The sequence below is a fragment of the Corylus avellana genome, chromosome 2, assembly GCF_965113065.1.
Source record: "Corylus avellana chromosome 2, dhCorAvel1.hap1.2, whole genome shotgun sequence".
NCBI lineage: Eukaryota > Viridiplantae > Streptophyta > Magnoliopsida > Fagales > Betulaceae > Corylus > Corylus avellana.
The window spans coordinates 29,778,488-29,839,758 of record NC_142491.1 but is presented as its reverse complement, the minus strand read 5'-3'; the positions used below and the strand labels follow the sequence as shown (position 1 = coordinate 29,839,758).

General features: G+C 35.8%; 3 protein-coding genes across 7 annotated transcripts; 2 read left to right on the top strand and 1 right to left on the bottom strand.

The window, feature by feature from the left end:
* Positions 1-13,662: 13,662 nt before the first annotated feature.
* LOC132162849 (uncharacterized) lies at positions 13,663-31,233 on the top strand. 2 transcript variants are annotated; one of them, XM_059573070.2, is made up of 8 exons: positions 13,663-14,628; positions 15,369-15,468; positions 23,757-23,813; positions 24,533-24,650; positions 27,692-27,780; positions 30,291-30,352; positions 30,471-30,567; positions 30,918-31,233. In XM_059573070.2, exons 1-7 carry the CDS (start codon positions 14,297-14,299, stop codon positions 30,565-30,567), a joined length of 855 nt encoding a protein of 284 aa, XP_059429053.1. In that variant the 5' UTR covers positions 13,663-14,296; the 3' UTR covers positions 30,918-31,233. The 2 variants fall into 2 exon arrangements, with proteins under 2 accessions (XP_059429053.1, XP_059429059.1); XM_059573076.2 differs by having other exon boundaries at positions 30,915-31,233.
* A 7,826-nt stretch (positions 31,234-39,059) lies between these two features.
* Positions 39,060-41,292, top strand: LOC132191584 (gibberellin 2-beta-dioxygenase 6-like). Its single transcript, XM_059606677.2, has 3 exons — positions 39,060-39,544; positions 39,663-39,984; positions 41,062-41,292. Exons 1-3 carry the CDS (start codon positions 39,087-39,089, stop codon positions 41,290-41,292), a joined length of 1,011 nt encoding a protein of 336 aa, XP_059462660.2. The 5' UTR covers positions 39,060-39,086.
* LOC132191593 (uncharacterized) lies at positions 41,199-46,987 on the bottom strand. Of its 4 annotated transcripts, none has more exons than XR_015911456.1 (4): positions 46,798-46,986; positions 46,112-46,605; positions 45,342-45,891; positions 41,199-41,286 (listed from the first exon to the last, which is right to left on the bottom strand). XR_015911456.1 is itself a non-coding variant. In XM_088513408.1 (3 exons), exons 2-3 carry the CDS (start codon positions 46,592-46,594, stop codon positions 45,493-45,495), a joined length of 882 nt encoding a protein of 293 aa, XP_088369534.1. In that variant the 5' UTR covers positions 46,595-46,605; positions 46,798-46,986; the 3' UTR covers positions 45,169-45,492. The 4 variants fall into 4 exon arrangements, 1 of the variants encoding a protein (XP_088369534.1); XR_015911455.1 differs by lacking the exon at positions 41,199-41,286 and adding an exon at positions 41,745-41,905 and having other exon boundaries at positions 46,112-46,626; positions 46,798-46,987; XR_015911454.1 differs by lacking the exon at positions 41,199-41,286 and adding an exon at positions 41,746-41,905.
* Positions 46,988-61,271: the final 14,284 nt, after the last annotated feature.

Sequence of the window (61,271 nt, the reverse complement as noted above, 5' to 3'; positions counted from 1 at the left end):
AAGTATGGCATCACTCATAAGGTTGGCACTCCATACCACCCCCAAACCAGTGGTCAAGTGGAGATTAGCAACAGAGAGATTAAAGGTATCCTTGAAAGGACAGTGAATCCCAGAAGGAAGGATTGGTCACTACACTTGAATGATGCACTATGGGCTTATACGACTGCTTACAAGACACCTATCGATATGTCTCCACATCATTTGGTTTTTGGAAAGGCATGTCATCTACCAGTGAAATTAGAACACAAAGCATACTGGGCCATTAAGAAGTTTAATTTTGATATGAAGCAAGCTGGTGACAAAAGGAAGCTCCAACTAAATGAACGGAAGGAATTGAGGCGTGATGCATATGAGAATGCCAAGCTCTACAAGGATAGAACAAAGGCATACCATGACAAGCAACTGGTCAGGAAGCAGTTTCAAGTAGGCCAGAAGGTATTGATCTATAATTCAAGATTGAAACTTTTCCCTAGTAAGCTTAAGTCAAGTTGGTCTGGACCTTGCCTTGTTACACACGTATTCCCTCATGGAGCTTTGGAAGTCCACAACCCACAGACAAATCAGTCATTCAAAGTGAATGGACACAGAGTGAAGCCATACATTGAAACGAACTTTGCACCAAAAGATCAAGATTTGGCATCACAAGATTTGGCACTTCAGTCTGTCCAATATATAGTACCACCATCTGGAGCATCATCTTCTGGACAGCACTGAGCAAGGACCACAGTCTGGCTGAAGACGTTAAACTTAGCGCTCATAGGAGGCACCCCATAATTTATCTTTTTATTTTGTTTTGTTTCATGTGTTTTTAGTTAATCTTAGTATTTTTGTTTCTTTTTACTTGTTTTTGTGTTTTCTTATTTTGCAGAGACAAGTGTGCTTTGATTCAAGTTTGGAGGTGTGCTAAGAGCCATGATTTCCAAGACTATGTCGTTCATATCCCGGGTACACTCTTTCCTTAATTTAGACACATTGGGGACAATGTGTCATTTAAGTTTGAGGGTATGGGCACACATGTTGTTCACACACACTTTGTCCCAATTTCATATTATTTGTTTTGTGTGTTTGTTTGTCTATTTGAAAAAAAAAAAAAAAAAAAAAAAAAAACTTTATGCATGTTCATGTTTACCCTAAAATTTTAAGTTAATCTCAAAGAATTATGGCTTGAATTCATCAGTGAGCTTAAAATTTTGAACACATGATCTGATGAGTGAATCTGTTAGTTTGGTTACTTGTTTAGGACAGTTGAAAAATCACATGTTTGAGCTTATCACACAAGCACATTAGCACATAATTTGTGAGGTATGACATGAGATCTAATATGTGTGTTTCTGTATCTTGGATGAAATTGGATGATTTATTAGATGGACACTTTGGCATATATATATATAAATGATCATTGATAGGCTTTTCACTGAGTAACTGGACCCCTTGCCTCAAAGCATTGAGTGTTCATGTCAAAAGGTGAAAAATTTTGATTTGATTAATGTCAGGGTTAGTTTGGTTTTGTAGCCTTTTTGACTCGAGTTAGTAGGTCCTTAGGGGTGTTTCTACACCTAATGCCCTAAAACCATCTGGTTTGAAAGTCATTGACTTAACACTCGCTACATGGGTTAATTAGAAAGCTTAAGGGAACCAAATATTGCACAACCTGACCAAAAAAAAAAAAAAAAAAAGAGAAAAAAAGAAATATACCATGGGTTGTTCATTCTAATAGGGATTTCAGTGGATTTTGAGATATGGAGACATTACACATTGGAAAGATTTGGAAGCCTCATAATTTTGTGCTAATTCACCTTACATTGTTTTCAAACTTGTGATGTTTTAGCATGTCCTTTGTAAGTAATTGTACTTTGAGATTATAATTCATTATGCAGATAGAGTTCATCTTTTTAAGCTTACTAATGAATGAAAATCATGATTTTGAAGTGATACTTTAATTTTTGGAATAACATGAACTATGCATGATGTTTGTGGGTAACATTTCAGGAAAACCCTCATGAAACTTCACTCATCCTCTAGGGAATTCCTAGGGGTTTAAAAGGCTTGTTGCATTGTAACTAATTTATTTAGTAGGGCTAGATTGAAGCCTTAGTTATGTTTAGTTGATATTCAATATTGGCACCCTTGTGATGATCTTGTTGTAATATCTAAATTGATTAATGCCTGTTTACATGAATTCCTCATATGTGTGTGCCTGATCAACATGTGCATGTGGTATGGACTAGTTAGTTAAACCAATTCGGATGACCGAGTCCTGGGTTTAACATAAGTAACAAAAGATATCCAAACCGGATTTTTGGGTTAATTAACATGGGGAACCGGGAGTAGACACTCATGCCCTAAGCCTCATGTGTTTGTCGATTTCCACAGTTTTATACTTTCTTAATGAATAACTTAGTAGACACCCATGCTAAATCCTTTAAGAAAGAAAAGAATTAGAGTAGACACCCATGCTTAATTCGTTGCTTAGGGAAATCAATAGCTTAAGGAGTAGACACCAATGCCCTTAGGTTGACAAACATTAGATATTCATAACATGATCAAAACATTGGCATATTGATATATTAGCTAAGTATAATTAGTGGTGGATATCAAAGCCCTACATTTTTATCATTATCAACTCAAATCCAATCTTTGTTTTATTTTACTTTTAGAATTGATTTTAAGCAAAATTTAGCAATCCTTGTAGGAATGACCCCGTACTTGCACCCTATACTACTGTGTTGACCTTGTGCACTTGCGGGTAAAACATCCAATTATTTGTCTATTAATTTAGGTAGGTAATTCAGACAACAACTATGCTTCAAAGATTAATTAAAACATTCACTAAATCCGTTCTTTGCACAAATCACAAAAGATATCCAGTTTAAACCAAATCATCAAATGCAACCTTAGAATGAAACATAATGAATATCCAATGTTTTGATAAATAAAAATCCAAGAAATCAATTAAATGAAAAATAAATCCTAAACCTAAAGAAAAACTAAGCTCAAAGGGAGAAAAGGTGTGAAATTTTGGACTTGGTTTCTAGTCTCCTTTTCTTGAGATTTAGCAGTCTATTTATAGGGGTTTCTAGGGTGTTAAACCCTAAAATTAGCGCTATTAGACGAGTGCGCTCGATCGCACTTGTGCATACGATCTTTCTCCTGCGGTGTGATAAGTGCTAAAATAGTTTTATTTACATATGTTAGGCTCTTAGTTTTGTTATTATTTGATGTTTTGTTTCCTTTTTGTGTTTTATGTCCTTTTATAGGTTTTTGAAGAAAATGAAGCATTTCTGGAAAATTCGGATTTAAAAGGTATTTTTGGAAAAATCTGGAGCTTGAGATCGAGCACATGCACACTAGGCTCGAGCGTAGGCATGCATTCAAGTATATATACGCGTAGACTCGAGCACAGCAGTGCTCGAGCACCAAAGAAACCCTAAACCCTAAACCCTAAACAAATGAAATCTTTTTTACCCAAAAATAAGTCAAAGGACTCTTACTCCTAATGACATAATGATGTATTCAACCCTTTAAGCAAGCCAATGAAAGGCAAATCATAGTCACAGTTTAACTCAAACTTGATAACAAAATAGCACATTTTTTTTTTTCAAAATTTTTTAGAACAAAAGGACAAATAAAAAAAAAAAAAAAAAACAAAAACATACAAACAAAGTGTCATTCCATACCCCCAAACCTAATTTACACATTGTCTCCAATGTGTAGTATAGAAATACATTACCAGAAGTAAGGAAATTCTAGTGTGAACAAGGTCAGAGCGTCCTCCAAACTTAAACAACAAAACAACTGTCAACAAAACTAACAGCAATATTGTTTTTACAAGTCTCAATGTCATTATCATGTTAAGTAGCAAATTTTCACAAAAAGCTCGAGTTAATGTGCAGCAAGGAGTATATCGTGAGGGTTGTAAATATCCATGCTTTGGTACTCAAAATAGTTGTGCAAAGCGAGAAAATAAATTACGAGCATTATGTGAGTTAAAACTCACCTGGGTCGTAAAGATTCTCCAAGTAATACTTCGAACAGTCCGAGTTCTCCAAATTTGTGGAAAACCTACCATTAGTCCTAAGTCCAACTAAAACTAACTTAGAACGTGAATACAGAGGCTATCGGACGACCAGTAAAAATAGCGTTCAATGGAACGCTTCTAGCCAAACATCTAGGTCCGTGGATGTATGTCCGCCTAGAAGGCTCGTACGTCCGCCCAAAAGGTTCAAGTAGAACTTCCTTTGTTCCAAACATCCTCCTATCCTCCCAAATGGGTTCTAAAGCTACCAAAAGGATTTATAAGACTTCCTATCTCAAAATAAAGCCTCCATGCACACCAAAACACGTTGATCAAAATGAAACGCTTAAACAAAGATTAAAGGCACAACCTAGCTAGAAACCCAAACCAACAACTAAGCTAGTTCTAAAAAAGCATTAAAAAAGCATAACGACTTAAGGAACAAGTATGGCTTAGAAGGTTACCTCAAAAATCTCCAAGAATCACCTCTCCTTCTCACCAAGATTCACAAACTCACAAAAACACTCACACAAGGGGTTTCAGAGAGCCTGGGGGCGAGAATGAAGCTTAATGGTCGAAAGGAATGGGGTATTTATAGGTGGACAAAAGCTAAGAGCACTGCAAGCTGTTCTGAAAAGCAGCGTACGTACAGAACTATAGGGGCGTACGTATGATACTATTTACCCAGCGAACCAAAGACTGCATCGTAAGTTTGGGTATTAACTAGGGGTTATCCAAAAGTCAGCGTACGTCCGGGTGGTCCTCATGCGTACGTCCATGTACTATTTGTAAGCGTACATACGGTGATCCCCCTGCGTACGTCCGGTCAAAAAGTCTAAAAGTCTCAAAATGCCCCAAAACGTAATTTAACCCTCTAACTAAGCTGTCTAGGAAAGAATACAAGGGTAAGTCCAACGACTTAGTGAGTATAAATGCACATGATGTACCCGTCATTAATAGTGAACTCAGTTGTTTATAAAGCACATGCAATAGTATGAGATTACAGTTTATCAAGAATGCAATATAGATATAATATATATTGTAATATGAGAATCATGTCTAGTTCAATGGTATGGTCTACCCAAGATATTACCCATTCTCAGCAAGGTTGGCGATGTCCCGAGGGACCTATAATATAATGCCGGTGCCCCGACCATTCTACGCTACAGTCCATAACACTAGTAGCCCGACCGAGTCCGACATCAGGTGGTCCATACTACTAATGATGTACGTCCTGCAGTGACAACCTGTTAAGGTTGTGCCGGTCACGAAACAACCATTGGATCTAAGGCCCATATATCACAAACACATTAGACCATAAAGTTAACATGTATAGTAAGCCCATGGCAATTACCCCGCAAGTACCAGTTTACCATGTCATACGATGCAATTAATCTTGTCCGTATGTTACATGCATGCTTTTACAAGTTTCAATGTCAGTATCTCGTTAAGTAGCACATTTTTACAAAAAGCTTCATGTGCAGCAAGGAGTATATCGTGAGAATTATAAATATACATGTTTGGTACACAAAATAGTCGTGCAATGCGGGAAAATAAATAGCGAGCATTATGTGAGTTAAAACTCACCTGGGTCGTAAAGATTCTCCAAATAATCCTCCGAACGGTCCGGGTTCTCCAAATCTGTGAAAAACCTACCATTAGTCCTAAGTTCAACTAAAACGAATCTAGAACGTGAAAACAGAGGCTATCGGACAATCGGTAAAAATGGTGTTCATTGGAAAGCTTCTGGCCGTACGTCCGGGTCCGTGGTTGTACGTTCGCCTAGTAGGCTCGTACGTCTGAGCTCGTGGCTGTACGTCCGCTCAGAAGGTTCAAGTAGAACTTCATTTGTTCCAAACGTCCTCCTATCCTCCCAAACGAGTTCTAAAGCTACCAAAAGATTTCTAAGACTTCCTATCTCAAAATAAAGCCTCCATGCACACGAAAACACATTGATCAAAATGAAACGCTTAAACAAAGATTAAAGGCACAACCTAGCTAGATACCCAAACCAACAACTAAGCTAGTTCTAGAAAAGCATTAAAAGAGCATAACGACTTAAGGAACAAGTAGGGCTTAGAAGGTTACCTTAAAAACCTCCAAGAATCACCTCTCCTTCTCACTAAGACTCACAAACTCACAAAGACACTCACACAAGGGGTTTCAAAGAGCCTGGGGGCGAGAATGAAGCTTAATGGTCGAAAGGAAGGGGATATTTATAGGTGGGAAAAAGTTGAGAGCACCGCAGGCTTTTCTGACAAGTAACGTACGTACAGTATTATAGGGGCATACGTATGGTACTATTTACCCTACAGACCAATGGCTGCATCATATGTTTGGGCATTAACCAGGGGTTATTCAAAAGTTAGCGTACATCCTGGTGGTCCCCATGCATACATCCTTGTACTATTTGCAGGTGTACGTATGGTGGTCCCCTTATGTACGTCCTTGTACTATTTGTAGGCGTACATACGGTGGTCCCCCTGCGTACATCCGGTCAAAAAGTCTGAAATTTTTAAAATGCCCCTATAGCTGTACCTAGTGACCCAAAACCTAATTTAACCCTCTAACTAAGCTGTCTAAGCTTAGTTAATTATTTGGGTCACTACTGTAACGCCCCAAAAATTAATTAACTAGTAATTAATTCCACGGTTCGTCTCCCAGCCTTATCCCTCGCGAAACAAGACTCAAGGACCTCTACTCCTAAAAAACAGAGGATACTAAGTTGCAGAAAATATAAGATTCTATAAACATAATCGTTACAACCAGAGCATCTACTAAGGAACATCAAAGTAGCTGAAATCACACTATACAAGTCATCATTTTTACAAGGGATCTATGCTAAACCTCAATATTCAAGCATACATCAAAGCTCATAAGCCTACAACATAACTCAAAAGTACTAGTTACCATGAGTACCTGCCTAAGCTTGCAATAAGTCCTCAAGCATCTCCCGAATCGAATCCTCCAAGGTAATCGAATGCTTCACGGTATCCATCTTCTGCTAAACTATCTATAACTACAGAGTTGTATAGATGGAGAAAAAGGGAAATAATACAAGGGTAAGTCTGACAACTTAATGAGTATAAATGCACATAACGTATCCGTCATTAAGTAGTGAACTTAGTTATTTATAAAGCACATGCAACATTACGAGCTGACAATTTGGCATGGGTGTGATATAGATATAATATATGCTTATAATCATGAGTAACAGTAATAGTTCAACCGTATGGTCTACCCGGGATATTACCTCTTCTCAATAGGGTTGGCACAATCCCGAGGGACCTGTAATACAACACCGGTGCCCTGAATATTGTATGCTACCATACATAACATTAGTGGCACGACCGAGTCCGACCCGAAGTGGCCCACACCACTAATGATGTCCGTCCTATAGGGACCATCCATTAGGGAATGGCTACGCCTTGGTCACGAAACCATTGGATCCAAAGCCCACACACACACACACACATTTGACCATAAAGTTAACATGTATGTAAGCCAATGACCTTTCCCGCACATACCGGTGTACCATATCATACGATGTAATTAGTCTTATTAGTCTTTTACAAGCATAGTTTTACAAGCCTCATCATTATCTTATTAATCAACATACGATTTCGAAGAAGAGAGTTCACAGTAGTTTTAGAATGTATTTCATGAGAGTTGCAAAATATGAATGTTTGATATATATAAAATAGACGTGCAATGCGGGAAAAGTAACAACAAGCATCCATGTGAGTTTGTACTCACCTAGGTTGTAAGGTTCCTTTGTAAAATTTTCTTGGGGTTCCATAACCTTGAATACTAAGAAAAGATCTATCATTAGTTCTAAATCTAACTAAAACGAACATAGAACATGAAAACAGAGGCTATTGGAAGACTGGCCAAAGTGGCGTTTTCTGGAACGCTTCTGCCGTCTGTCCGAGTTCATGGCCGTATGTCCGCCCAAAAGGCTCGTACGTCCAGTCTCGTGGCCGTACGTCCGCTCAAAGAGTTTTAGGTAGAACCTCATTTGGTTCAACCGTCCTCCTATCCTCACAAAGTGGTTCTAAAGCTACTAAAAAGATTTCTAAGACTAGCTATCTCAGAATAATGTCTCCATGCAATACAAAACACGTTAAATCAAGATAAACTACTCAACCATCAAGATTAAAGCATAACCTAGCTAGAAACTCATAACCAATAATTGAGCTAGCAATTAAACAGCATAACAGCTAAGAAACGAGCTAAGCTTAAGGATATTACCTCCTTGAAGCGAAACTTCAAGAACCTCCTCTCTTCTCCACAAAACACACAAAATCTCACAAAACACACTCTCACAGAGTTCTAGGAGCCTGAGGGCATAAATGAGCGTGTGAGAGTAAGGGGGTAGGGGGTATTTATAGCAGAGGGCGTCACCAACTTCTCTGAAAAGTAACGGACGTCCGGATACTATAGGGGCGTACGTCCGGTACTATTTACCCAGTGGTCCAAAGGCTGTAACGTACGTCCAAGTATTTTCCAAGGGGTATTCCAAAAGTAGCGTACGTCCGTGTACTATTGGCAGAGTATGGCGTACTATTGTCAGCAAACGTCTAGTGGTCCCCATGCGTACGTCATCTACTACAAACAAGAGCGTATGTTCGGTAACCCTAGCGTACATCCGGTCTGAAAGTCCAAATTTCCAAAATGCCCTTCTAACTGTTCCTAGTGAGAGTAAGGGGGATAGGGGGTATTTATAGTAGAGGGCGCCACCAACTTCTCTGAAAAGTAGCGGACATCCGAATTGTAACATCCCGATATTTTTCTTCTTTTATCTTGTAAACAAATTCGAGTGTTACGCTGAAAAAATCTCACATAGCGGAAAAACTGTAATTATCAATACAAAACAATACCGTTAAAATACTTTTCTTTATACAAAAATACCCAAAGCTATGCCGTACAAGGCATTTGTACAAATCTACCCGACAGTCTAAACTCTATACAAAACTTAACCAGCTTGGAATCTCTGTACATCTCAATATGAATCTCTAATCACAAGTGCATAATTACCTTGATTTTCCATTCCTGCAAGCATTACAAAAACTGTGAAATAGTGAGTCAATTGATTTCTGACGATATAAATCATTGTTGAATCATATATATCAAAAGGCCAGACAAGTTATAAAACCACAAGAATCCATATTATTGGATATCAATATCATACTTAGTAAGTAAGAATACTTACAGTGGGTTACAAGAATGAATCATCAAAGATAATTACTTGTCGAAACTCATTCTGCTGCAATTGATCATTACCCATAAATTTCCCAATCACTGTGTCTCTCTCTCTCTCTCTCCCAAACTCTCTTTCTCACCTTCTCTCTCAATCTCCTTTCTCTGATTTCATCTCAATCTCTCTATGTGGTTATAAAGGAAAATAAAGATAAAAATATTTAAAGTGGGAAGGGAGATGTATGTGTGTGAGAGGAGGAAGGTTAAAAGAGAGGAAAAAAAAAAAAAAAGAAGTTGGTTGGATTTCACTCCAATTTATAAAAAACAAATCTAATAAAATCCCAACTTCCATTAATAACTCCACGAATTCCTCACTTCATAAAATCTCATTAAATCGATCACCAACTATAATCATCATACTCCAAAATATATTAATCAATCTTCAATTATCATATCTCTTAAATCACCCAATCAAAATATAATCTCTCATATCAAATCAGATCTCAAATCAATATTTATTCCATTAATATTCATATGATCTAATCAATTCCTCAAGAATAAATATCATTACCTAATATGAATAATATATCATCAAATAAATATCTCTAAAATAAGACTTTAAAAAATTTGGGACGCTACACAGATACTATAGGGGCGTACGTCCGGTACTATTTACCCAGTGGTCCAAAGGCTATAGCGTACGTCCAGGTATTATCTAAGGGGTATTCCAAAAGTAGCGTACGTCGGTGTGGTCCCCAGCGTACGTCCGTGTACTATTGGCAGAGTATGGCGTACTATTGTCAGCGTACGTCCGGTGGTCCCCATGCGTACATCCTCTACTACAGACAAGAGCGTATGTCCGGCAACCCTAGCGTACGTCCTGTCCGAAAGTTCAAATTTCCAAAATGCCCCTCGTTCCTAATGAGAGTAAGGGGGTAGAGGTATTTATAGCAAAGGGCGACACCAACTTCTCTGAAAAGTAGTGAACGTCCGGATACTATAGGGGCGTACATCCAGTACTATTTACCCAGTGGTCCAAAGGCTGTAACGTACGTCCAGGTATTATCCAAGGGGTATTCCAAAAGTAGCGTATGTCCGTGTGGTCCCCAGCGTACGTCCGTGTACTATTGGTAGAATATGGCGTGTTATTGTCAGCGTACGTCTGGTGGTCTCCATTCGTATGTCCTCTACTACAGACAAGAGCGTACGTTCGGTCCAAAAGTCCAAATTTCCAAAATGCCCCTCTAACTGTTCCTAGTGACCCAAAATAACATTCTAATTAAGCTACTTAAGCTTAGTTAATTATTTGAGTCACTACAACTATAGAGCATAGCCATCTCAGACGGTCATGAAAGGGTAACGAACTACTCCGTTACTAAAATAGATAGCACCATTTGTGGGATACACATTAATGATCGGGAGCATATGTCCCGTTCGTAATGGTCAAAAGCGCATTAATGACCAGGAGTGCATATCCTGTTCGTAACGTTTAAAAGCGCATTAATAATCGGGAAAGCACACATTTTATTTGTAACAGCCCAAAATTTGGATCATTAACTCTGTTGTCCCCTAGTATCTTTCATTCTCATGGCAACCGAGCCTATAAATATGTGAAAACGTAAGGGGAAAAAGGTACGCAATATATTTGGATTCTTAAGGATCATAACCAAAGAAATGATCTAATTTAGGAATCGGAGTGAGACCCACCGGGACCCTATCGGCAAGTTCTCCTGATTGGCTATTGTTTTGCAGGAATCAAAGGAGTGTGAAGACCAACGGAATTGAAGATCAAGACGCCGCGAAGAACACAAAGAACGTGCAGATCTCACCAATCGGAGACTATTGGACCAAAAAATGTCCTAACATTATTTATTGTATAGATGTTTTCACGATTATATACTTAATACAATTCTTTCCTTCCTTTAATGGCCAGTACATACTATTACGCTTCGTATGATAGGATTGTGTTGTCCAACTACTGGGATCATAACAAAAGAAGAGCGTGATGCACCTTGCACTCGACACTTCCTTAGCTATTGAATGTTATGATCCCAATAGTTGGTTCACACAATTCTATCATACGAAGTGTAATCGTATGTACTGGCCATTAAAGGAAAGAAAGAATTTTATTATGTATAGTATATGTGTGCAAGTTTATCAAAGTCAAATGATTTTTTTAGAAAAAATTGTTTTACATTGAAAATGATTTTTAACTCAACCGAATTTCAAAATTGGTGGACGCTTGTTACATACTGAGTTTTGTTTTTATGTTTTCAGGTAAGAATGATGCTCATTAGGGAGGCTGGGATATGCATTATAGATAGGTGTGGATACTAAGTGACCATGATATGGATTTTATTTTCCCATCGTTATTATTATTTCTTTTTAATAAATGCATTAGGCACATGAAAGAGAAAACTTTCAATTTTCTAAATGGTATTGTTATTTTATTAGACCTTTACGATTCCATGTTATTTTGAAGGGTTAAATACTAAAAACTTTTGAACTCTTTATTTTTTGTCCCTTAGGTTTTCATTTTTATCACAGGAGGTACCTGTGATTTTCATAAAGATGAAAATGGTACATCTGTTAAAATTCCGTCCAAAACTTAACGGAACGCCACATCAGCACTAATCACTAACTGCCACATGTCATATAATTACTTTTTTGATTTTTTTTTTAAATTAAAAAATTATATTTTTTCAAAAATAAAAAATAAAAATAAAAATTTTGGGGGTTGCGGCCATTTGTGGCCACCCCCTTTGGCCATGGGGTGGCCGGGCCACCCCCATCTGGCCAGTTTGGGGGTGGGGAGTTACCCCACGGCCAGATGTGTAAGCTACACAAGAACAATTCTCCAAGCATTGATTTCTACATTTTTTCTTCACGAGACCAAAATTTTTATTTTTATTTTTACTCTTTTCTTTTGAAAAAAATATAATTTTTAATATTTTTAATATTTTTTTAAAAAAAATCAAAAAAGTAATTATATGACACGTGGTGGCTAGTGATTGGTGCTGACATGGCATTTCGTTAAGTTTTGAACGGAATTTTAACGGAGATACTATTTCCATCTTTATGAAAACCACATGTACCTGCTTTGATTAAAATAAAAACCTATGGTGCACAAAATAAAGAGTTCAAACCTTAAGGGGGTTTTTAGTGTTTAACTCTATAAAGATATTTATAGACATTATCATTTATTTGCGTTATATGTGTTATGTGTGTTCTAAATTTATGACATTTGTGCCTTTGAGGCAATGTAATTAATAATCTTGTTCTCTTTTGAGAGTCCAGTGCTAAACCTCTCCTCCGCTGACGGTTTTCCCGTGGCTTTTCGATTTACTTCGGTTTTTTTTTTTTTTTTTTTTTTTAAATTTTATTTATTATTATTTTTTTATGAGTAAGAAATTATGCTCAGACCTGAAAAATAAGTGTGTTTTGTCAAAATAAATATGTTTAGTGATGGTTTTTATAAAAATACAAAATACTTAAAAATTAAACCAAACAATGTTAATAAATGGACCATAGAGAAAATATTTTCAAATAAGGACCCCATCCAAAATATTTCTCAACTTTAAAAATATTATCAAATAATTTTCCTAAGTAGACCCTATAGAAAATACTTTTCAAATATGGACCCCTCTGAAAATACTTCTTAAGTTCCTATACATTAATTTAAAAAAAAAAAAAAAAAAATCAAAACACAAAAACAATTAACAAGCATAGCCTAAAGTATTCATTTTTAAGCATCATCTTACCCACCAGTTAACAAGAGCTAGACAAGCCTGCAACGTGGAGGATTCATAAGCACTTCCTTAAAAACCGGTTAATTAGTTATTTATTCCTCTTTAAATGAACTAACGAACTCCTTTCCATTTCATTTGAAATGAAGAGGAATATATTCATTAAAAATGAGCGCAAAACCTAACCTTAGCTTACCAAAAACGAGCAATAATTAATTAACATGAATTTTGTCCCCTTAACATCGAGCCCACATAAACTTAAACATATCCAATCCTAAGTTGTAACAAAGTTTCAGTGATATAAATAAAAAGGAATGACATTTTATGGAGATAAAAAAATATGAATAATTGGGGAAAAGGTTTTACCTAAAAGAAATTGGTAAACCACACTAGGGTCCAAAAAAAAAAAAAAAAAAAAGGAAAACAAAGTAAGCAAAAAGGGAAGGTGGAGAGTCCACAATAATTGGCATCAAATGCTTATTGGGATTCGCACTGTTGCTGAATTCCAAGATCTGCAACCATCAATTATTTTATTTATTATTAAATTATTTTTGAAAAACAAAAATAAAAGCCCCTCAAAGGCTTCCCATTGGTGGAGCTCTAAGCTTTATCTCCTTGTCTCTCTCAACTGGACAGAGAAAAGAAAAAAAAAAAAAAAAAAAAAAAAGCAGAAGAGAAATAGAAATAGTAGAAAACTAATACTAGTAGTGAGAGAAAAAGGCTGAAGAGCCAATTAGGGCTCCGTCGGAAAGTTGCACCCAAAAGGTAACGCCCTGCCTTTTTCTCCCTTTGGTTCTCTCTCTCTCTCTCCACACAGCTCGTCGGTTCCCCATTCTGCGCTCCAGACCATTTGGATTTTAGAGCGTCTTTCGTCAGCCTGACAACTTGCTCAAGACGAAGATGATGATGAAAAAGTAATTGACTGATTGATTCTTCCTGAGCCAACATTTCCTATTTTAGGTTTTTGGATTATGTTTTCAATCTTCTGGAGGGTGAAATTTGAGGATTTTAGCGTTGCTTTTTTGAGCGTTTCTGGGCCGGTGGAGTGCGATTCTGTGGATTCGAGATGGTTTTCTTCAGGTGATGAATTCGGAAGATCTCTTGTCAACTCTGGCTCTTGTTTGGTGTAGTATTTCGCTCTAATTCGTGTGGAACGCATGGATGATTCATGGCTTTTTATGAACTAAGGTTTTGGCTTTGAGCCCAGAAAGCATTGAATTTTTTCGTGGGTTTTGGAATCTTGGTACCAGAATTTCAACTTTTTTGGCTGGCGCTATGAGCTGCAAATTTTGGAAGGTTATGGTGTGGTAGAGATTTTGGGGGAACTAATAACGAAATGGCAGCCGAGTCGAACACAGGGTTTCACCGCGACGAAAGTTTCGGTTCTGCTATGAATCGGCACGCGATATCGTTTCAGTCCGGGGCGATAAACAGCACGTCCGAGATGATTCCGATGAGCAATTACTTTGGGATGAACAGCACTGGAGACATGGTGTTTTCTGGGAGTTCTTCCAACATCATTAACAACAATCCTGTGATAAGTCAGGCTGTGAACCCATCAGGTTCTTCTCTTGTTCTTGATTCGGTGCCCGGCCTCAAGCACGACACCGGGTTGGCCGTGGAGTGGTCGGTCGAGGAACAGTACAAATTAGAGGATGGCCTCGATAAGTATGTCTTTCTTCAGGAATTTGTTGTCATGTACATGATGCGTTGTTTTAAAATAATCATGTATTATTACTTGTCTCTTGTTCATTACATGGTATTTAATTTATGCTGCTCTGTTCCTCTATTTCTTGCTAAATTATTATCTGTTGACTATTTGGCCAGTTGCTCCCCTGAATATTTTTAGGGGGCATGATCTCATGGACTTGTTGGAGACTTGAAGTTAATAGTCTTTGATGCCTGTGGTACAAGTTTAAAAATGCCAAACAAATATATGAACTTCAGACGCACGCACACATATGATGCACTAAATATTTGGCAAAGCTTCAAACATTATGAGTTTTTACTGTTGATGGAAAGTCAATTGATTTGCTCTTGTGGCTCAATTAGCAAGCTCATTTTCATTTTTTCTTTTATTTGTGCCATAAACTTCTTGCAATTCAACACATCAAATTTTTCATAGCTTCAACTATTGCTTAAAATGTCTTAAAGTCTCACTCTTTGTTAATGTTATGAGTGTTTTTTTAGCTTCTCTTCACTCTTTTGGCATGTAATCTCTATATTGTAAGGCTTGCTATAGTAACCACTGTTTCTCTAAACCTGTTGAATGCTTGTTACACTAACTGCTTAAATTTTGTTATCTTTTGGACGTCTTTTACTTCTTTTACTTCTGTATTTCAGTTTTAATTTTCTTCTTTTTTTGGTGTTTTAATATTCATTTGTTGGTATTGTTTGTAACTCCCTAGGTTTTCTGATGAACCAAGTATCATGAGGTATATCAAGATTGCAGCCACATTGCGTGATAAAACTGTTCGTGATGTTGCTTTGAGATGTAGATGGATGACGGTAAGCTCTTCACTACATCTAATGATGTCTTTTGAGCTTTGTTCATCATTTCTGAACTTTTGAATCACATGATAGACTCTTTTCTAGCATTTGTGTGGTGAGAAAATGGTGTTATTTCTTTGTTTCCTTTATGCTGGTCAAGCAATTATTCTTATGAGTAACTAGACCATATAATATATATGAGTAGAGCAGAGAATTGAAATGCAAATGCTTATAATCAAACTAATTTCTCTTGCTTTTGACCTTCTAGGGAACCCAAATTGATGGGTGTTTCCTCTCCCCTCCCTTACTTTTCTTTTGTTTTTATATTTATAATGTAAGAATCTGCAACGTGCAAACAATTCTTTGGAGCCGGAGAAGCCAAAGTATTACCCGATCTGTGTAGAGGGGGTGTTTTATACGGGTCCGAGGTTTACCTAACAAGGTGGGTACACAAAATGGCCCTGCCTTGGAGGGGGTCCTCGTTATCAAAAAAAAAAAAAAAAAAATTGTAATGTTAGAATGGCATTTTGAATAGGTAGCATTTGACATTGATTTTTTTTTTTTTTTTGTTCTTGCATATAGGTAATACTGACATTTCTATTAAAAATCTTGTGCCTTTCTGCAATGCGTACTTGCCAAAATAAAATGTTTTTGTTTGGTTCTTATATGTTAAGAACATTTTACTCCCTTGTGCCTATGTGGATGAGGCGTAAAGTGCTAAATCTGTCATCATCCTCAATCATGTGGTTGATTCTCTAGAGTCCATTCAACTAATATTTCTTCTAAGAGAGCTACATTCGCTCTATCCCTTTCTCATCTTTTGTGGCATCGACTTACAAGGATCACTTCATTCCCAAGTAACCATCTTTATGCTTCAGATCCATATACGATGTTTGAGGTTTGAACTTTAGGTCGCGTCCTTTACTATTATTTGTCGACACTTCAAGCCAAATAATTATGAAGAGTATAGTGTCCAGTGTTTAATATGCTCTTGTTTGTTAAGGACTTTTCACCAAGTGGATTTTGTTCCTTGAAAGAGCCAAATAATTTATTTTTCCCCTTTTGATGATTAGCTTGAACTACTCCCCAAATCATGGTGGGGTTAAGATATTACTAATGGCCTAGTGGGTAAGGTAGGTTCATTTCACATCTAGTACCTGGGATTGCCACTGGGGTTCTTCTTTAAGGCTCAATTGGTGTGGAGAAAAGACGGAGTGATAATTGACAGGCTGGAAAAGCTGTGTTTTTATGAAGGTGGGAGGATTACTCTAATAAACTGAACTTTTCTAAAATTTCGATTTTCTGTTTTAGACGAACTTCTCATGTGCAGCAGGTTTCTCCTAATTCCAATAAAGTTCCTTATTAAAAAAAGAAAAGAAAAGTATTTAGAGTATTTTACCACTTATCTGCTTTCTTTCTTGCTTCCCGTTCCTAATTCTATGGCTAATCAGTTGGCAAAGTTGCAAGGGGATTTTTTGTGGGAAAGGGTTGGTGAGGAATTCAAATATTCTCTATTAAATTGGAAGGTGGTGTGCTTTCCTATTCTTAAAGGAGGACGAGGAATTTGAAAATTGAGCATCTCTAATCAAGTTCTTCTAGGGAGGTGATTGTGGCTATCTGGAGACAAGTTGAGTAACTTTTGGAGACATGTTATTTGTGTTAAAAAGGTTAAGGCCAGGATCAGTCGATGTGTCCAATGCTGAGAGGGTCATATTTGTTTGAGTTTGAAAAAGCTTAAGGGTTTGGGAGACATTTTTAAGGATTGTTAACTTTGTGGTAGGGGGTAGAAGGACAATAAGTTTGGTATGATTTTGGTTCATTGATGTATGGAGGGGGCACTTTACACAGGTCCAAAGCTTACCCGACAGGGGTGTGGGTACATGAAGTGGCCCTGCCTTGAAGAGTCTCCTCGTCATTAAAAAAAAAGAAAAAAAAGAAAAAAAACTAGAGTATTAGATTCACAGTCATTAAAATTCGCATCTGCAATTGGCATTCTTCGATTGAGAATTAAGTATCAATTAGTTTTATGGTAAGAAATGATTGACAAATGTTTTGAGACCATGAGAGGACTTTGGAAAAGATTAAGTCCTTTTTCTTCAAAACTTTGTATCTTTGGACAACTACTTATGTTTCTCCTTTAACAATTAGGTTATCTTTGAACACAAGCGCCACCGAGGGCGAGCTTCTTTGTATGGTCGGCGGCTTTGGACAAAATTCTGACTCTAGACAACCTCAGGAAACGTCAGGTGATTGTAACGAACAGGTGTTATATGTGCAAAAGGAGTGAGGAGACGGTGGATCATCTTCTCCTTCATTGCGAGGTTGCCTATGCCCTATGGTGTACTTTTTTTGGTCAGTTTGGGTTGTCTTGGGTGATGCCGAGGCGTATTTCGGACCTTCTCGCCTATTGGTGGTCCTCGGGGAGGAGGGGGAGTGCCACGGTTTGGAAGATGGTGCCCACTTACTTTTTCTGGTGTTTATGGAGAGAAAGGAATAGAAGGTGTTTTGAGGATTTAGAGGGACTTTGGAAGACATCCTAGCCTCTTGTTTTCATACTTTGTATCTATGGACTGTGGCGCATGTCTTTCCGGTGTCAATTACTTATGATGATTTTCTTTTTCGCTTTTCTTCTTCTTGTTAGGTGATTCCGTTGTATACTCCCAGTGTACTTTGGGACGCCTATACGCTTTTAATAAAACTTTTTATTACCTATCAAAAAAAAAAAAAAAAACTATTTCCTTTTTCTTTTTGCTCCTTCTAGTTGGATGCTTCCTCTTATATACTTCCTATGTACTCCTTGTTATGTCTTTGCTAATTAGCTTAAATGGCTGAAGGTTGATTTAAAACGCTAGAACAAGGACTTATTTGGAAATGTAGAGTAGAGAAAAAAGTCCTTAATGGAGCAGGGATCTAGTACCTTAATTTTTTTAGAAGGGGAAAGGCTTCTTGTAGAAGAGGAGAGAGTAAGAAGGGCTCTGGTGAAAGCAGATTTGGAGAACATAGTTCTTATGCTAGACGTTAGTTGGAGGCAGAAATCTAGGCGACTTGGTTAAAAGAAGGTGATCATAATACGGGACTTTTCCATCGTCTTGCCAACTCTCACAGAAGGAATAACTTTATCTCCAGTCTTAGCATTGATGGTATTGTTACCTCCGATCAAGAGGTGATCAATGATACAATCATTCAAAATTACAAGAGTCTCTTTACGGAAACAACTCATTAGCGCCTTAAATTAGATGTATTGGAGTTTCCTTGTTAGACTCAAAAATGGATTGGTTGGAGAGACCATTTCAAGAGGAGGAAGTTCGTCAGGCGTTGCTTAGTATGGATGATGATAAAGGACCGGGTCCGGATGGCTTGACTATTGCCTTCTTCCAATCTTGTTAGGTGATAGTGAAGGATGACCTTATGCGTGTCTTCCATAACTTTAATGAGCATGGTTTTGTTCGAAATGCTACTTTCATTGCCTTTATCCCTGAAAAGATTGGGTAGATGGAAGTAAGGAATTTCAGACATATCAACCTGAAGGGGGAGTGTCTATAATTGGCTAAGGTCCTTGCTATTAGAATGAAATAGATGTTGGGCTCACCCATATCGAATAGTCAAAATGCTTTTATTGGGGGGGGGGGGGGGGGGGGGGGGAAGACACTCTAAACTCTAAACTTAGTTCTTATAGCCAATGAGTGTTTGAATAGCAAACTAAAACCAGGAAATCATGGTGTTTTGTGCAAGCTGGACTTGGGAAAAGCCTACAACTATGTCCGCTGGGAGTTTCTCGCCTACCATCTTGGGTGCGCCTTGGCTGTGGCTCAAAATGGAGGGAATGGATGTCTGCCTATATCTCCATGGCTGGATTCTCTATATTGATTAATGGTAGCCCCACATGATTTCTTTGCTAGTTCCAAGGGCCTCTGCCAAGGGGACCTACCTTCACTTCTATTTGTGATTGTCATGGAGGCTCTAAGTAGGATGCTATCTAGAGCTACGATTGGGGGGTTATTTGTCTGGATTCCTGGTTGACCTCCAAATCGCAGCCCCTTTGGAAGACATTCTGAATTGTAGTATATCTTCTCCGCCTTTAAAATATTTGGAACTTCCTCTGGGTGCTTCTTTCAATTCAAAAGCTATTTGGGACGGGGTAGTTGAAAAATGGAAAGAAGATTGGCTAGTTGGAAGAAGATTTATTTGTCTTGAGGTGGTCATCTAACCTTTGTCAAGAGCACGTTATCCAGTTTACCTATGTACTTATCATTTTTTTTCGTTTACCAGCCAATATAACTAGAAGATTGGAGTGTCTTCAAAGGGACTTTCTTTGGGATGGTTTTGGTATCGAGCCCAAGCTTCATCTAGTGAACAGTAAGACTGTTTGCTCCCCAATTCCTAGAGAAGGTTTGAGTGTGAGAAACCTCATGCTATTTAATAAAGCTCTACCAAGTAAATGGCTTTTGAGATTTGCACAAGAAGAGAATTCCCCATGGAGACATGTGATTGTTGAGAGGATGGGGTTCAAAAAAGGGGCTGGTGTTTAGAGGACACTCGAGTGCCGCATGTGTTGGGCCTTTTCAAGAGTATTAGGATTGGCTGTTTAGGGTTTCTTGACCTTGGTCTCTTACAGAGTTGGGGACGGGTGTCGCATTTGCTTTTGGCATGATGTTTGGTGCGATGAAACAACTCAAGTCCTCATTCCTGAAACTCTATTCTATAGCTCATGACAAAGAGGCCTTAATGTCAAATTACTTGGACCCTTTTGGCACATATCAATTGGAATTCAAGTTTCTTCTGGGCAGTCTAGGATTTGGAATTGGATTCCTTTTTCATATTCCTCGACCTATTGTACTGCTCAAAAACCCATACAGGAGAGACTAAAAAAATGTTGTTGACCCCAACATGCAATCATGGCTTTGAAGTGAAGAGTTACTATAACTTACTATAGTATGGAGAGTCTCGTGTTTTTCCATGGAAGAGCATTTGGAAGGTGAAGGTTCCGTCTTGCATTTCTTTCTTCACTTGGATGACAACATAGGTAAAATCCTCACGACCGATAACCTTAGAAGATAGGGTCTTTCTCATGTTAATTGGTGTGTCTTTGCAAAAAGAAACGAGCAGATTGTCAATCACTTTCTCTCATCCATTGTGAGCTTACTAGCGAGATCTGTCACTTGGTTCCCATCTTATTCGAAGTTTCATGGGTCATGCCTAGCACTATCTTAGAGCTGCTTCATTGTTGGAAGACTCAAGGGCGGGGACACTCCAAAGAGGCCATCTGAAAAGTTATGCATGCATTTTAACGTGGAGCATTTGGAGCGTAAGAAATTGGCACCTATTTGAGGATTCCATGTCTAATGTGCTATGTTTAAAATCCTCCTTTTTGAGATCCCTTTTAGATTGGGTTGTAGCATATGTTCCTAATTTTTTCTCAAATCTTGTAGATCTTGTCAACTTTTTAGGTTTTTGACACCATTAGGGTGGTTGCATCTCTTGTATAATTTTTTTGTATGAGGGCTTTGCCTCTTCTTCTAATAAATTATTCATAAAAAAGATTCACATGGTCATTTGAATATTGGGAGTCAAATTCAGTTGAATTATTGGTTTGAGTATAATAGTACCTCTTGCTCCCCCATAAAGTAGCAGTATGATGTAGGCTAACTAGAATTGGGAGATCTGAGGTTTGGTACTTTTCCTACCTTTAGTAGTCTCTAGGGGTGAATTGGGTGATTCCCAGGGCAGTTATGGAGATGCTTACATGTCAAAAAGAGAGGTTTGATGGTTGTGAGATTTGAAGTGTTGTCCCAGTTGTCTTATATGGACATTGTGGCAAGAGCAAACTAATCATAATTTTAGAGGTTATGCTTAATCAGAACTTTTTAAAGTTTTTTTTTTTAGCAAAACGCAAGACCTCCCCAATATTGGGTCAGCGGCAAAGTGATCCCTCGTGGTTTGATTTAGATATTAAACTCCCAGAACTAAGCAAAATGGTAAGATAGGTCTTATCCACCTTCGATCAAACCTGTGTTAATTCAATGAATTTTTGTTTTAATCTTATTTCTTTCATGCTTTCTCATCTTCCACTTCCTCTTCTTCTTCATTCTATCAACCCAAACTGTCCAAAAGAAAGAAGCTGCCAGAGTGGGACATCGTCCTGACCTCCTCCCTAACCATAAAGAAATGACTTTGTTGCTAACCAGGCCAGCATTGAGGACACGTAATGCCTAAAAATTCAAAACAACTTATAGATACGAAATGAGGGTGACCCGTGATTAAACATCAGATTCTTACTCATGCAAAGAAATTATTTCTTGGCAATTTGCTTGGCACTTTTGCCCTTCTTACAAAATTCCCAAGGAGTAGAAGCCACTCAACCATTAGGGAGAAAGGCACTTGTAGTTCTAGTACTTGGCAAGAGCCTGAATTGGAAACTGGAACCAACTCATTGATTAACTCCCGATAAGTAAGACAACCCCTTTCATCATCAGATTTGACCTCCTTGGCCTCAACAGCCCCCAGTTGCTCAAAAGAGTTGACAAAACAGTATTTAAGCAATTACCCAAATGAGAATTTGGTAAAAAAAAGGTAAGGCTCGAGAAGATCAAAGTTATTAGAAAAGTGAAAGAAAGTACACACAAAGGCAGAGAGAATGAGAAAAAGTGGGGTGCGGGGTACGAAAGATGAACAAGCATAAGGGCATTAAAAAAAAACCTTGAATTAGTGGAAGTTGGGCAGAAGGTATGGAAGGAGCAAACTATTTTGCTTAGTTAATTTTCTGAAGGCTTTTGAACATTAGCAGCTCATTTTGTTGCTTGTTTGTTATGTTACCGCAACGGCTTTCGTGCATAGGCAGCTCAATCCGTTGCTTGTTGGATCATGACCCCATTCTTAAGAAGCTGTACAGAGCTTTATCTAATGCCGTCTGGGAAAGCCAACTCCCTGGTTCAACACCCACCTTTGCTCCATCGAACCACTCTTAAAATGATTCGCAAATCTACTACCTGACCATGTGAAGAGAGAGGCAAGGCTCCCATGGAGATCCAAGCTAAAACCATTGAGGGATCACTTTTCCACTGAGCCAAAGTTGTAGGAGTTGTTTTGTGAACACCTCACTTTCAATCTTTATAACTTTTTCCTTTTTAAAACTTTTTAGAGTGCAACATCTATGGGAGCTTGCTGTGAACAACTCCTTTGTAATGACGTTTTTCTTTATTTTTTTCTCTTATAAATATCTTGGGGAAAGTCCATACCCTCCTCAAATTATTACCCAATTGACAATGTCACCCCAAACTTTCAATTGTGACAATATCCTCTCCCAAACTATCAAATATTGTCAATGTTCCCCCCAATGACGAAACTACCCTTGGTAAAATAAAAACAAAAAATACTAAAACTTCTATAAAAAACCTAAAACTATATCCAAGGGCATTAGATACTAAACTGCCCTTGGATTATATATATAATCGAAAAAAAAAAAAACCTTTTTATAAGCAAAAAATTAAAAAATTTTGTTTATTTTTTTTTTGTTTGTTTGTTTGTTTTTTTTTTTTATTTTTATAAAAATTGAAAATTTTCGTTTTTTATTTTTTGTCAAAATTTCTGTTTTAAATTTTTTTTTAAAGAAAATTTTCCGTTTTTAAAAAAACTAAAATTTTTGTTTAATAAATATAAAATTTTCATTTTTTAAAACAGAATTTAAAGAAAAAATCGTTTTTTTTTTAAAAAAAAAATTAAAAATTAAAATTTTTTATTTTTTATTTTTTTGAATATATAGGGGTATTTTATATTTTTGTTAGCCTTGGGAGAACATTGACAATGTTTTGGTAGTTTGGGGGGGACATCATCACAATTGAAAGTTTAGGGAGACATTGTCAATTGGGTGGTAGTTTGAGAGGGATATTTGGATTTTACCCAAATATCTTTGACCTATTAAAAAAAAAAAGAAAACAAAAAAAAGAAAAAGTGAAAGTTGAGTCTTGGCATATGTTAGGAGGGATGTTTTTTTGTTTCAGTAGAACAAGAGAAGAGTAACCTTTTTGCTATTTGATGGATTTTCTTGTTGAACAATCCACAAGGGTAGCTTATAATGTCAAAAGGCATAATCATGTTTGGGGATGTGTCCTTAGCCAGTCTGAAAGGAAGTGTCAGTGTCTGCTCTTGTGCAAATGTCAGCATAGAGCCATGGATTAATTTTTTTTGTATTTATCAATATTTTTGTGAGTGCAAAATATTTATGAATGTTATGTGTTTGTTCTACTTGTGCATAAAATAACTTTACATCTGTTGATCTGTCTCAAAAGTACATATGGAACTTTTTGCAGAGAAAGCGAAGAAAACCTGAAGAACATAACATGGGGAAAAAGGTGAATAACCGAAAGGTATGTTAGTGAAATTTATGAAAGTCTCTGATATTTATTAATTTTTAATCTCTTATGTTATGAAGGTAACTTTAAGTTGCTTAGGAAAAAAGAAAAAAATTGACAGGTGACCTTAAGTTATTTTCACTCAAGATCTTCAGCACAAAATAAAATTAATTCCTCCAATTGAAATATATGCCACTTCCAAGATTGCACATTTACTTATCCTAAGATCAGTTATTATCTGCCTAACAATTAACTGGCCATGTGTATCTCACTCTGCCATTTCTAAATTTCTAATACTTCTGTCTTACATTAAATATGATATTTAAATATATTTTATTACTAATTAATATATCTGTGTGTGTGAGTGAGAGAGCATACATGCGTGCGTGTTTTGTCTTAACCCCACAGATTTTTCTTTTTCCTGTCACCAACTCTTTACACTGTCAACATGCTTGCAGTTTCATCTAATGAAACTTGCAGCATCAGTTTCCACATGGAGACATTGCTTACAGTCGCAAGAAGCATATATTGGTAGCTAGTTTGATGTAATGTAATAATATGTATCAACACTGGACTAGTGATAAAAGTTCATATAGTGAACTTAATTTGTTACTATTCATTTGCTTAGTTATAAAACCATAGATGCATCCTGTTTTAATTTATTGAATCAATTAATGTCTTTAGGATCTAATGTTGATTGAAGAACCAGTATTCTAAAGATCATCCTTCTTCAGGATAAGCTGATGGAGTCATCTTCAAAGACCAATATACATTCTTCTTTGCCACTGAACGTTGCTGCATATCCCCATATAATGGATCATATGGATCAGAATGGGCGCATGCCTTATGAAGGTTAGTGTTTTTCATATGATCTACGAAAATATCTGATGCGACAAGGAGAACTTAGATTTAGTGTAGATCTGATGTGAACTAGCCAAAGATGTCATATTTCAAGCAAATTGATGCTTACAAAAGGGTGTAAGAAGAAATTCCAAGAATAATCAAAATTATAGCAAAGAGAAGAAGATAAGATTGAAGTTGGAACAGTAAAACATCAATTTTCTAGGCTCCAAAGAGTCCAGGAACTCAGATCTGAAATGTCATATATTAGAGAAGAAAAGGATGCCTACAATAACTCAAAAAAAGCTTCTTCTCTTTTTTTTTTTTTCTGTTTTTTTCTCCTAAGACACTAAAAAAAGGGAGGCTATTTATAATGACCTGAGTAACCCTAGAATCTTAGCCCTTCATCTTTCATAGAACAAATAAATCTTAACGATCCAACTTCATTAAAAGTTGCATGCTAGTCACATGACCTTTTTAAAATACTAAAAACATAATAAATAATAAAAGACTGGTCTAGGAATAGCTAATGGACTGGATAAAATAGATTAGTGGCCTTCTTTGCTTTGGGCTTAGATGCTCATGCATCAATATCGTTGTTATTCTTTTTTAACATTTAAAACTATTTAGTTGCATATTCCTGTTAGTTCACTTCTTCCTTTGTTTTTGCTATCAATATTCTTTTACTATTGCAGCTAAACATTCTACACTGCTGAATTAGCAGTGTGATATTAGACAATCCTAAGTGATTGCTGTAGATTTAGTTTATGAATTCCTACTTGTGTTTAAATTTCCTTCTTTTTTTAGCTATGGTATTTTAGTAAAGAGAACTGAAATAATAAGTCATTACATGGCCCATGGTGGGGACACAGTGGTGCTGTCTCAAAATTGTTCTCTTGATACTATTGGAAGTGCCACCCCCCAACTATCACCCCTCTACTGTGGTGGGTGGGGCAACCCCACTTGCGAAGGAGGTGGTGGGATGACCCGCCCATGCCCTTCACCAGTGAGGGCATGGCCCTTTGCCAATATGGGCATGGTGGGGGCGTTGCTCTCTACCCAATGAGGGTGTGGTTGGGCGAAGGGCCACACCCTCACTAGTTGAGGGTACCCACAGCCTTATTGGGTGGAGGGTGTAGGTGGGTTACCCCACCCCAACAAAGAAGTAATAGTGGGGTGGCCTCCCACTCACTTCTGCCCCCCTCCTTTTTTTCCCTTAATTTTTTTTTTCTTGACTTTTTGTTTTTTTGCCATAAGTCAATTTCTATTAAAACCCTAATGGCAGGCACAGAAAAGGAACAAAATTGATAACATAGTATACCTTTAGGAGTGATTTGAGAAGTTTTACACTATTAGAAGTGACTTGGTAAAAGGTTAAGCTCAAGGAGCCTTTACATTGTTTTTCCCTAAATATAAATTATAGGGGTAACTTCACTTTAGACCCTTGAATTACCACGCGATTTGAAAAGCCCTCCCAAACTTCAAAACCTCTCAATTTGAACCTCTGAACTTTCGATTGTAGTTAATTTGAACTCCTCCGTCATATTTAGCTGTTAACTTTCCTGATTTACCCCTAAAAAGACCAAAATATTCTTGATTTTTTTTTAACTATATATATTAATTTGAAATTAAGGATAAATTTGAAATTTTATAAAAAAGTCAGGGGTATAAACGTCATTGTCTCACTTTTAACGTTTAAAATCTAATGGAGGGGTTCAAATTGATTGCAATTGAAAGTTCAGGGGTCTAAATTGAGAGGTTTTGAAGTTTGGGAGGGCTTCTCAAATCGCGTGGTAATTCATGGGTCTAAAGTGAAGTTACTCCTAAATTATAAGAGTTTTGAAAAATTATGCTTTCTTGGTGTTGATTTCTATTGCTAGCCATAAGGAGGAGGCCTTGATGACAGATCTTGTACAATTTTCTAACAACTCGTTATAGTTGAATGTCTCCCTTATCAAAATGGTGAATGACTGATAGGTGGAGTTGGTCACTTCGCTCTTTAATCTTTTGTAATCTCTTAGGTTGAGCAGAGGTGGCGAGGATAGAATGTGTTGGATCCCTTCCAAAAGGCAGAGGTTTGAGGTCAGATATTTTTATAATGCACTTAGCCCCTTGTTAGCTCTTCTTTTCGTTGGAATAGTATTTGGAGAAGTAAGGCACCCACGAGAGTGAAGTTCTTTGTTTGGACTAGTGTGTTGGGAAATATATTGACTTTGGATAATTTAAGGAAGTGACATGTCTTTGTGATGGACTTGTGTTTTATATGCAAGAAAAGCAAGGGAATCCATTGGTCACTTTTTGCTCCATTACGAGGTGACTTGAGACTTGTGGTGTTGGTCTTTCATCTTTTTGCGATAGAGTGGGTTATGCCCCCCAACAGTTGGTGGAGCTGTTGGCTAATTGGAGAGGTTAGTTTGGAAGCCACTATAATATAGAAGCCTGGATGATGGTTCCTATGACACCCCAAGAAGTTAGTTCAACATTGGGAAGATGATATGCTCCATTGAGTGGGTGAATTATAAAGGTGCTCATGGGTGCTAAGTCCACATTATAAGGGTTCCTTACAAGGTGAGCTGGCTCTACAAGTGATTTTAGAGAGTTTCAATTGCAACTTGACCAGTCCTTTTTGAGTGATGGCGTAAATGTTGCTAGTGCTTTCCTAGGTTGTGATAGTTCCCTTGTGCTTAATGTTGTGTATTTGACGGGAATGCAATGCGCGAAATTTTTGAAGATTGTGAGAGTTCGGTGATAAAGTTCACAGCAATTATGTTCAAATCTCTCTATGTTTGGATAGTTGCTCACAATAGTTGTTTTTCTAATTTCTTAGAGTTTCTAGATTTTTGTTCTCCCTAGTTGGGTGCCTCTCAATTGAATACCAAGTAGTGCTTATGTTTCATCTATCTTTCCTTTTTGCCACCTCTCAACTAATATATGTTATCTCAAGTTAATCGTTAAAGCTGCACAGATGTACTGTCTTTACAATTTTTTATTTTATGTAGGTGTCAATGGTTGCAAGTCATCTAGTTTACTGAGATTATTGTTTTCTTTGGCAGTCTCAGGAATAGGTGGTGCAGCAAAGCATCTCTTGGAACAGAATGCTCAAGCTTTTAACCAAATTTCAGATAATCTGTCCACATACAAGGTGAATTCCTAATACCCTATTTTTCTTGGTGATTCTTTTACAGTAAATTTGCAAAGGATGTTGATGCAAACAATAAATAGTAGCTATAGGGAAAGAAAAGGGGGATGCAGTCTGTCTTACTGTTAGGCATAGTTGATACAACATATGAAACAAGTCAACTTAGTTATCTAAGAAAACATAGAGGTTCATTCATGCGTGCAAGAGTGCTACCTACCATTATGCAGCCCATAGGTTCAAAGTGGCCGCCAATGCACCAATATGTAGAGTTTAAGCACAGTAAACATGTAACATTGTCAATGCGAAGAATGACAGACAGATAATTATGCTATTTTTATGAACCTGCCATTCCATAGCATTAACCTAAGTGGTCATCTTGTGTTAGCTTATTACATCTGACTTATTGATTTGTTGGTTTCAGTCATCAGATTCATCCCTAGGAGGATAAAAGAGGAAAAAAGAAAAAGGGAAATTTTGCATCTGATTTTGTCTGTACAAAAAATTGCTTTTAACAGAATTTATCAGTTTTTGATGGAACTATATATACTCACTATGCACAAAAGTTGAGGCTTTTATATCACTTGGTATTGATGCCTATAACTCAGTGGTCCAATCTGGATCTGAACTCATATTTTCCCACAATGAGATGCTATAGTCGATACTTTGCCTTAATAATTTTTTTTTTTATAAGTAATGTCATATCATAAATAAAGCGCAGATGGGCGCAAAGAGTATACAAGAGACCCAGAAGATGAAGAAAAAGAACATTAAGTCAAAAAATTTGCAAATTTAGAACCAAATAAGCTAGATGTGCTGAGATCCAAATGTGTAATTTGTTCACCATAGTCTTCTACAACTATGTCACTAATGTCTCTACGTCTTCAAAGTGCTGACCATTCCTCTCAGTCCAAAGACACCACATTAAACGCATCGGAACCAGCCTCCATACTTCCTTTATTGTACCGCACCCAACCAAAGCGTCCCAACTGTTCAACAAATCAATGAACTGTTTTGGCATAACCCACTCTGCACCAAACAATTTAAGAATATAATTCCATAGTTCTCTCTCGACTTTACAATGAAGTAATAAGTGGTCAATGGACTCCCCACTTTTCTTACAATGCAACACCACTCAACCACCGCACTATTCCTCTTTCTCAAATTGTCAAGCACCAAATTTTCCTTAAAGTTGTCCACACAAAAAATGCCACCCTTGAAGGAGCCTTGACTCTCTAGATACTCCTCCATGGGAAAGAGGAACCATTCAGGTTAACACTGTATAGAACGGCTTCACTTTAAACCAACCCCTTTTGGAAGGGCTCCAATCTAATCTATTCGTTTGTTCATGTCTTAACTGGACAGAATACAACTTCTTGAAGAAAGAGAGTACCATTGCCATCTCCCAATCCTGAATTGGTCGGGTAAAAATAACATTCCAATGGAGATTCCTATCTTGAAGATGCATATTATTCACCACCTACACATCTTTACTCTAAGCAATGCTAAACAAATCCGGGTAAGAGACTTTCAACAGTTGATCCTCGCACCAAATATTATGCCAGAAACTAACTCATGATCGAATCCCCACCTTAAAATGGATAAATTGTGAAAACTTGACCCATCCCCTTCTAATATGTTTCCAAACTCCCACTCCAAATGTCTCCATCACCTCCTCAGAACACCAATCAACCCTTGTTCACTCGTTTAGTTTCAATCACCAATCTCCATATATAATGCCTCTCGCTCCACAACATATCGCCACAACCACTTTCCCTAAAGTGCTCAATTAAATTGAATCAGATTTTCAATAAATTTCTGAAGAAGCAATATCAATAATTAGTCATAGAATGAGAATATGAATAAAATTTCCTAAAACTACTATGCATTAGAGATTAAAAATGACATTAATCTCTCTACTACTATCCATATCTAATCAACCAATATAGCTAGCTGCTTATGATAAGCATAATTTACCTAATGAGAAATCAATTTCTTTTTAGCGATATAATGGATAAGCAAATTTAGGTTTACAGTTTGAGTAATTTAACCATGCTTGTTTTTTTAATCTGAGAACAAGCATGCTTGTTTTTTATTTTGTTTCTCTTTTTCTTTTGTATTTTTTGGTAAGTGCAAGCATGGTGGGTTTTATGGCACAAAACAGTGAGCTCTTGGTGCTCTCTTGGCCCAGATGGGTTTGTGTATGTCAACTTTTTCCTATTAATTTGTCTTGTAACTTCCAATGGATCCCTTTTTTGAGTTTTGCTAAATAAGTTCTGGGTCCCTGAATGTGTGAGAATCATTGCGTAGTAAAACAGCCTCATTTTCTCCTCTCTTACCTTTCTACCTTTTAAGATGTTTGCAATTGTTTTTTCCTGTTGCTGTGTGTGTGGGGGGATCTTCTCACCTATACTTATATCAACATGATATAAATTGCCTTATCTTCTAGGTATTAGTTAGATAAGAATAATTGTGTTTTTTTAGCTGGGGTAATAATTTTCTGCTTCTGTAAACAGTTTCAGGATAACATCAATCTCTTCTGTAAGACGAGAAACAATATTTCTGCTATCCTAAATGAGTATGTGGATATTCTTTATATGTTAGTCTTAATTTAAATGCTGTCAATTCCTGTTCTGGTATATATTAGGGTTTGATTAAGCTATTGCTTTTTGTGAATACTTTTTCAATCTTTGTAGTATGAGAGATATGCCTGGCATAATGAGCCAAATGCCGCCACTGCCTGAATGCATAAACGAGGATCTTGCAAACAATATTTTGCGTAACACAACTTAGGTAAGCTGTTACTTGAGTTACATCAATTTGCACTCTTATATGTTGTCTCAGAGAGGATTTCCATTTATGTGGGTGGGCCTCTACGTTTCTCTTTGTTGAAGGTTTTTCATATGAACTCTTGTTCTTCCTGAGTCTCTGACCTCAATTAATTTGAACTGTGTGGAGATTATCAGTATACTAGATCAAGTTTACAATTTCCTCAATATGATGTCCATCCTTATTATCCTCCCTGTTAGGAGTTTGACATGGAATGTTATATTATTTATTTATTGCTCAGTATTGTGTGACTGGAAATAGACAAAATTTGGACTGAACGATTTATTGTTTCCTTTTTTTAACAATTCTAGCAGACAAATTAGTGATCCTGATGGACAGCCTGTCTAAAATGTCTGAGCTCACCAGTGTGTACAAGTTCTTTAATTAACTGGGAAGCCAAGTTATATACATTTGGGGTGAGATGCACTTGAGGAGCCCTAGCTTATTTGAGAACTAGACACGGCCTCTTCAATTTTTGGGCTTCGGATTTACTGATCCCTCATCTATTGTGTTTCCTCTGCAGTTAGAACTTGTACTGTTATTGTTGTATAAATAAATAAATTATTTTGTGCATAAGGATAATGATATATGAGTATAGTTGGAGATAAATGCACTCTTTATTATTTTCAATTCTTAATTTTCATTTGTATCTTTTATGTTGTAGATTGCCATGGTTTATCTTGTTAATTGGCATTAAGAAAGGGTTTGTTTTGGCTAGTCAAAATAACAAGAACATTTTTTTCGTATAAGCAAACAACAATTATTGAAAAGCGCAGAAGGCACCATCTAAGTATACAGAGAAACTCTTAGCTAGAAAGAGAAGAGGGTTTAGTGGGTGGGTGGGGGGGACTAAACACATTAATATCTACAGCAGCTGTCCGGTGAAAAAAAAAAGGGGGAAAAAAAGTATTGAAAAAGAAATGCTTTAGTTTTAGTATTATTTTCTTGCTGTCTTCAAAATTTCTATCATTTTTCTCCAAAGATACCACTAAAGACGGGGAAGAAGAGAGATCTACTATTTTAGGCAGAACTTAACCTAACCAAACACGGCTGAAAATTGCATTCAATAAGGTATTGTCAATTTCACAATAAAGTAGAAGATGGTCCATAGACTTCCTATTCTTTTTACACACAACACTAGTCAACTATGACATGTGGAGGATCTTCCTTAGGGTAGGTGTCCAAGCAAAAAGACGTCGCTTTTAAAAGACCTTATTGTGCCAAATACACTTACAAGGGATTGTTATCCTGAGTTATAAGGACATTATAGAAAGATCTAAGAGTAAACATCCCTCTTTTGGAAGGAGTTCAGTTAAAGTTTGTCTTTCTTTTCCTGTTTCAATCTAAAGTTTGTCCATCCATATGAGAATACTGGCAAGTCCATCAACATCATTGGCATTACCAACAAAAATCAATATGAATCACGTGAGTTGTAATTCTATACAACTACTCTCAATATGAATTAAATGTACTAAATCAAATATGATTTTAAGAGTAAAAGAATAATCAAGAGATTAAATTGGGTACTAAAGAATTAAGAGGTAGTGAGTTAAAGTGACAATTTATTTATGATTTTAATTCGACTATGGATATTTCATGGAGGGGTCATTTGCAATTATATGATATCATTGAGAGTTTTGATTAATCAAAATATATACTAGAATGCAATTACAATTTTTTTTAGTGGAATAATTGTAATTAATAGTAACTTAAGACAATTATTGAGATAACAAGTGTCCTAAACCTATTCTAGCTAGTTTTATTTTCCTTTTAGGTCTATTCACAAACTGATTATTTTCCCTCAAGAGGTTTGACCTAATTATACAAGAAGAAAACCCCTATGGCTGTGTATTTAGTGGAGATAAGGTTAGGTTTTTAAAGTTCTACTTTGTCAAGGAAACCTAATACTCCTACTTTCACTTGGACATACAAGCCCACGTAAAGGGGTCTTGTGTAGGCATAAGAGCCCATGCTCTTAGTCTCATAATCAGAATTGAGGATGAGGTTTAGATGTATCAAAATCCTAGACTACATGTGTGGATTGAGGAGAAGCAAGAGGGAATCAAATGATCCCCATTTAGAATACATCACCAAGAATTTTTCTGTTGTATCTTTGAGATATATTCCCAACACTTATTGGAAAATTTTCACTCAAGAGTTGATACATGTAGAATGTATAAGCTTTGTTGTGTCCCGGAGACAATTTGCTAGTGAACTCTAGTCGAGTGGGGAAAAATATCATCTTAAAGATAGAGATTCAACATGCCTCAAAGCTTCTTTTTTTTTTTTTTTTTTTTTTTGATTCTTCGTCTTTCACATAACTTTCCTAACAAAACTAATGTAGAATTTGACACTTTTTTATAAACTAGGGTCCGTTTGTTTCAGTGTAAAATGATTTTTAGAAAATGTTTTCCGTATTTTCGGGTGTTTGGTGCGACAGAAAATAATAGTCAATGAAATCTATTTTTGGTTTGATCGAAAAGACCTCTTTAGTTTCCGAAAAATTGTTTCCATTTTTTAAAACCGTAAATTATTTTTTGAGTTTGAGCATCGTTTTTTCAAATCGAGAAAGTCAGCCAGGACGTTGCGAGACCCTGACAAGACTTGACCGAAACACTGGTAGGACCCGGTCGGGACACTAGCAGTACTTGGTCGGAACACTAGCAGGACCCTATCGGGATCTAGATGGGACCTGCTGGGACCCTACCATGACCCAATCGGTAACCTGCCAGGACATCGCCGAGACCCAACCACGACTTCGCCAAGACACCGATGGGACCTGGTTAAGTAATGGGAACACCTCTAGGACTTGGTTAGGACATCGCCAGAACTCAGTCAAGACTTGTCGGGACTCAGTCAAGACACCGTCGGGACTCAGTTGGACACCACCAAGACTTGGTCAAGATATTTTTGTAATTTAAAGTTTAATATATATATATCCTTGAGTCAACCCTCCAAAATTTAAAAATTTTCAAGTTTTTTTTCTTCGAAAATTTATTCCCTAGGTCAATCGAAATAACAATAAAATTTCTACCATCAAAATTTTTTAACAACAGTTAGTCCCAACCAAAACACACCATTTCACCTCATTAAAATATTAATTTTTTATTAATTTAATTTTAAAATTTAAATCTAAAAAAAAAAAAAAAAAAAAATTGGAGGGGTGGCTTGCGCATGGGTGGTTTAGGGTGGCCCGCAGGGCACCCCTCCACCCTAGGGGTGGCTCGCGGCCACCCCTAACGACCTATGAGGTGGCTCCCCCCAATTTTTTTTAAATTTTTAGATTTAAATTTTAAAATTAAATTAATAAAAAAAAAATTAATATTTTAATGAGGTGAAACAGTGCGTTTGGTTGGGACTAGTGGCAGTTAAAAAATTTTGACGGTATGAATTTTATTATCATTTCGATTGACTGAGGGAGTAAATTTTCGAAAAAAAACAAAAAAACAAAAAAAAAAAACAAAAAAACAAACTTAAGAATTTTTAAATTTTGGAGGGAGGACTCATGGACTTATTATATAATTACCCATATATATATATATATATATATATATATATATATATATATATATATATATATATTGTGACTTTCCGTATTCGCCAAACACTAGAAAATGTTTTACAAGAAATCATTTTTTAGGAAAATGTTTTTAACGGAAAATATTTTCCGAAGAAATACATTTTATGTTGAAACAAACAGAACCAAAATTAAAATAGATTTACTAATTTTGGTGAATACAGTAAAATTATTTAATCCTCTAACCTGTAACTTCAAACCCTTAGAAGAAAGGAAAACACTTTTAAAAGTTTCTTGGCTTTCGAAACTTTAGAATGTTTCTTGACAATAAAACCCTTTTTTTTTTTTTCCTTCACATGTTCACAAGGAAAGAGGGAAAGGGAAATCAAACTAGTGACTTCCGTTTCATGATACGTGGTCCCCAGCCGATTAAGCTACCTATTGGAAACTTGACAATAGAAACTTTTGCATTTAAGAATTAACAATTTGAGTTAGAAAGTTATGTTCATTATGAATCGATGATGCATTAGATTCATAATGAACATAGCTTTGACCAGCGTGTTGTTGTCATTATGAATCTATGATGCATAGCCATTGTTTAATTTCACTGAAAAAATTTAAAAAAAAAAAAAGAAAAAAAAAAGAAAAAAGAAAAAGAAAATGACAAGTTATCTTTGGAAAGGCCATGAATTAAATGTCTTTCAAGAGTACAAGAATAATCAAGAGATTAAATCGGGTACTAAAGAATTAAGAGGTTATGAGTTAAAGAGACAATTTATTTATGATTTTAATCCGACTATGAATATTTCATAGAGGGGTCATTTGAAATTATATGATGTCATTGGGAGTTTTGATTGATCAAAATATATACTAGAATGCAATTACAATTTTTTTAGTGGAATAATTGTAATTAATAGTAACTTAAGACAAAATTATTGAGATGACAAGTATCTAAACCTGTTGTAGCTAGTTTTATTTTCCTTTTATGTCCATTCACAAACTAATTATTGTCCCGGGGCTTGACCTAATTGTACAAGGAGAAAACCCCAATGGCTGTATATTTAGTGGAGATAAGGTTAGGTTTTTAAAGTCCTACTTTGTCAAGGAAACCTAGTACTCCTACCTTCACTTGGCCATACAAGCCTCTTGTGTAGGCATAAGAGCCCATACTCCGAGTCTCATAATTAGAATTGAGGAGAAGGTTTGGATGTATCAAAATCCTAGACTACACGTGTCGATTGAGGAGAAGCAAGAGGAATCAAATGAGCCCCATTTAGAATACATCACCAAGAGTTTTTTTTTTTTTTTTTTTTTTTTCTTTTTTTTTTTTTCTGTATCTTTGAGATATATTCCTAACAATTATTGGAGAATTTTCACTCAAGAGTTGATATATGTAGTATGTATAAGCTTTGTTGTATCCCGGAGACGATTTGCTATTAAATTCAAATCGAGTGGGGGCAAATATCTTCTTAAAGATAGAGATTCAATGTGTCTCAAAGCCAATATTTTTGTTTTTGATTCTTTGTCTTTCTCACATAACTTTCCTAACAAAACTAATGTAGAATTTGACATTTTTCTATAAACTAGGCTCCATTTGTTTCAGCGTGAAATGATTTTCAGAAAATGTTTTTCAAATTTTTGGGTGTTTGGTATGAAGAAAAAAAACTAGGCTCTGTTTGTTTCAGTTTGACCCAAAAAGCCTATTTAATTTCCAGAAAATTGTTTCCATTTTTTAAAATAGTAAACAATTTTTTGAGTTTGAACATCTTACTATTGAATCGACAAACTCAGCTAGGACGTTGCAGAAACTTGCTAGAACCCGACTGGAACACTTGCAGGACCCGGTCGAGACACTGGCGGGACCCTGTCAATACCTGATCGAGACCCCGCCAAGACCCAACTGGAACCCTGCCGAGACCCGACCATCACCCCGCCAAGACTTGACCGGGACACTGCCAGGACCCAATCAGGACACCGATGGGACCCAATTAGGACTCCGATAGGACTCGATTGGGACCTGCTGGGACTCAATCAAGACACTGTCGGGACTCGGTTAGACACTGCCAAGACCTGGTCAGCATATTTTCGTAATTTAAAGTTTAATATATATATATATATATAAAATAACATACAAAATTTGTGATATGTCATACACGTCAAACACCGAAAAATATTTTACAATAAATTATTTTTCAGAAAAATATTTACAACGAAAAACATTTTCCGTCCAAATAAAACAGAAGCAAAAGTAATATATATTTTCTAATTTTGGTGAATACAGTAAAAATATTTAATCCTCCAACCTGTAACTTCAAACCCTAAGAAGATTCGAAACTTCAGAATGTTTCTTGACAATAGAAACTTTTGCATTTAAGAATTAACAATTTGAGTGAGAAAGTTACGTTCTTGGTCTCATATGAGCTTTCACGGGCGTTTTGTTGTCATTATGAATCTATGATGGATAGCTTTTTTTTTTTTAATTTCACTGAAAAAAAAGAAAAAAGAAAAGGACAAGTAATCTTTGGAAAGGCCAGTCATATTATATGTTCTTCCAAACAGAAAGGGCTCAATTCTCAATTCAATTAAAAATATAAAATGTGCACTCACCCAAAACAAGATATGTAATACTTTAATTACTTCCAAGTTCTAGGTCAAATTAATACGTTTTTTTATTTATTATTTTTTTGCATAAACCATACATTCATGGCCCTGATCATGCATATGTTTCTTTCCTAGCCTGATTTATTCTTTGTTTATTAGTCCGTCAGTTTGATACTTTAAAATACTCAATGCTAAATGTTATACACCTAAAAAACTATTATTTATGCACTTCCTCTCACCAACTCATGACCAAGATTTCCGAATAGGACTTGCTTCTTAAACTTGTTAAGGAAAAGTATTCTATTTGATGGTTTGTTTCTGTTTTGAAAAATATTAGGCACTTTCATTTTCACTTTCACGCTCTTTACCCACTTTCATTTCCACGCGCTCAAGTATATTTTTGGATGTGACACTAAAAATTACTATTACATTAATCCATAGATCACCATTAGATTTTGAAACCAATATTGCTTTTTAGTATTACGTTAGAGAGCGTACACTTGAGAGCGTGAAAGTAGAAGTGTGTAGCATTTCTCTTTTTATACCGTTCGGGTTAGTCCATAGTGTTAGTGGTTAATCTTTGAGAAAAATGCAAAATTAGTCATTGTAGTTTATTTATAATTAGTTACTGTGATATCAAAATGAAATCAGAAGTCTTTGAGTTATGTCAAAAAAATAATTTAGTCCTTACAAACAAATTTCGTAGACTAATTTGATAGATTCTATTAGTATAACACTAATTTAAATAGGACAAGTATTACAATTTTATTGGGTCTGCCATTTCACATTATTAGTATTTGTTAAGTCAGTGAACAAAATTTGACTATACGGATTAAATTGTTTTTTTTTTGACATATCTCAAAGATCTTTGAGTTCATTTTGATATCACAGAAAGTTAATTGCAAATCGAATAAACTACAATGACTAATTTTACATTTTTCTCTTAATCTTTTTATATATATATATATAAACACTAATGTGGTTGTATATTATAATATGGCATTTGGTCAAGGGTGACTCAGGCAGCATCACATGTCTAATTTCCTCTGGGCGGCATTATGTCTTTGAATTGTGTCATTTTTGGCTCTCTTCGCTCAAAGTACAAAGATACCCCATTATTCATTATTCTTCTGTCTTCTCTTTTCTTTTCCTTAAGAGTTGGATGGATGGATGGATGGCTTCTGTGTTGCTTGCAGCACTCATTAACCAGACCCTTTTGATCCCTGGAAGTAATGATTGTTACACATAAGTTTTCTTTCCTTCTCAAGAGTCAAAGAGTTTGAAAATGTTTTTTGGCCTGAAAATTTCATTTTACCAAATAGCCATGGGTGCCTTACATGCACTATTGTCTGTCTTTGCCCAATCCAATCCCAAAGGGAAGGAAAAGGCCTAGTCTTTCTGTTAGATTTTGGCTGAAAATTTCCTCTCACCAAGTTAAAAGAAATGGGTGCATTATTGCTGTCTTTGCCCAAAAGGGGTCATGGATGTTATCCAATCCCAAAGGGGATGGATGAAAAGGCAAAGTCTTAATGGTAGATTTTTCTCTCAATTTTTCAAATGGGTGAGGAAATGAACAATAATTCCTCATCATGCCTATTTACTGCCTGAGTGATTTATTGGGAGTCAATCATTTCACATGATAGCTTTATTGTTGCAACTTGTCAGATACCCAAAGATTCTTATGCACACCCATTGGAACATGGAAAAGAGAAAAAACAGGCAATCATATTCACACCAATCGTTGACAATTGGACCGATGACTAATTTGCATAATACAATCAATCTCAATGAATAATTAGCCAACTTCAAAACCATACTATAATGATGTCTTAATATTGGGAGCCAATCAAGCCTCAGTTCCTGAACTTTGCTTCACCCACACTACGGACAAAACAATATCAGATGATGAAAATAAAAATGGAAGAAGAAGAAGAATACCAAAACAGGTTACTATTGGTCCAAGGGGACAAATTTACCATACGACAGGAAAGGGTCCCTCCCAAATGAATCGACGTTTTTCATATCGTCAATAAAGTCAAAAGATGAAGTTAGGTTTGGATCCATCCTTTTTATCATTTTTCCCACTTCTTTTGTTCCTTTGTTGTGCTTTTCCTATTCAAAACTTTGACTTGGTCTCTCTCAAATTTCCAAGGGAAAATGACTCTCTCGTTTTGACAATTGTCACCATTTGGGAGCTCTTTTCTTGTTTTGTACGCTTTCCCATTTGTGCTCTTTGTCCTCTGCCAATGCCCCTCCTTGGTCTCTCTCTCTCTCTCTCTCTCTCTCTCTCTCCCCAACCCTTATAAATACAATTGAAATCCCACAAGTACACCCTGCTCTAGTTTTTCTTAAACCAGAAACAACAATGCTCCAATCAAATCCACCTCTCCTACAGCATTATGGAGAACTTGTGCGCCACCCATCTGAATTTCCTGCACTTGTGTGTGATGAACCCAAAAATGGAGTGGCCATGGAGGAATGCCAACTCCCATTGATAGACCTCAATGATCTAAACTCTGACAATGAAAGGGAGAGGCTAGCTTGCTCTAGAGCGATTGCCAGAGCGTCGTCGGTGTGGGGATTCTTCCAAGTAGTGAACCACGGGATGAGCCCCGAGTTACTCCGGCGGATGAGGAGAGAGCAAGTGAAGCTTTTTCAAACACCCTTTGAGAGGAAAACTACTTGGGGGCTTCTGAACAATTCATACAGGTGGGGGACACCAACAGCTACTTCTCCAAAGCAGTTCTCATGGTCTGAAGCCTTCCACATTCCTCTCTCACATATTTCAGAAGAAGCCTGCTATGGAGAGTACAACTCTCTAAGGTACTCAAAACTCTTTCAAGATACTTACAAAAATAAATAAATAATCTCTTTCAAGCATAATGCCTACTCATTTTCATCAAAGGCTAATACTTTTTTTTGTCTCTGCTTCTGGCTATAGGGAAGTGATGAAGGAATTTGCAGCAGCCATGTCAAAAATAGCAAGGTTGCTTGCAGGGATTCTGGCAGAGAATCTGGGCAACCAGAAGGGAGTTTTTGAAGATATTTGCGATGAAAGCACATGCTTCCTCCGCTTCAATCGCTACCCGGCCTGCCCAATATCCCAAGAAATATTCGGCTTGGTGCCCCACACCGACAGTGATTTCCTCACAATCCTTTGCCAAGATCAAGTCGGTGGGCTTCAGCTCATGAAAGATTCCCAATGGGTGGCTGCTAAGCCCAACAAAGATGCTCTCGTTGTGAATATTGGAGATCTTTTTCAGGTAAATTTTGGTTTCAGTTATACGATATTTCAAATTTTATTATTAAGAGAAACTCACTTTGGCCCCTTGAATTTCTATTCGATTTTACAAACTTTCTCTGAACTTTCAAATCTCTCATTTTGAACTCCTGAACTTTCAATTACTCTCAATTAGAACCCTTCCGTTAATTTTAGCCATTAAAAATACATAAAAAGACTAAAATGTCCTTGATTTTCATTTTTTTTAAAATAAAAAAAATCATTTTCGAAGTTAAAATTTTATACAAAAGTTAGAAATATAAACGTTATGTAACGTTTAAATCTGACAGAAGAGTACACATTAAGAGTAATTAAAAGTTTAGAGGTTCAAACTAAGAGATTTAGAAGTTCAGGGAAAGTTTGTAAAATCGAGTAGAAGTTTAGAGGGCTAAAGTGAAGTTTTTCCTTATTATTATTATAATTTTTTAAAAAATAAAAAATGTGGCTGCAAAGTCAAATCAAAGAACCCAAGTCAAAGTCACCTCCAAGACATGATGCCCAAGATTGCCGACCAGGTGTAGTTATCACATCAATGATATAATGGTAGCAATGCAAACAAATCATTTCCCTAAGAAAATGGAAGAACAATCTCTTCATTTCATTTAAAATGGGGTTTACTCATTTAGCTTAAAAGGATAAATAATATTGTAGAAGGACAATATTTACAATATTACTCCACCTTTTACACTAAATAAATACTTTCTATTTCTAATTAAATGGTGAGAGTCCTATTCCAAGAAAATACTACTTCTTCTAACGCTCCCTAAAAATCACTATTAAATTTTAGATAAATTACTATTAAATTTCGAATCAAATTTAATAGTGATTTTTAGTAACACGTCCAAGAGTGTGTAGAATATCTCTTTCCATAAATATGGTACCCTAGCTAATTCTCCGTCAACCCTAGGCCTACTACAGTGTATATTTTGGCAATTATCAGTCATCATCCATCTTGGCCCAGGCCCAGCCAAGCCGAAACAAGCCAATTTTCATATATATTTATAATAAATGATTTGTTTAGTGAAAAATATTCTTCTCCTTGTGGCAACTAAAATGACAGGCATGGAGCAATAATGTGTACAAAAGCGTGGAGCACAAGGTGATGGCTAATAGGACAATGGAGAGATACTCGATAGCATATTTCCTCTGCCCTTCCTATGATTCTTTAATTGCGAGTTGCAGAGAACCCTCAGTCTATAGAAAGTTCACGTTTGGAGAGTACAGGAGCCAAGTTCAAGAAGATGTCAAAAAAACCGGCTACAAAGTAGGGCTTCCAAGATTCCTCCTTTAGAATATACAGATAAACAATCGTCACAGAAAAGGCAGTCAAATACCAGATTCATTGCAGTTGGATACTCAAAATAAAAGCACCCACAAGAAACCAGATTTTACTCAATGGGAAAACCCCCTAGTTTCATATATATTATAAGACCAAAAAAGCAAAAGAAAAGAGACAATACAACAGCTTGCATGGTGTATGTTAAAACACTATCATTTTATATATTTGTATTCATAGGAAGGTCTTTTGTTTTTTCTTTTTCTTTTTTTCCCAATGTTTACCACTTACTCAGAGATATATATAGACAAATAATAATAGACTATTTCCCTCTTTCCTCTATTTATTTTAAAAGATATTGTTGGGGGGTTGCTCTCTTCTCTTTCTGAATTCTGTGAAGGAAATCTACACAGCAGTGACAATCATCTCAGCCAAATCATTTTCTAATTTTTAAAGGTTAGACAAAATATGATATGTATGCTATACATGAATAAGGTTATGGGTACACAAAGTGGCCCTGCCTTAGAGGAGTTCCTCGTTATCAAAAAAAAAAAAAAATCAATAAGGTTATCAGAAGGACAAGGCTATTCAATTACTAGAAAATAAGGCCCAGGATTAGCACCAGTTACTGGGGAAAAAAAAAAAGCAAATATATCAGTACCATCTCAAAAATCTGTATGCTAAATAAAACGAAAATTGCTTGTTAGCAACAATAACATCACATAAAGCTTTATATTCATTGTCAAGAACATGTAGATATGCACACGACTATGTTGTCGTCAGCTAGTTCTGCTTGGTGATTACGATGTATCAGTCGTCAGTGATAAAACAGAATTTTATCATATATTGGTGATCTGTATACGAACTCAGTTCTCTATCCAGTGAATTATTAATACTTTGTGTCCTGATATTACCCTAATAATTAAGTAAACAGTTGATTCTGAAAACACTAGTAGTCTAAATGCTATTTAACTCCATATAACAAAGCACACAAATGCTAACAACAATCTTTGAAGCAAAATAAGGTAGACTGGTTTTTAAGTTGTTAAAATTGAATTTACAGAATTTCTGTTTTAGCAATGACGTGGTTTGCATTAGAAAATAATTCACAAAAGGGTAGAAGGAGCTGAAAGGTAGCGCCATAACAGAAAATGTTGAAGTGCTAGATGCAGATATTGATAGGATGGATGCAATAACTCAAAGACCTAAGCTGTCTCTAAGTAGAGGGATACACCTAAATATTAAAAAATGATCTCCAATGAGAAACAAAATGCAAATTTCTTCAGTAGAACAAGAAAAAGACAACTTAAGAGTAAGTAAAGAACGGAATGGATGCTTCTCTCACTTCATCATGAACTCTATCAGCTACATACCGACTCTGTGTGTGTTTTCGCCATCAGTATTTTAACATCAGCACAGGAAGTTTTTTGGACGGGGAAGTGAAGTTCGTTGTTCGTCGAATCGAAGTCTTTTGAGTTCGTGTTTGAGAAGGGGTGCTCAGTTTTACAGATTCATGAGAGATACATGGATGCTTTAAGATCTATCTTTCTGGGTGAAGTTGGTGTGGTCTGGTTTGTTGGCCACGTGGAAGCTTTTTCTCAAGCCAAGGCGTCAAAGGAATTTGTGAAGTCCTCCAAAGTGGGTAATACTGCTTTCATTGCCCAATGTGGTTCAAATACTCATGGTAGATTCTGGGCAGTCACAGAGTACGGAGGTAACGGCCAGAAAGGCCTTGTTGTCATTCTAGAAGGGAGAGGTGGTAGCAGCTGGAGAGGTTTCACAGTTGAATTGAAAAATTTCTAGGGTACTTTCATTCGACCTACGGTATTGGAGGCGGAGCGAAGCTCCCTGGGTTTCGTAATGGTGGTACTCCCTCATCTAACTTGGGTGTACCCCCATCGCCGTCCTTGTTGCAAGATCAGATTGGGTTCATTGGTAGGTCATACACAGAGGTGGTGGTTGATTCAGGGCAGTCCATGGTAAACAACTCAAGCCGCAGAGGTGTTCCCAATGTTTTTAGAGCCAAAGGTACGGATTGTTCTAGGAAGGGAAACATATGAAATTAGTCACTAAGAGTATCCCATATATTCTGCCAGCAAGCTGAAGAGCCTAAACCACAAACTAAGGAGTTGATACAGTTCACTGGAAACTGTAGAAGCTTTTGACAAGAAAAAAACTTCTGAATTATATGATGGAGAGCAAATTGACCATAAGAGCCAGGCAAAAGGGGTCAAAATTCATGTAGGAAAAGAAATAGACAAATCAGTTATTATTCAGCCTATATTTTATTTAATACATCTCAGGCACTTATACGTATTACCCTAAGAACAAGAAAGAGTTAAACAAAAGGAGACAGCATGGTAAAAGAAGAGAAATTTCAACAAGGGAGTAAAGAATTAGAGGTTGAACATGTGGTGGTCACTAATGAATATGATAAATCAGCTAATGATTAGCCCCTATAAGGTATAAAATGGTGAAGAAGCATAACGTAGTAGTGCTTCCTACAGATTGATCTAAGACTGTTGATTGCAGTGATAGTTCCTATTGTTGATTATTTCATTCCTGAAAGATTTAATGCTCCACCAGGAAAGAAGGGTATTACATTGTTATCACTGTTGTCTCAGTGGAAGAAGATGAAATGGTATCGAGGCCAAAAAATTTCTCTTTCCCTAAGGTTACAATGTACAAAATCGACGAGTTCAATCTTAAAGCACTTCCAAAAACTTGAGTATGAGCTTTCTCTAACTAGGGGAGAATGATGCAAGCAATGAGACTCCAGTTTTATTTTAATTTAGTTTATTTAATTTTCAGAACCAAATATATCACTATAAATTTTAAATTTCTAGACACAGGTTGTATTTTTTTCATTAAGTTCTATTTTGGGTTTTATTATATTTTTTGGATTTTATTTATGGGTACTATTAGTATTTAATTTGGGCTTAGTAGTCAAAGCCCATAGAGCTTAGGTCTTATTAAGAACCCAATATTATTAGGCTTGAGGTTTTCAAGTTTTATTAAAAGTCCAAGTCCTATTACGGTTTTTTATAGATATTAATATAATGCTTTCAAAATATCGAAAGATCAAGTTTTGTTAAAATTTTACAGCATATATGCTCTAGAAGTTTGTCTGATGCAAACTTTTTCTGTGTGATGCCAAAAAAATACCCTAGTGACTGATGCTTAAGAAAATTAAGTGTGATTCCTAGATTTATCTTCTTTCTTTTTCTCCTTTGATTTACAGAAACTTATTTCCCTTCAAACTCTAAAATCTTCGGATAGAAACCTAGCACACCCACCTCTTACTAGCCTGCAAACCCATAGAACCACATCTCGAACAGTTCCCGAGTTATGTTCATATCCATGAACCATGTTTGATTTTCCTTTTGTCGTTGGTTCTTAGCTCCCAAACATCCCATCTTATTACTCTTCCTATAAATCTTAATCCAACCACTTTTTTCAAGCTTTTCTACACCAAACTGTAACCCAGACAACCTAATTTTCTTAAGATATCTGCTGCCAGGAAAATTCTAGAAACCAAAAAGTCTCTTTCCAGCCCTGAAAACTCTTAAAAGTTCAATCTTTTCAAGCCCGATCTAAACCATAAGTCCTCTATTTCCTTTTTTAGAAATTTATATTTCCCATGCTTTACACCTTCAAAAGTCATGATCTTTCCTCTAAGCTTCGCTACCAATTAACCCTTGACACACCTACAATTAGGTGCTAAAGACATTTATCCTACATGACATTGGGGCACAAATAGAAGAATTACTATATCGGACATTTTAAAGTGTGTAAATTCATGTGGAAGATACACAAAGTAAAAACACTTAAAGAGAAATAGATTTCCCAAAACACAACCAACCACCCCCCCGGAGAGGAAAAAATAAACTTACAAGGAGTTACTTACAAGAATGGCCAGCTCCAAAAAATAAAATAAAATAAAAAGAATGCACTTCCATTTCACTCTCAAAATTTAAAGCTGTATGCGAACACTACCCACAAGTTTGATAACTCATATCCAAAGAAATAGTGAGAAAGCAAGACTAGGACTGGAAGATACGCACCTATTGGACTATCAACTGTGGTGAAGAACTGAAGACATGACTAAGATGATAACTCCACATAGGCTGTCCAGAAGTACTAGCAAAAGATCACGGAATATCTCCATGCTGTATCATACTATACAGGTTTGAGCAAACAATTTGGATATTTTATTCAGTCAAGAAACATTGCCACCTTATCCTTGAGACTGCTCTTCTTTTTCATCAGGGGCTCTATTTCTTCTCCAACAACATTATTCTGACTTTGCCTTTCAATCTCATACGCAAATGCAATATCCTTTACAAAAGATTTATTCTCCTTCATGAGGGGTTTCTTAAGCAAGGGACCCAAAAACAGATCCAACATGTCTTGAGCAGGATCCGCTGTTCTCCTGCCAATGCTGACAGTTTCTTCACTGGCCAATTCATGAGCAGGTGAACTTTGATTACTGTTGGGGACATCAAGCAAACACCTTGAGTCCTTGCAGGAAGAGGCTGTCATTAGAACTTGCCTTTCTGATCCACATTCTCTATTTGACGCTTGTCTCTCACCATTCTTCTCAACTTTGACATACTGCAAATGGTACCAACTTTAGATATTTCAACATGAAAAATTCTTCAATTACTTTAGATGGGTGTTCTAGGAACAAATCCTATATTCGTAAACCTTAAAAATGGTTCACAAATGTAAAATTGGTAAACACTTTCATACGAATTTTTTACGAATCAGAGAAACAAATAGAGATTTTTTTTAAAAAAAAAAAAATTCTAATTATGTAGAAAGAGCAAATAACCTCTTCAGCAATGACCATCAGATCATCCATTGTCAGCTCCACACCGTCATCATTTGGAGGCTGAACCTCAAATTCCTCACCGCTTCCAAAGTCGGAACCCTTTGCTTTTCGTCTTCTACTTGCAGCAGTTTCCTGAACTTTTCTCCCGCGCCCATTATACTTTTTCTTCCCTGAAACGGTTTCAGTGATAATACCGTCGAAGTTTGCGTCTCGATTACTTGATTTTCTTTTTCTCTTTGTTTCACATTTTACAGGAAAATCTGAGTTTACTCCTGAATTGTCCTTTTCTTGAAGCGGAACCCCATTTTCAGGTCCTTTGGTCACAGATTTTTCCTCAGAATGGGAAGAAGCTTGGGGCAAAACTCTTTCATCTACATTATCAGAATTTGTCGTCTGATCAGCAGCAGCTACACCCAGCATCCACAGTGGTAGACGCCTTCGACTTCTAATTCTATCATCATCAGGAGGAGCAACCCCAACCATTTCTTCTCTTCCTGGATAATTTTCACAAATTTCTATTCAGAATATCAAGCAACATGATAAAGAAAAACAAAATTAAATTTCAATTCCGTCAAACTCAATTACTTTTCCCTTCTTTCGCTCAATTTTCCCAGTAATTAAAAAGGAAGAAAAAAAGAAAAGAAAAAAAAGCAGAACTTCGTTGTCTTCGAAGGCATCGTACGTACCTAAATACTGGAGACGACGCCAAGAATAACGTATGATGATCCCCCACCACCCCCCTCTCTCCCTCCCGCTCTTATTTTACCTTCTTTTTGGAAGAATATCGCGTCGCTCTTTCTTTCAAGCAATCGCGCTGCCTGTCGTTTGTTTTTTTCTTTTTCTATTCAATACTGGGGAAGAGGAAAAAAAATAAAAAATAAATTCAAAGTGACAGAGCCCCTCCGAGAACCGTTGAGACTTGAGAGTGACTTAGATTATGTATATATTTTGGGTTAAATTTCTTTTTGCCCACATGGTTTAACCCACATGGTTTAACGACTTTAATTTTAGGGTTAAATACCTTTAATTTTTTTATTTTTTGCCTCTTATAATTTATTTTTTGTTACAAAAAGTGCCTCTAGTTTGTCTAAAGATAGATATGGTACATTCGTCTAAATTTCATCCAAAATTTGATGAAACGTCACATCAGCACCAATAACAAATTCACAAATGTTCATATAATTAATTAAAAAATAATATTTTTTTAAAATTAAAAATTTTAAAATTATATTTAATTAAATTAAATTAAATTTAAAAAAAAAAAAAAAAGAAGTTTGGAGGTGATTTCAGCCGCCCCTTTGGCACCCCTCTAGCCGTGAGAGTGGCTCGCCACGCCCAAACCGGCCATTTGGAAATAGTTTCGGCTACTCCTTTGGCTCCTTAGGGTGGCCCCCAAGGAGCCAAAGGGGATGGCTAACCCCCAAACTTTTTTTAAAAAAAAGTTAATTAAATATAATTTTTTAATATTTTTAATGTTTTTATTTTTTTAAAAAAAAAATTGTTATTTTTTAATTATTTATATAGGCACATGTCAATTTGCTATTGATGCTGACGTAATATTCTGTTAAATTTTGAACGAAATTTAGATGGAGGTATCATCTCCGTCTTTAGGTAAACTAAGGGTACCTCCTATAACAAAAAGTAAACCATAAGAGGCAAAAAAATAAAAAAGTTAAACCAGAGGGAGGAATAAGGTATTTAACCCATATTTTTATCCACTTGAGTTTCAATTCCTGTCACAAATAGTACTTCGCTTATTAATTAAAACGAAGTTAGCACTTCCGTCAAATCATGTCCAACTTCCGTCAAAAAAAATTGATAGAAGTCCACATTAGTCCAATAAAAAGCTGACATGTGACGAGGAATAATATTTTAAATTTTAAAAATATGAAAAAAAAAAATTTAAAAAAAAAAAAGAAAAGAAAAGAAAGTAATAACTAAAAAATTAAAAAACAAGGAAGAAGCCACCCCATGGCCAGGAAGGGGGTGGCCGAACCAACCCCAAAATGGTTTTTGGGGGTGGCCAAAACTATCCCCATAGGCATTGGGGATGGCTCGGCCAAGCCACCCCTATTTGGCCTGGGAGTCCTTTCAGCCACCCCTAAGTCTGGGGGTGGCCGAACCACCTTCTTGGTCCTTGGGGATGATTCGGCCACCCCTAAAAAGCAAATACTATATAACGATTCAGGAAAAAGCGTTAGCCACATCTGCACTATCACCCCAAAAAGACTAGTCAATTTGAACATTTTTTATAATTCATTATAAAGCCCAGTTTCACCTAGTAACTAGGCAATGTGGGACTTAACACTCATGACTATCTTTATAAACCACCCACTTTATGTGGGCTTTTCCTCATCTTCCCAATATGGGACTGGGGTGTTACAAACTCCCCCTCTTAAATTTTCGACGTCCTTAATAAGTGCTAAAATATACATTTTTCAACCCCTTAATTTATGTGTGTTAATCCTTTAGTTGTGATATTATATGTTGTTTTACTTCCTTTTCGTACTTTTGTCTATTTTTAGGTGTTTGAAGGAAAATGAAGTGCTTCTAGAAGTTTTAGGCATCAATGGCCAATTTTGAGAAAAGCTAGAGTTTGGATTAAGCGCACCACACTTAGTGTAATACCCCGAAATTTATACCTAGAAGAAATGTGATCTTAATATCAAGGATAAGGAGGATTTGCAATTTTAGTAAGATTTATATGAAGTTAGGTAAATAGACTTAATGTGAAAAATGATAGAAAATTGCTAGTTAGAATTTTAGTGGGTTATTGAAAGAAGAGTCACATTGTTTTGGACTCCGAAAATTTAATGAGTGACCTTAAATAAAAAAGTTTTAAGAGCTTATAGAATGATGAGAAAGGAAGATTTTAAAAGTGGTTTCGTGATTTTTGGATGCTTGTAGAAGGAGTTATGATTTTTAGAAGATGCAAGTGTCAAAACAGGAATTTCAGTCAAACAAAGGCACCGAATTTCGTGGGACTTTTGAGGTAACAAACAGTTATGGGTTACTATGATTTTTGGATATGTTGTGCATCTTTGAATGAGGAAAATTTCAAGCCAAAGTTCGTGTCATTTAGAGTTAAATTGAAAGAGATGTGATTTTTCCAAGTTTAATAGGTCAAGCTGTCGAGTAGTTGAAGTACTTGCGATTTGGAAAATTAATTGGATGGATTACTGATGTCCAAAAGCCACGATTTTTTAGTATGTGGTAGTCAAAAGGTTTGGGTTCATTGAGGATTAATTGTAGATTTTTATGACCACGTTCTAATGTAAATGCATGAGAATTTTAAAGCTTGACAAGTCACCTAGCTCAAGATGACACATGGCATTGTATGAGAAGTTGCTTGGGGACCAAGTTTAAGTTGGTTGGTTGACACCTAAACTTACAAATGGCATACAGCATGCTCCCACTGCTTTCTCGGTGAACACCTGGGCTGCTAATGTGTCAAGCTTACTTGACACTTGTACTGGTTCAGCAGGTGCCTAGAGTGCAAGTAGGACAAATGTCCCACATACAGCCAGCTCTTACATCTTATAAAGGGGAGCAATTTTCCCCATTTGCTCACAGCTCAAGTGAGCGTGAGATAAGGGAGAGAACCGGAAGAAGAGAAGAAAGAAAGCGGAAGAAAAGAAAGGAAAGAGAGGAGAAAAGAAAAAGAGAAGGGAAAAAAGAAGAAAAGAAAGAAGAGAAAGAAAGAGAAGGATGAAGAAAAAAAAAAAGAGAACTCTCCAAGGTAATATTTTCATATCTTTTATGGTATTTTTAGTATTAAGCTAAACCCTAATTTTGTAGTTGGAATTAAATTGGAGCTTTTAGTGTATGAACACTTGAATTGCTATTTGGAGAAGTTAATTATATTTAGAGTGTTAATTGATCATAAATTGTTATGGGATCCATAGAAGTTGATGTTTATTGGGTTTAGATGCTAATACGTCTTGTGATAAGTCTTGTGATAATTAGAGTGATTGTTGTAAATGTTTCTAAGCTTTTGATATTGGGAGTAAGTTGCTAAATTAACTGGCTTCGGAAGAGAGCGATATTATGGCTAGATAGACTTCTTAAGCTGTTAATTATAGTCGGATGATTTTAAAGTAATAAGAATGTTATAACCTTGGTATTTTAGTGTAAAGCAATTGGTTAAATTAAGGCCTTAGTGGAGTTTATTATTAGAATTCTATGTGAGGCATATAAATCAAGCATGGTAGGGTTGATGTCACTATAATGTTTTTGGCTAAGAATAGACGATGGTAGGATAAAGATTAGAGTTAAGATCCTTAGCAACTAAAGTGATGCATGATTGAGAATTGAAAACGAATTGATGACTAAGGTAATTTTTACCTCCGTTGTAGGAATTGTGAGTTGGATGCGGATTTAAAATAAGGGCATGTAATGCCAGGTAAGGGGACACAACAACAAAAACCCCAACATATTTTATTATAATCTTTTGGAAAATGTTGGAATTTTATAAAGAACTCACTTACATGATTTTCAATTGCACTTCCTTTCATATTTTTAATGCAAAGTTTTATTCAATCATATGCCATGGTTTAAGAATGTTACGTATTATAATTATCTCATATTTTATGAGTTATGCATGACAGCGATTATGAATGAAAAGAGCTCTCAAAGTTCATGGCATAGCATACAGTTACAGATGAGCTTACAGATTATATGAAATGTTACATGTGCATTCATGCTTATAATTGTTTAACTCGAGACACGATTATAATGACGATCGGTACCGCATAGGGTAGCATGGTAAGCACACCAAAGACGGTTACGAGAAGGTGTGTACTACCGGCCAGGTGGCCTTCACCTAGGGAAGTTCCCAACCTGGTAGCTTTCCCCTTGGACGACAGGATGAGCATATAGGTCCTTCGGGACAAGCCAACGTGCGCCGCTGACAGTAAATTTGTGGTGTCGGGTCAAAAGGGTAAAACTGTAGTTTTGAAAGAAAAGTAAAAGAAAGTGTTTGTACATCTCATAAGTTACTTGCTATTCTTGTATTAATTGTCAATTATTTTATTATTTGTGCATAACTGAAACTATAACATAAAATCTGCATAGCATGTTTTATAACATCTTCGTGTTGTGACTACTACTGAGTTGTCGAACTCACCCATTCTCCCTATACATCTTTTTCAGATTGCTCTATATATCGTAGTATTGAGGACATAGATACTGGTGGGCCTCTTAGTTGTTAAAAATCCTATCGCTGCTTTCTGGACTAGCAGGAGCAGTAGCAGTAGAAGTGTTTGGGACTTCATTCTATAGACTAAACGGCTTTGGATAGACATAGACGGTGTAACTTGATTGCTTATAAGATTATTGAATACTAGCAAATTATGTGTTTGTGATTTTATAATGAGAGTTTACAGTACTCTGATGATGTTATGTTTTTGTGCTGAACGTATGGTATGAGAAATTTATTTATTTTATTAAGAATATGTTACAATTGCTCTCAGTCGCTCTACCTCTAAAACTTGGGGCGCTACAGGTGGTATCAGAGCAAAGAGGTCTAGTTGATTGGGAGACATCAGTTACTTGAGAATATTAAGTATGAATTAATGACCTATTAGGTGATGATCCCTGCTGAAGCATTAGGTTTTAATCAAAAGAGTAAAGAAGTGATTAGGACTTACATTATTATGCACCCAAGGACAAGTTGACTGGTGCGTCACTAAAGTGGATGTTTTATAATGGTACTAATTTGTCTAATGCTTTGCAAGCATTGATTAAGAATAAGAATAAGACTCAAGTTGTCATAATGGCTAGGATAGTAATGGAGGAAGGTTGTTAAGTTTCGACCCCAATAGTCATGTTTTCCTTATGCGAATAGCTTATTTGATATCAACATGTCTCAATATGTTATCAAAGTGGTGCAACAAGAAGTAAAGTAAGTATCGACCTCTAGAAAAGGATTTCTTTTAAATTGTTATTTAAGGACTAAGGTATAAAGGATCTAGAATTGAAGTACTTGCATGAGTTACATACCTAAGATTAATGTCGTTGACAGATAATGATTAGATAAGATTTTGAGGTTCTAACCAAGAATGGATTTAGAATATTCTATAACTTGAGGACTATTTTCTAAAAGTATGGATCTTATTAACACTATAATAAATCTTGTGATAAATAGGAATTATGATTCTTACAAAGATATATACATTTCATACTGCTATGGTTTAAATTGTTTAAGTAGGATGTATCTTAAATTCAAGGGATGAGAAATTCGTAATGGTGATATATTGAGGACTTTGAAGAGAATACTAAGATTGGTTAAGATTAAAATTATTAGAATTATATTAATAATGGTCATAGGAGTGACCGGATGATTATTTGATCATCACGAGTATTGAGGTACACAGACCCTGATCTCTAGACTATGTACATTTTAGATTTTTGTGGTTGATGTTTAATGATTAATGAAAGGATTTGAGGTTTCAAATGAGACTAAGAATTTCATGCAAAAAATTGGGTTTATGAATCTGCAAGATTCTATAATCTTCACTATAAGGGTAAGATGGATTGATGATGTATATGTTTGGTAAAGTTGGATAAGTAATTCATTTAGATATATGGAAGTTATAATTGTTGTATTTTGATATTAGACTTTAATTGAAGACGCATTATATTTTGAAATATCTTATTGAGTCTTAGGGATGTGATTTGTTCAAGGATTCAACATTGATATGTGATAAGCGCCGAATGTTGCACATTCAAGCCCCTTAATTTGCATATGTTAATTCTTTAGCATTGTTATTTGTTTGATTTTTGTTTTGTTTTTGTGTTTTCAGGTTATAAATAAAGATGCAATTAATTCCATTGATTTTGGGCTTAAAAGCACACGTTGAGATGATTAAGCGTAGCCAATCATAACAGAGGACTTATATGTTGTGGTTAAGTTTAATCAAATAAAGGAAGGGATTAATTCAGAATTTCTCAGATTGGAGTGAAAATCGGATTGGATTCAATTTTGGATTCTGCATATGTCTCGGTATTTTGGCCATAACTTTCAGCTCAAATATCCGATTGAGGTGATTCAAGCGGCACTGGAAAGCTAACTCAAATGTCTACAAATCATTTTGAAATATCATTTTCCTAATTCGGAGCGTCGCATTGCCAAAATCGTCCCGCAAGATAGGAACGCAATTCTGGGCGAATCCTATTCCGATTTGGACTTAAGTTTTCTTTATCCTAATTGGACTTGGACTTAAATCTCCGAAATTTATAGGAGTACTAGGGCTTCTAGGACTCTCTTAAGCCCTATAAATAGGCCTCTAAGCATTGAGAAAAGACACACCGCTTCTAGAGCAAAAATTCAGTAAAATAGTCTGTGGAGCTTAGGAGATCATGAGCAGCTAAACCCAATTGTGGGGTATTGATGTAGCCCTTTCCAAGCACAATGGTTTGATTGTATTTAATTTCTAGTCTTTCAATTTATGCATGTTGATTGTATAACCCTGAGGATTGCTACAGTTGATTTCTGTTCTTCATATTAAATGCAGTTGTTCTTTAAATTCCAAATCAATATTAGTAGAATTCTTATCTTGTCTTAGAAATTATTTTACTATTATTGAACTCAAATCATTCTTATTTTCTGTGATCATAAGAATGATGGTTATACAATGGTATTTAATTGGCATGCAATCAATAGGGTTAGATAGACCATACCTAGGGAAGACGGATCGTACTACACCTTAGTTTAGTGTAATTTAGGTAGACGGTCCATGCCAACCGAAGATGGGTTATGCTATTCCATTGATTGTATGAGATTATTTTCTTGTTAAAATTATAACATGCATAGAATGAATTACTAGAGTTAATTATGGTTAACCATTGATGTGCGGATCGTGGTGAAGTCAATACCCTACTCTCTCTTTCATAGATTTACTCCCTTTTATTTCCGTTTATTTTATGCACTTTAAATTCTCACAACCAATTCACTCTCTTTTAATTAAGTTAATTTTGATCTTTTAATTTTGATAATTAAACCCCTGCAGTCCTTGAGGTTCGACACCCTCAATATAGCCCTATCCTACAGGATTCGTTCTATTGCGAGTGGTAATTTTATTATTGATATTTTTGGTCACAAAAACACCACATCAATATGATTTTCATAGAATAGTATGGGTGGCTAATTTTTGGACTTGGTCGATCTTAAGATATAAGCGGCTATCCTTGATTTTTGATTATGGAGTAAAGGTACTAAAGTAAATTGATGGTTCATCTTTAAACGGCGTTTTGAGGAATATATTACTTTGGGTAAAGTTGGATTCATAAGGACTATAGGATTAATATTGTTATGGTGCGAATTAGTGGATTTAAGGATGATTTTCTCGGAGGAAATTACATCAGAATTTTATTGCAGTGCTTTGTTTGGAAGCTGTTTTCACATAGGTATGATCCATGTTATGGTTTGAGGTAAATAATGAGAAAGATTACTATTGGTCAGCAATGGAAATTTCAATTTAAGTGACAAACCAGTAAGTGTTTGAATCAATCATTTATCAAAGGTCAATTTAAGTTTTAGAGAAGAGGATGCCAAAGATAAATTCATATTATGATATGGAGACTACCTTTCTTAAAGTTACAGGGAATATTTGGTAAGTGTGAGTTATGATCATAGTTTAATAGTTTGATTAACACCCTGGCAATATGATAGGAACCTCATTAGCGTATCTGGGAATCAAATTTCTTGGGTAGTTATGTGACAATTGAAATTGGAAGAGGTAATCTAGTGGTTGACCAACTTTTGATATTTTTGTTATGAATGATTCTTTTGATTTATGGTTGAGGAATATATGGGGCCGAGTGGTTGAAGGTTGGGTTTTTGATTTTCATGTATGAGAACATTGGTATAAGCACTGCAATTGCAAGGTATAAATGTTAGAGGCATCCTATTAAATTCAATTTCAGATTTATGAGGATGAAGAGTTGTTAACGATTGTACTTGGGTATAAGAGTAATAAAATTTGATAAGATTAAATGGGTTATTGATTCTTGTTGAGCCTCAGATGAAAGTATAAATACATGATGACATCTTAAACATTAGGTAATATATGTGGCAAAACTTTGAGGTTGAAGTTATATATGTATGACAATACTACTGTTTGAGATAGTTAAGAAAAGAGATTATTGATAAGCATATACAATGGAAATTTAGCTTAAGTGTTTAATGAAATTGTGTATGACTAAATACTTGAGATTTCACCTAACTCTTTTGAGATCAATTCAAGTTTAGATGGTCATTAGAGAATACTTATGCTTGGTCAAAGATTGTGATTGGATGACTGATGATAGTAAATGGGCATTGAAGGTTTTGAAGTATGGTGATAGTACCTTAGAAATATGGTCGGAGTTATTATTGGTATCAAAAAGTTTTCTGAATTCTTGTGATGAGGGATAAATTTTTAAACATTTCGAGTTTTTGGATCAAGAGAAATTATGGGATTATGATTATTGATGTAAAAAGTGTTGAAGTTTTTGACTAATGTGCTTAATTAAGGTATAACAACATAGTCGATGGCTTTTGAGAATGTGAAGTTCCAAAATACTTAAATTTTGTGATTTAGCTTATTGATAACGGAATAAGAATATTAATGAGATGAAGAGTTCCAATTGGATACAAGGTTCATTTACCAATATTGAAATATAAGTATTATAAGACCATTTATGTGCTGACGACACCCAAAGGATTAAGAACACTTAAAGAAACACTCTTTCGCTAAGTTTAAGGTTTGGAATAGTAATTGATATATTCTTGAGTTATTAACGAGATTATTGATTTCGTTCTACTTTTGTATTTCTAGATAGTCTATGGAATGATTGGATTTTTGTACAAATCATCCCATGCATGATTAAGGAAATAAGGTATGTCAATGATTTATAGACTACATGTAGAAAGCCTTGTGGATTTTAGTGTGTGTACTTGTGGACTAGACTAACCATTGTAATTAGAATTGTTGTTTGATTTTAAGTTCAGAGAGACTATGTTTACTTGCAAAATCAACAGTGAATTTTGGAAGGAAAGATGGTCACATGATATTTAGCCACCTTGAATTTTTGTGGAAAGGTTGCTTCATTTAGATCATTGATTTTGGTTTTATTATATGGTTCTTTACTATTTACCACATCTAAGTTGTCAGTTAGAGTTTGTTATTTGTTATAATTAAGGTAGCTAATACTCTTGAGGGTGAGTGACTTGCTTTCTGGGCTATAACAAACCTTTTGTATAAAGATAAGTATGAGGTAATTTGGAATGAGGTTATTGTGGTTGGTTGGATTTTAAGGGATAACTACCTTGCAATAGAAAGAACTTGAGAAGAACAATTAGTTGGGTCAAAGTACATGCTGAAAGTTGTTAAGGAAGGTTGTGAAAGTAAAATTAGTGGAATTGATGATATAGAATTAAGGCGATATGTGCATGTCTTTTTACGTATAGTGTTATTTGATTTTGGAATGGGTATCAAGTTTGAAATTTCTTTTTGTATAAAAGCTATGCTTTACCCACAACACTTGACCTTAGTTAAATGGTGGATGTAGATGGTAGAATGTGCCAAACGAATACTAGGACTATATCATGAAAGCTCAATGCTGATAACATTGTACTTCAAGGAAGGAAATTTCAAGTAAGTGTTGTTAGTAGCAAATTCTGAGGACGAAATTTTTATAAGGGGGGAAGGATGTAATACCCCGAAATTTATACCTCGAAGAAAGGTGATCTTAATATCAGGATAAGGAGGATTTGCAATTTTATTAAGATTTATATGAAGTTAGGTAAATAGACTTAATGTGAAAAATGATAGAAAATTGTTAGTTAGAATTTTAGTGGGTTATTGAAAGAAAAGTCACATTGTTTTGGACTCTGAAAATTCTATGAGTGACCTTAAATAAAACAGTTTTAAGACCTTATAGAATGATGAGAAAGGAAGATTTTAAAAGTGGTTTCGTGATTTTTGGATGCTTGTAGAATGAGTTATGATTTTTAGAAGATGCAAGTGTCAAAACAAGAATTTCAGTCAAACAGAGGCACCGAATTTCGTGGGACTTTTGAGGTACCAAACAGTTATGGGTTACTATGATTTTTGGACATGTTTTGCATCTTTGAATGAGGAAAATTTCAAGCTAAATTTCGTGTCATTTAGAGTTAAATTGAAAGAGTTGTGATTTTTCCAAGTTTAATAGGTCAAGCTGTCGAGTAGTTGAAGTACCTGCGATTTGGAAAATTAATTGGATGAATTACTGATGTCCATAAGCCATGATTTTTTAGTGTGTGGTAGTCAAAAGGTTTAGGTTCATTGAGGATTAATTGTATATTTTTATGACCATGTTCTAATGTAAATGCATGAGAATTTTAAAGCTTGACAAGTCACCAAGCTCAAGATGACACATGGCATTGTATGAGAAGTTGCTTGGGGACCAAGTTTAAGTTGGTTGGTTGACACCTAAACTTACAGATGGCATACAGCATGCTCCCACTGCTTTCTCAGTGAACACCTGGGCAGCTAATGTGTCAAGCTTACTTGACACTTGTACTGGTTCAGCAGGTGCCTAGAGTGCAAGTAGGACAAATGTCCCACATACAGCCAGCTCTTACATCTTATAAAGGGGAGCAATTTTCCCCATTCGCTCGCAGCTCAAGTGAGCGTGAGATGAGGGAGAGAACCGGAAGAAGAGAAGAAAGAAAGAGGAAGAAAAGAAAGGAAAGAGAGGAGAAAAGAAAAAGAGAAGGGAAAAAAGAAGAAAAGAAAGAAGAGAAAGAAAGAGAAGGATGAAGAAAAAAAAAATGAGAACTCTCCAAGGTAATATTTTCATATCTTTTATGGTATTTTTAGTATTAAGCTAAACCCTGATTTTGTAGTTGGAATTAAATTGGAGCTTTTAGTGTATGAACACTTGAATTGCTATTTGGAGAAGTTAATTATATTTAGAGTGTTAATTGATCATAAATTGTTATGGGATCCATAGAAGTTGATGCTTATTGGGTTTAGATGCTAATACGTCTTGTGATAAGTCTTGTGATAATTAGAGTGATTGTTGTAAATGTTTCTAAGCTTTTGATATTGGGAGTAAGTTGCTAAATTAAATGGCTTCAGAAGAGAGCGATATTATGGCTAGATAGACTTCTTAAGCTGTTAATTATAGTCGGATGATTTTAAAGTAATAAGAATGTTATAACCTTGGTGTTTTAGTGTAAAGCAATTGGTTAAATTAAGGCCTTAGTGGAGTTTATTATTAGAATTCTATGTGAGGCATATAAATCAAGCATGGTAGGGTTGATGTCACTATAATGTTTTTGGCTAAGAATAGACGATGGTAGGATAAAGATTAGAGTTAAGATCCTTAGCAACTAAAGTGATGCATGATTGAGAATTGAAAACGAATTGATGACTAAGGTAATTTTTACCTCCGTTGTAGGAATTGTGAGTTGGATGCAGATTCAAAATAAGGGCATGCAATGCCAGGAAAGAGGATACAACACCAAAAACCCCAACATATTTTATTATAATCTTTTGAAAAATGTTGGGGATTTTATAAAGAATTCACTTACATGATTTTCAATTGCACTTCCTTTCATATTTTTAATGCAAAGTTTTATTCAATCATATGCTATGGTTTAAGAATGTTACGTATTATAATTATCTCATATTTTATGAGTTATGCATGACAGCGATTATGAATGAAACGAATTCTCAAAGTTCATGGCATAGCATACGGTTACAGATGAGCTTACAGATTCTATGAAATGTTACATGTGCATTCATGCTTATAATTGTTCAACCCGAGACACGATTATAGTGATGATCAGTACCGCATAAGGTAGCATAGTAAGCACACCAAAGACGGTTACGAGAAGGTGCGTGCTACCGGCCAGGTGGCCTTCACCTAGGGAAGTTCTCAACCTGGTAGCTCTCTCCTGTGACGACAGGATGAGCATATAGGTCTTTCGGGACAAGCCAACATGCGCTGCTGACGATAAATTTGTGGTGTCGGGTCAAAAGGGTAAAATAGTAGTTTTGAAAGAAAAGTAAAAGGAAGTGCTTGTACATCTCATAAGTTACTTGTATTAATTGTCAATTGTTTTATTATTTGTGCATAGCTGAAACTATAGCATAAAATCTGTAGAGCATGTTTTATAGCATCTTCGTGTTGTGACTACTTACTGAGTTGTCAAATTCACCCCTTCTCCCTATACTTTCAGATTACTCTATATATCGTAGTATTGAGGACATGGATACTGGTGGGCCTCTTAGTTGTTAAAAATCCTATCGCTGCTTTATGGACTAACAGGAGCAGTAGCAGTAGAAGTGTTTGGGACTTCATTCTATAGACTAAACGGCTTTGGATAGACATAGACGGTGTAACTTGATTGCGTAAGAGATTATTGAATACTAGCACATTATGTGTTTGTGATTTTATAATGAAAGTTTACAGTATTCTGGTGATGTTATGTTTTTGTGGTGAACGTATGGTATTAGAAATTTATTTTTTTATTAAGAATATGTTACAATTGCTCTCAGTCGCTCTACCTCTAAAACTTGGGGCGCTACACTTAGGCTCGAGCGCATCAGTACTCGAGCACAACAGGGGAACGATCGAGCGCAAGGCATGGCGATCGAGCGCATACGGGCGACCTAGATGTGGAAATACTTATTTTCCACTTAAAATTAGGTTTTCCCAACCCTAATTGGACTAGGGTTTTGTTCTCCAATTTTATTAGGTTTTCTAGGGTTCCTAGGTCTTTTTAAAGCCTATAAATAAACATTTTGGCCTCTTAGAAAATACACAATTCTAGAGAGAGAAATTGAAGGCTACTTCAAGAAGCGTTTTCCAGTTTCATATTTCCCTTTTCTTTTTATGTTTTAGTTTTAGTTTATTATGTGTAACTAAACTTATTGTTAGGGTTAGATTGAAGCTCTAATTATGTCTTTTTAATTTAATATTAGTGCCTTTGTTTCAATCATTGTGGTTTAATTTAATTGATTATGTCTATGTGATTGAATTCCCCATGTGAATGTGCCTCATCGTTATTTGCATGTGTTTGGAATCTTTTAATTAAGTCAATTTAGATGACCAAATCTTGGGCTTAATAAAGTAACAAAAGAACCTCATCATGGGTTCTTGGCTTAATCAACATGGGAATTAGGAGTAGATACCATGCCTTAAAGACTCATGTGTTTGTCAATCTCCATAAAATTATGTTTCCCTAAAGAACAACTTAGTAGATACCATGCTAAATCCTTTAGGGAATAAATGAATTAGAGTATATACCATGCCTAATTCATTGCTTAGGGAGATCCATAGTTTAAGATGTAGATACCATGCCCTTAGGTTGAAAGCATTAAATATATCATATGATTGGAACATTGGCCTAGTATTATCTTAATTAGAATGATTTGTGGTGGATGTCAAAACCCTAACCTTTTCATTATTTTTTATATCTTTTCACCGTTGCAAATTTGTGACAATTTGACAATTTAATTGGAAAATAAATTCTAAATAAAAACAACAATCGTCATGGGAATGATCTCGTACTTGCACTCTATACTCACGTTTTGATCTCGTGCACTTGTGAGTAAAACATACCAAGTATTTGCCTATTAATTTAAGTGGGTATTTGGCACAACAAGTTTTTGGCGCCGTTGTCGAGGATTGTTTGATTTTGTTTAGAATTTGTTTTCCCTAGTTAATTTTGTCTTGTTTTAATTTTGTTGTAATTCTAAATATGTTTTATGTTTCCTTTGAATTGTTAAATTTTGTTTTAATTTAGATTTCTATTTTTTGATTTCTGTACGTGCAGTCCCGTTCTGCAGCAGTGCGATCGAGCGCACTGCTGCAGGGCATTGAATCTTTTGTTTTCTTTTTTGTGTTATTTGTGTTTCAGGAGGATTCGGTACTAGCCTTTTATGAGGGTTTAAATGAATCGAACAAAAGCCTTGTTGATGCAGGATGTAGATGTGTGCTTATGGAGAAGAATAATGAGGAGGCTAAAGAACTCTATGAAACCTTGAGTGAGAATTCTCAACAAGTCTCAACTAGATCCAAACAATGACTCAAGGGAAAGGGTGTGTATGAAGTGAGCACTACTAGTGGAGTGCAGACCCAGATGGCAACTATGGAGAAAAAGCTAGACATGATCATGAAGGCTATG

What these genes read in the sequence shown, in the direction of transcription:
- LOC132162849 (XM_059573070.2), top strand. Translation starts at nt 14,297, where the DNA reads ATGGCAGCCGAGTCGAACACAGGGTTTCACCGCGACGAAAGTTTCGGT. An exon ending in TGGGCGCATGCCTTATGAAG is followed by an intron (nt 24,651 to 27,691) that starts GTTAGTGTTTTT and finishes TTTCTTTGGCAG; the next exon opens with TCTCAGGAATAGGTGGTGCA. An exon ending in ATAATCTGTCCACATACAAG is followed by an intron (nt 27,781 to 30,290) that starts GTGAATTCCTAA and finishes TTCTGTAAACAG; the next exon opens with TTTCAGGATAACATCAATCT.
- LOC132191584 (XM_059606677.2), top strand. Translation starts at nt 39,087, where the DNA reads ATGCTCCAATCAAATCCACCTCTCCTACAGCATTATGGAGAACTTGTG. An exon ending in GGAGAGTACAACTCTCTAAG is followed by an intron (nt 39,545 to 39,662) that starts GTACTCAAAACT and finishes TTCTGGCTATAG; the next exon opens with GGAAGTGATGAAGGAATTTG. An exon ending in ATATTGGAGATCTTTTTCAG is followed by an intron (nt 39,985 to 41,061) that starts GTAAATTTTGGT and finishes CTAAAATGACAG; the next exon opens with GCATGGAGCAATAATGTGTA.
- LOC132191593 (XM_088513408.1), bottom strand. Translation starts at nt 46,594, where the DNA reads ATGGTTGGGGTTGCTCCTCCTGATGATGATAGAATTAGAAGTCGAAGG. An exon ending in TGATGGTCATTGCTGAAGAG is followed by an intron (nt 45,892 to 46,111) that starts GTTATTTGCTCT and finishes TACCATTTGCAG; the next exon opens with TATGTCAAAGTTGAGAAGAA.